At 46.6% G+C, this 70929-nt stretch overlaps 3 protein-coding genes across 5 annotated transcripts in view; 2 read left to right on the top strand and 1 right to left on the bottom strand.

The window, feature by feature from the left end:
- Positions 1 to 8084: 8084 nt before the first annotated feature.
- Lzts1 (leucine zipper tumor suppressor 1) lies at positions 8085 to 14345 on the top strand. The gene is made up of 3 exons (XM_042701111.1): positions 8085 to 8521; positions 10596 to 11402; positions 13683 to 14345. Exons 1-3 carry the CDS (start codon positions 8177 to 8179, stop codon positions 14343 to 14345), a joined length of 1815 nt encoding a protein of 604 aa, XP_042557045.1. The 5' UTR covers positions 8085 to 8176.
- A 21809-nt stretch (positions 14346 to 36154) lies between these two features.
- Atp6v1b2 (ATPase H+ transporting V1 subunit B2) lies at positions 36155 to 58797 on the bottom strand. The gene is made up of 14 exons (XM_042700021.1): positions 58576 to 58797; positions 51613 to 51668; positions 46735 to 46833; positions 46079 to 46172; positions 45867 to 45944; positions 45108 to 45247; positions 44701 to 44802; positions 44082 to 44179; positions 43041 to 43164; positions 42087 to 42237; positions 40230 to 40312; positions 38896 to 39000; positions 37846 to 37975; positions 36155 to 37017 (listed from the first exon to the last, which is right to left on the bottom strand). The coding sequence occupies exons 1-14, from the start codon at positions 58709 to 58711 to the stop codon at positions 36878 to 36880; spliced, it is 1536 nt and encodes a 511-aa protein (XP_042555955.1). The 5' UTR covers positions 58712 to 58797; the 3' UTR covers positions 36155 to 36877.
- Positions 58798 to 70909: 12112 nt separating this feature from the next.
- Positions 70910 to 70929, top strand: part of Slc18a1 (solute carrier family 18 member A1) — a 21736-nt gene continuing 21716 nt past the window's right edge. For all 3 annotated transcript variants that reach the window (XM_042701794.1, XM_042701786.1, XM_042701801.1), the window contains exon 1: positions 70910 to 70929. This exon is cut by the window's right edge and continues 104 nt beyond it. In XM_042701794.1, coding sequence (XP_042557728.1) covers positions 70910 to 70929 — 20 coding nt within the window.

Raw genomic sequence — 70929 nt, 5'->3', positions numbered from 1 at the left:
GGAGTCTGAGTTGTGCCTGAACTGTGCCCAATACCAGACTTTCCCCCAAACCTTTGCTGAGCTCTGCTAGTCTACCAAACCACCCTGCCCTGCTCCCAACCCCAGATCCATGTGCACATGCACACGCACACACTTCCACGTACACTTGTACACACTGGACACTGGGCCCCATCCTCAGATGCCTGCCCACCAGCAGACCTTCTCCTCCACCCCTGCGTATAGCAGAGCACTCCCTGGCCCGGGCCTCACTGCTGCCTTTTTACTTCCGTCCCTTGACACACAAATGCATCAAGCAAACTTACAAGAGCCAGTGTTCTGCTGCTTTTTCATGGAAAGACATCCCCCGTCACCCCGCATCAACCTCTGTTCCCGGTGGGGGATGACACTGGAGCTCACAAGTTGCTGGATGTCGTAGGAGCACTTGGTGTCATCTCTGATCTGCTCTGAGTATTTTTAAAGTAGTGCCTCTCAGCCTGGAGTGGGTATTCCCACCCCACCCCTTCCTCCTCCCTGCTCCTCAGTTAAAGAAAGACAGAAGTGGGAAGTGCTGGGGAGGGAGGAAGCTGGAGAGCTGGGTTTGCCAGCACCAGCTCTGGCCCACCTAGCTGCATGCCTAGCCTGGCACAGGGGACTGAACCTCCGAGCCTCTGTGGCTCCTAAGGAAGAAGCTTTGAACTATCTCTGGTCTTAAAAGCTTTTCTCCCTTCTAATCTTCCACCAGTGACCTGGGGCCAATTTGTCCCCTGGCCTGCTCCTAGCCCTGCCTGGGGGGGGGGGGGGGGGGCTTCAGGCACCGGTGGAGTGGGGGTGGGGCTCTGCTGCAGCTGTTCTGTTCTAGGAGTGAGTGCTGTTAGCTGGGGACTCCTTTGCCATTTCCCTGCCGCTAGCGATGGGGATGCACTGGACCGTGTTAGCTCACTGGCATTCTTTCCTCTGCCTGAGGATCTCTGGGCTGGAGTGAAGAGGCTCACTGTATGAACCTGGGGATGGGTGAGTGAAGGGTCGGAATTTTGGAGAGGGAGTCGCACACAAAGTCATTCTTCAGAGTGAGAGATGGGGAGGGAACTGGAGACATCACCCATCCAGGTGGAGATGCATGCGAGGCTTGTTTGATTTGCTAAATGCTGGCCAGGTGCTCACTTTCTTTGGTACCTGACCTCTGAATCTCATAGAGCTAGCGGTGTGTTATCATTTCCCATACCCCTGGCCGCCCTGGCTGTTTTTCACAGATCCTTCCCAATGGAACCTGAACTTGGTCTCCTCATGGTTTCTTATAAGGTCTGTCCAGGTGAGATGTGCAATCCAGCTAGAAACCCACCCCCTCTCTGGAGATCTCACCCACTCCCTCAGTGGAGATCTGAGTCACAGTTCTTTGTCTGTCTGTCCATTACTGCCCAGTGGACTGGCCTGCTGCTCTCTTCCCCCCTGGTATTAGCCACAGCCGGGTTAAATTTGCATGAGCTTTGCGTGTAACTGAGGCTTTATTTTTGGAAGGGGGAAGGGCAGGTTAGTGGGTAATCATATTCCTGGGGAGAGATGTCAATCAATTCCCCCCCTTCCCCCCCCCCTCCCCCGCCAGACACAAGCTGCCCACCGGTATGGAGGAAGGCTTGGCCGGCAGCTGAGTGCTGACGCCCTGCACACAAAAGGCTGCCAGGCTGAGTGGCTTTTGATTCCTCCTGAGCAGTGGGAAGTGGAATTGCTTCCGATTGTTCGCAGGATGGAGTGACTCAGCCTGCCAGCGATTGCCCTTTCACTCTCTGCCTTTCCTGGGAATCCAAGTGCACTTAATTGAGAGCTGCGTGGGCTCTAGCTCCCAACCCACCAGCGCCTGCTCTCTCTCTCCCCTGGCGTCTCAACACCCTTAGCCTCTCTCCTCGCTGCCCACGCTTTCCCTCCCCCCCTTTCCTCCTCCATTCTTGCCTCTTTTTTCATTCATCCATTCACTCAGAAATATGTATTGAGCTTTTGCACCAGGAACCCTCCAGACCTCTGAGGTTTTGCAAGCTGGGCTGGGATGATTAACTAGCTCAGAGGCTCACCCCTGCCCTGGCCTTGCTCCCTCCCCCCTCCCCCCCACCCCCTCCTACAGCAAAGGGGAGGAGGGGGTCAAGGACAAGGAACACAAACACTGGGAGGAATTCTAGATAAGGAGAGCAGAACCAGGCAAAGTAAGTTCTGGGGTGGGGGGTGTCATAAAGAGGGTATCTCTGGTCACAGCGGGCCCTGTCCTTTTAGCTCCTGAGAGATCCCATCTGCAGAGTTGACCTGCCCTCCGATCTAATGCCAGGGCTCCCCGGGTCCAGCTGGCAGGCCCCTCCGGCCTGTGTGTTCTCACAGCACCAGCTGCCCTCCTGCTGGAGGCCAAGAGGCAGGACTGGCAGACAAGGTCCTCATGTCCACAGCCCAGCCTCCACCCCACGGGGGAGGAGGGGAGAGAGGTCAAGACACGTGACGTGGAGCCAGTTCTAGCAGCTTCACCCTTCCTTCATAATTTCAGCGGTTTCTGTTGACAGTTATAATATACCTTCCACTACTCTTACTGCCTGCCCGGGCATCTTCACATAGGTGACTTCACAGAACTCTGACAATGGCTGTGGGTGGGCACAGCTGTGAGCGATTGATACTTGGCTTTTTGAGTTTTGCCTATCTCATGCACTATGGTAATCTCCTGTTCCAGTGACCTTCTTGCAAATAACATAATTTCATTTTTTTCTTTATGTCTGAGTAATATCCCGTGGCATGTGTCATGGCTATTGTGACCATACCTGCAATAAACCTGGCTATGCAACTATTTCTCTTATAGATTGACTTAGTTTCCCTTGGAGTGGTATGAAGGGTCATAAGATAGTTCTATTTTTCGAGGAACCTCCATACCAATTTCCATAGGGGTGGCACTGGTTCACATCCCACTAACAGTGTATGAGGATTCATTTTCTCTCTCTATTTCTCCCAGAATTTGTTAAATTTCTTGGTGATTATCATCTTGACTGGAGTGAGTGGAATCTTAGTGAGGTTTGGATTTGCATTTCTTAATTGGGTTATTTGTTCTTTTACTATTTAATATTCAGGCCCTTTTTTAAAAAAAAGCTCTTTGTGTATTCTAGATATTCATCTTTTATCCACTGAATAGCTGGCAAAATGTTCTCTCCTTCTGTGGGTTGTCTTGTGATTCTGGTCATTGTTTCTTTTGATGTGCAGAAATATTATAATTTGGCGCAGTCCCATTTATCAGTTTTTACTCTTATTTTCTGAGCACTTGAAATCCTATTCAGAAAAAAGTTACCTTATATCTTCTAGAGTTTTCCATATGTTTTTATTTTATTTTATTTATTTATTTTTTTTGTTGGTTGTGGGGCTTGAACTCTGGGCCTGAACGCTGTCCCTCAGCTCTCCAGCTCAAGGCGAGCGCTCTACCACTTGAGCTACAGCACCACTTCCGGTTTTCTGGTGGTTTATTGGAGATAGGAGTCTCACGGTCTTTCCTGCCCGGGCTGGCTTTGAACTGCGATCCTCAGATCTCAGCCTCCTGAGTAGCTAGGATTACAGGCGTGAGCCACCAGCGCCCGGCTTTTTTATGTTTTTATTTTTTGTGCTGGTTCTGGGGCTTGAACTCAGGACCTGGGCACTGTCCCTGAGCTTTTGTGCTTCAGACCAGCACTCTGCCACCTGAGCCACAGCTCTTCTTCCAGCTTTTTGTCTGTATGTGTTTATTTAGAGATATGAATTCCATAGACTTCCCTTCCTGGGCTGGCTTTGCACTATGATCCTCAGATCACAGCCTTGTGAGTAGCTAGGATTACAGGCATAAGCTACCAGCACCTGGCTTCCTTATATTTTCTTGTAGTAGTTTTAGATCATACATTTAGATTTTTTCCAATTCATTTGGAGTTGATTTTGGTACAGGGTGAGATATAGCAGTCCAGTTTCAATTTTTTCAATGTAGATAACCCATTTCCCCAGCCGTACGTGTTGAAGAGGTTGCATCTCTTCTCCAGTGTATGTTTTTGACTCCTTGTTCAAAAATTTGGTGGCTGTAGCTATGTGGTTATTTAATTAAACTATCTGGGTCTTTTATTATGTTCCATTGGTCTTTAATTTGTCTGGGGGCTAGTACCCAAGGTGGGTATAACAGTGGATTTCCAGGCAGTAGGGGAGCCAAGATGAGGAGTGGTACCCTGCGTTCATCTGCTAATCTGATTACTAGGGGCCCTTCCCCACATTTCCTCTTCGGGCATGTTGCTCAGGATGGCATGAGCTGGGATGACAGGCATGCTCTGCCACACCTGGTTTTGGACTCCCACTGATGTCGGTAAGTCAAGTCAGTAATTGAAGACCCAGTTCTTCATATTTCCCCAGAGTTCACATTGGATCCTTCCCTGGAGGATCTACTCATGTTTGCAAACTGGCGCAGTGGAGGGGCAGGTGGGCATCGAGGACGGATGTCACGTCCGGAATGGTGGAGGGAGTGTCATCTTTCCATGGAGAGGATTGAGAGCGCACATTACAGTCTCAAGGAGTCTCAAACACACAAAAGCTGAAATGAATCCAGCCTCGTGTTATGTGTGGAAACAGAGCCCAGAGAGGATTCAGAGCTCTTCACCACCGCAGGAGTCATCTCCTGCACCCCTGTCTCTGCCTACTTCCAAGATCAGGTGGTAGCCCATGGCTCTGGGTGCTTCTTGGAGCCTCCGCTTTCAGAGAACTGAAAGGAGCCATGAGAAAGGATCCCAACAGGAGCCAGCCCAGCGCCGCTCTCCCTTCTGTTCATCCTCATCATGGAGTTGTGTGGCAGGGTGGCATGGTTTCCTTCCTATTATAAGAGGGGAAACTGAGACACAGAGCGTTAGACCACTACTCTACAGTCACCTTGAATCAGTGGCAGAACAGAAGGTCTGGACTCACTCTTTTTCTAAAACCAGGTTTTTCAGACTAGGGCAGGTGAGTAGTTATCATGGGCCATCCTGTCTGTGCGCTGGGGGATGATTAACTCTGGCCTATACCTGTAGGATGCCAGCGATACCCCCAGACAGGACTGTCACCAGCATTTTGCCCTCAGGTATTGTTTCAGTCTCCCCTCACTCAAGAACTGCTGCTGTCAAACACCAAGCTAAGCCTCTTCCTGTTGCAAGGCTCTTCCTCTTGATGTGTGCGTATACACACAGACAGGCTGGCTCCTCTTGATTTTCATCACCTCACATAGTAGATACACACCTCCTCATACTCATAGTCACACATGCACCCTGAGACGTGCATGTCAGGGATGCACAGTCCTAAACACACGCACGCACTGGTGCACATACATGCGCACACACAGGCACACACATGTCCATGTTTGTCCCTCTACTTCCTTCCTGCTCCCCTCCCCATCACTATGTCCTCCGCACTGGCACAGTACTTGGCCTAGGGCAGATAGTGAATTCATGGCCACATGAACTCTGCTACTGCAGTATCATAGGCTCTGCTCTGGCCTCCCTCCCTTCCCCACACCCCCCTCCTCTTTGACAGCAGCCCTCTGGGGCACAGTTATTGAGGACTCACCTGACTCTGTGGGTTTGGAGAGTGGCTGGGCACTTGGCTGTGGCAGCACTTGCGTGGAAGAGGAAGTCAACACAGCAAGACTTCCCTGAGGCCACAGCCTGTCCTTATGGAATGAGAAAAAAAGGAAAGGAGAGAAGAAGGGAAGGAGGGATCAAAACCAAGGCTGAGGAAGGAGGGAGAGATGGAGTGTTGGAACCTGTGTATTCTGAGCTTGGGAGTGACCTCTCTAATAGCATGGAGGAGTGGGGAAGGAGGAGGAGGAGGAGGAGGGGAAGGAACATAGGCATAGGCCCTTAGCTTCTCAGGCAGAAACCTGGATTTGGCTAGCTGCGTCACCCTGAGGTGCTGGACACCATTGGTTAGTGCTGGGAGCATGGGTGGGACAGGGGAGGGGGCGGGCTAACCACTGCTGCTGCTGCTGTGGTTAAGTCAGGGTTGCGAGTCTACCCTGGGCTTTGGGTTCCTTTTCTCTGGGTCTCTTCAGATGGGAGTCAGTTCTAACTGATCTCCACAGTGAGGCCAGTAGAATTGGAGGCCGACAAGGCTGCCCTGTTATTCTCAGTGTGTGTTTTCCTCCTCCTGTCTTCCTTCTTTTCAGGATTTGCTTCCTTGGAATTAAACTATGTCCCTTCTCTGTCCTTATTGGAGGGAGGGGAGACTTTGGTTTGGGACTGGGCAGCATCTTCTGTGATACTCTGTCCACATTGGTGATTGAATAAACCTGTGCACTTCAAGGTAGTGAATTTAGCTTTAAGTGGAACTGAGAGTAACCTGAAGCCTTACAGTTAGTTCCTCTTGTATGGAGACCTGGAGGTGACAGAAAGGGTGTCTGGACTAAGAGACAGGACCAGGGGTGGACATCCTTTGGCAACTCTTTTCCTTTGTAAAAGAAATGGTAGTGGGCGCCAGTGGCTCACACCTGTAATCCTAGCTACTCAGGAGGTTGAGATCTGAGGACTGTGGTTCAAAGCCAGCCCCACAGGAAAGTCCATGAGACTTTTATCTACAATTAACCACCAGAAAACCAGAAGTGGCATTGTGGCTCAAGTGGTAGAGTACTTGCCTTGAGCTGAAGAGCTGAGGGACAGCGCCCAGACCCAGAGATCAAGCCCCAGGACAAAAAAGGAAGGAAGGAAGGAAGGAAGGAAGGAAGGAAGGAAGGAAGGAAGGAAGGAAGGAAGGGAGCAAGCAAACATGAACCTAAAACCTTGCTGGTATTTGCCCACAAAGGAAAGGAATATATATCTAAAGGCAACAGACATTATTCCTCCTCTAAACTTTTTCTCCTCCAATCCTGGAGACTTGGCTTTGCTTTCTGATTCAGGCAACTGTCCATCCCTTACTCTACAGTCCCCAGCAGTATCTCTGGAGCTGTACAGTTCACAGAGGCATGCTGTGGAGTAACAATGGTGTGGCATGAGAGCTAGGCTTAAAGCCCCTGTTGGTGCCTGGCTAGCTGAGTGGCTGAGGCTAACATGTCTCACCCCCTGAGTTGGAGTTTCCTTCTCCTTCTTGTGAGAGATCTAGATACAAAGTCTACTCCCGCAGGGTTTATTCTGGCAGATACGTCCACAGTACACAATTACAGTGCAAATACTCTGTAGGAAATAAACAGGTTGGTATAAGAGAAAGTTATAGAGGAGAGCTTGACTATTTCAGCAGTATCCTTACATGCGAGGTCTAAATGAAGGTCTGAAAAACAATTGTAGACGGGGCAAGAGCAGGTGCCCAGGGTCTAGCTAGGAAATGGCTTCTGTGCGGCACGATGAGAGGTAAATGTGGCTGCAGTTGTGGATGTGAGCAAAGGATGATAGTGTGAGATCTGTGAGGTAGAATCGTGCCCTGTTTGTGGTCTTCAGGATGTAGAGAGAAGTGCGTCTTCCTCTAAGAACTATGGGAACTCTTGAAGGGTATTCAAAGGGAATTTTCTATGGGCTTTATTGGCTCATGGTTCTGAATGCAGGACCATTTAAGACCAGGCAGCCACATCTACTGCAAACATTCTTGCCGGTGGCTATTTTCCAGTCCTGAGGCAGTGCAGGACAGCAGTGGGCATCAGCTAGTGTTTATCTCCTTACAAAGCCACAAATGCCATCCTGAGGATCTGTCCTGCATGACCTCACCTAACCCTAATTCACTCCCAAGTCCAGCCCCCAAATGCCATCAACATATGACTTTGGGGGATTAAGTTTCCAACGTAATTCCAAGCCTCAGCCCTTTCCAGGTGAATTCCCTGTGCAGCATGGATTGGGGCGACACTACACTACACACAGGTCCTGGGAGGACAGTGGTTCAGCCATGGCCAGATGCCCAGGGTTGAAAATTGCACTTGGTCCTCAGCAGGCTCTTAGTGACAGAAAATGGATGGAGGTCGGGTGCAGAGATGGCGCTGACTTCTGACATCCATTTCTGTAGCATCCAGGTTTCCCTGTCAGAATAATACCTGAAGTCACCCCCACAGACAGTTCAGTGACTCCCGTGTGTCTCCTTCCAGGTCCATGGCTGGCCCGGTCTCGGCGAGGACTGTGCAATGACCACAGCCCCCTCTGGGAGCTAGGATTGCCTTTTGCTGCTACAGCCATACCAGGCCACCCCCGCCCCCCACCCCTCCACATTGCCTTTGCTGGGAGTCACCATGGGCAGCGTCAGCAGCCTCATCTCTGGCCACAGCTTCCACAGCAAGCACTGCAGGGCCTCACAGTACAAGCTCCGCAAGTCCTCCCAGCTCAAGAAGCTCAACCGGTATTCAGACGGGCTGCTAAGATTTGGCTTCTCCCAGGACTCCGGCCATGGCAAGTCCAGCTCCAAAATGGGCAAGAGCGAAGACTTCTTTTACATCAAGGTCAGCCAGAAGGCCCGGGGCACCCATCGCCCGGATTACACCGCACTGTCCAGCGGGGACCTCGGGGGCCAGGCTGGGGTGGACTTTGACCCATCCACTCCACCCAAGCTCATGCCTTTCTCGGGTCAGCTGGAAACGGTGAGCAGGATGGGAAAGGGAAGTGGGGGACAGCAGAAAGGAGGGAGCTCTCGGTGACCCCAAGTTTACATTGCCAAGAGGCAGAGCCCAAGTGTTTGGCCACACTGCAGAGATAAAGGTTGGGCAAGAAAGGAAAGCAAGCTTGGGGCTGGCGGCTCACGCTTATAATCCTAGCTACTGTGGAGGCTGAGATCTGAGGATCGAAGTTTGAAGCAGAAAAGTCAATGTGTCTTTTATCTCCAATTAACCAGCAAAAAGCCAGACGTGGAGGAGTGGCTCAAGTGCAAAAAAAAAAAGCAATGAACGCTTGAGGCCTTGAGTTCAATCCCCAGTACCAACACACACACACACACACACACACACACACACACACACACACACACACACACACACACACACACACACACACACACACACACACACACACACACACACACACACACACACACACACACACACCACACCACACCACACCAAATAAAGAAGACAAAGAAAAAAGAAATGAGAGCTGTGGCCAGTCAGTCCCCTAAACCAGAAATGGCAAGTCATCTCTGCAGCAAAGAACAGGGAGGAAATCAAGCCTTTCTGAACTCTATTGGAAAGTACTTAGATGGTGATGGTAGGGCAAAGGTCAGCTTGTTCAAAGACAGGAAGGGGAGGGCTCTGGAGGATAGGATGCCAGGAGGGAGGGAACATTTCCTTCTTTTTCTAGCAGCCTTCTCAGCCTTTGGAGGGGAGCTCTCTCATTTGCATCCTGGGCAGAGTAGATCTTGGCTCAATCCCAGCCTGAAGGTGTTTTTTGTTTTGTTTTTGTTTAGTTTTTTTTTTTTCTTTTTCACTTCAGCTGAATAAGTGCTGGGATTTTGTTCTCATTATGAAGTGAACTAGGATGTGAGCCGTGAGAACTGGCTATTCAGAAAACTGACCCCCAATTTAGCTCAAGGACTCCTGAATCTTCCCTGTGGACACCAAAAGCTTTCCTTGTTCCTCTCTTATGGGAATGAGCCCCTGGGTTTGACACACAGCTTGAGCATCCTTTATCTGAACTACCTGAAACCACAGGTGTTTGGGATTTGGGATTTTTTTTTTCCCCCAGATTTTGAAATATTTGCATGTATATAATTTGATACCTTGGGGATGGGACCCAAGTCTAAACATGAATTTATGTTCCCTGTATGCAGAGCAGTTTCACACATTTTAAAAGAATTTGTGCACAAAACTTTGATATGAAATTTTCTACTCTGTACATCCTGTCAGCATTCAAAACTTGAAAGATTTTGGACCAATATAAATTTGGGATTTTCAGATTAGGATAATGTGGACTAGGAAAACCTCCTATTTGCATATTGCTGTGAGGTTTTCAAACAAAGGATTTATAAAGTGCAAGGCGTTCCACTAGTAGAAATCACAAGCTTAAAAAAGAAATGCCAGCTAGGCACCAGTGCTCCTGCCTGTAATCCTAGCTACTCAGGAGACTGAGAGCTGAGGACGGATGGCAGATTGAAGCCAGCCTGGGCAGGAAAGTCTGTGAGATTATCTCCAGTTAAACATGCCCCCCCCCCCAAAAAAAAAGCTGGAAGTGGAAGTATGGCTCAAGTGGGAGAACCCTAGCCTTGAGCAAAAAAGCTAAGACCCAGAATCCAGGTTCTGAGTTCAAGGCTCAGTACCAACTGGTTCACACCTACAGAAAGTAGTATTTCAAAGTGGTCTCCCAGCTTCATGGAGAGGACACAGGACTGACACACACAAAGACACACACCTAATATCCTGCCTGCACCAGATATCAGGGTGAGACATCTCAGCCCATGAGCCTCACAAGGGCTGCCACGAGCTGGGGGCTGTTAGCACAGCTCCCAGGCGACCACTGAGGACATTTCCAGAGATACAGAGAGACTCCTCTCTCCTAAGAGGGATACCCAGCACCTAGCTCCTCCAGAACCCCCAGCACGGTCGGTTTCCATGGCTGCTGACCAGAAGGGTACCCATGAGGCTGGAACCAGGGACCTGGTGGGGAGGGAGAATGGGGTGCGTGTGGAGGGGACGCTCTGATCCATGTGGTTCTTTGTCTCTCCAGGGATCAGACAAGGGGGCGGTGAGGCCCACGGCCTTCAAGCCCGTGCTGCCCCGCTCGGGAGCCATCCTCCACTCCTCCCCAGAGAGCGCCAGCCACCAGCTGCACCCGGCACCTCCCGACAAGCCTAAGGAGCAGGAGCTGAAGCCGGGCCTGTGCTCGGGGGCCCTGTCTGACTCGGGCCGGAACTCCATGTCCAGCCTGCCCACGCACAGCACCACCAGCAGCTACCAGCTGGACCCCCTGGTCACCCCCGTGGGGCCCACGAGCCGTTTTGGAGGCTCGGCCCACAACATCACTCAGGGCATCGTGCCGCAGGACACCAACATGATGAGTCTGAAGGCGCTGTCGTTCTCCGATGGCGGCAGCAAGCTAGCCCACCCGGGCAAGGCCGACAAGGGCTCCTCTTGCGTGCGCGCCCCCCTCTCCACGGACGAGTGCACCATCCAGGAGCTGGAGCAGAAGCTGCTGCAGAGGGAGGGGGCCCTGCAGAAGCTGCAGCGCAGCTTTGATGAGAAGGACTTTGCCTCCGGCCAGGCTTTCGACGAGCGGCCCAGACGGAACAGGGAGGAGATGGAGGGCGCCGAGCCCAAGAGCAGCAGCAGCAAGCTGAAGCCAGCGTCCCAGAAGAGCCAGCGCGCGCAGCAGGTGCTCCACCTGCAGGTGCTCCAGCTGCAGCAGGAGAAGCGGCAGCTGCGGCAGGAGCTGGAGAGCCTCATGAAGGAGCAGGACCTGCTGGAGACCAAGCTCAGGTCCTACGAGCGGGAGAAGACCAACTTCGCCCCTGCCCTGGAGGAGACCCAGTGGGAGGTAAGGCAGCGCCCCGCCCTGGGCTAGGGGTGGCCCGATGTTTGGTGCCCATCTCTCCTCTGTCCACTGATGGGGGCCAAGAGGGTAGCATCAGATACTGCTGAGGCACACCAGGGGTGAAGGCCCAAGGAAGGGGCTCCTTAGTACAGGCGGGTGGGGAATGCTCAGCTCTGAGTGAACAACTCCTCTCTTCCATCATCACCTTCATGGTCCCCAGAATTGAGATTTCTGGCCAAGCCATTGATGGAGAAGCCAGATCCCAGCCAGACTGAGGACTGACCTAGGTTCATTTGCTCAGTCGAGACACACAGAAAAGCATAGCTAATCTTGGGTTCAAGATTAGGCCAAGGGACTCCAGAGAGCATAGGTTTATTGGTTGCTTTCGAGGGAAGGGAGCCCACTACTTGTAAGAGTGACCCAGTGAGCATTTTATCTCAATGATGAAATCGGCCCCTCCTTGCAGAAGTGTAAAAGCAGCTTCTACTTGGTGAGCTGAGATAAAAACAGGCACACACATGCTCACACATACACACATGCATACTTAGACACCTTTTTATTTTCCTCTTGGTACCAGTTCTGAGGCTTGAACTCAGGGCCTAGGAACTATCCCTGAGCTTTTCTCCTCAAGCCTACTGCTCTATCACTTGAGTCACAGGGGGTTAATTGAAGTCTTGCAGGCTTTCCTGTCTAGGCTGTCTTTGAACTGTGATCCTCAGATCTCAGCCTTCTAAATAATTAGGATTATAGGCACGAGCCACCAGCACCCAGCAAGAGGGAATGTTTTGACTACAGCTTGGGAGGTTTCCGTCCGAGATTGATAGGCTCCATCGCTTTGTGGCAGGGCTGCATATCTTGGTGGGAGTACATGGTTAAGTAAAACTGCTTATCTCTTGGAAGCTAGAGCTGGAGTGAAGATAGGGCCTCTGTCCCCATCCAGAGCACATCGCCAATGACCTAAAGACCTCCCACGAGGTCTCATTTCTTAAAGGTTCCACCACCTCCTGGTAATGACTCACTGGGGATTAGGCCTTTAGCATAGGGGCCTGAGAGACACTCAAGATGAAAATTTCAGTACTTGGCCTTCAGAACAAGTTCTTGACTTGCATAGTGGGTAGGCTGAGTCTTCCCTAGACTGTTCAGTGTTGCATTGAAAGCAAAGAGGAGCTTTTAGTGGAAGAGGAAAAGGGAGGAAATGTGGACATGGCCTCCAGGCTGGTTCAATCCCGTTCTGCAGAACCCAGGCCTTGGCCTTCTTTCACTCTTGAAACCCAGCCAATCAGACTGCCTTGGTCTCTTCCTCTTTTCCTTGTTCCTTCTCCCTTTCCCCCTTCTCCTCAGAAAAAAGCAAATGCTTTTCCACTGTGTGCCACACTCTCAGCCCAGCCCTGTCGCCAGCCCTTTGGTCGTCTTTTGAGCCAATCATGATGCCAATGCCAAGACTCCAGAGGCAGATGTTCTGATTCAGTGGCTTCAGTGTGCATTGTTTCTCATGGCCTGTATGTGAGTGGAGCTGGTATGGAAGTGGTGGAGGAGCAGGTCAAGGAGGAAGACAAGACGTTGTCACTGGCACATGTATACTGGGCACTGCCTGTGAGCCAGGCTGCAGTAGTCACTGGGGTCTAGCAGGACAGCATGAGATAGGCTTATTCACCAGGGAAGAAAGAGGAGCTGGTATTGCAGGGGTGAGGACAGAGGTGTGGTCCCAGAAGCCAGCACCCTTGGTATTAAAGACAGGCTATGGAGCTGCGAGCAGTGGTTAGAAGCAAGCCATCATCACTGAGCTGCACGTAGCCATGGATTTGGGTACAAACCGAGATTTGGACTCTGATTAAGGAAGAGACGAGGCACCCGGAGATCCCACAATGCCTGTGAGAATAAAAAGAGCTTCATGCCAGGCACCTGTGGCTCACACCTGTTATCCTAGCTATTCAGGAGGCTGAGACCTGAGGATTGTGGTTTGAAACCAGCCAGGGCAGAAAGACTCTTCTTTCCAATTAATCACACACACAAACACACACACATACACACACACACACGCACACACACATACACACACGCATACACACGCGCGTGCCTGAAGTAGAGCTGTGGCTGAAGTGGTAGAGCACTAGCCTTGAGCAAAAAAAGCTCAAGGACAGTGCTCAGACTCTGAGTTCAAGCTCCAGAACCAGCACCAAAAAAAAAAAAGCCTCAACAAGAGGCTAAACCCTCCCAGGTTGTCCAGGCTGCCATGTTTGGTCATTCACTTCTGGTCCTCTCTCTTGTTCCCACTCTTGGCAGGTTTGTCAGAAGTCAGGCGAGATCTCTCTCCTCAAGCAGCAGCTCAAGGAGTCCCAGACGGAGGTGAACGCCAAGGCCAGCGAAATCCTCAATCTGAAGGTGCAGCTGAAGGACACCCGGGCCAAGCTGGAAGGCATGGAACTGAAGACGCAGGACTTGGAGAGCGCCCTGCGCACCAAGGGCCTGGAACTGGAGGTCTGTGAGAACGAGCTCCAGCGCAAGAAGAACGAGGCAGAGCTGCTCCGAGAGAAGGTGAACCTGCTGGAGCAGGAGCTGCTGGAGCTGCGGGCCCAGGCCGCCCTGCAGCGGGACAGCGCTGCGCTGGGGCCCCTGGTGGCCGGGCCTGCCTTCTCCGAGGACATCCCTGCTCTGCAGCGGGAGTTGGAGCGGCTGCGCACTGAGCTGAAGGAGGAACGGCAAGGTCATGACCAGATGTCCTCCGGCTTCCAGCACGAACGGCTGGTGTGGAAGGAGGAGAAGGAGAAGGTGATCCAGTACCAGAAACAGCTGCAACAGAGCTACTTGGCGATGTACCAGCGCAACCAGCGCCTGGAGAAGGCCCTGCGGCAGCTGGCCCGCGGGGACGGGGCAGGGGAGCCATTTGAGATTGACCTGGAAGGGGCTGACATCCCTTATGAGGACATCATCGCCACCGAGATCTGACAGGGCTGTCTGGGAGAGGGAAGCTGAAGATGGGACATGGGGGGCGGGGAGAGGGGATTCCCCCCCCCCTCCCCCCCGCTTTTCTCCTGCTCAGCAACTCAAGCCCCTGTGTGGGAAGCCACCACCTGGGCCAAAAGCCACCGGGGGCCACAACTCGGCCTTTCCTCCCCTTTCCCCTGCTTCCACCCCGCAGCACACCAGCCTCCAGCTCGGACGGCCCAGTTCTTCCAGAAATGGAGCTAGGGGAATCTGTGAACTGCTTCCGGGGTGCTCCAGACCTTGATCTTCACTCAAAATAGTGAGGGATTCTCCCCTAGGGAAGGGAGTGATGCTGTTCAGGGGTCCAGTGGCCATGGCCTTGTCCCTGATCCCTGGACACACCGCAGGATGCCTTGAGAATAGAAAGAAGCCATTTCTAACCAGAAGCCTTGGAGTCTGTCCTCCAGTACCCCGAGCTGTGGTCTGCCAGCATGGGGATTAGGGTGAGAAGCCTCAGGAGTGGGGGGGTGGGGAGGGGTGAGGGAGACGCTGACGCTCCCCAAGACCCACAGAGGGCAGAGGAGGCACCGCGTGTGAGAACCATGGGACTCCCACTGGAGTTGCCCAACCTCTCAATAGCCCGCAGCCTTTGAGTTCAGTGACCCCCACACACACACTTCTTAAAGCCATAGACAATGAGGCACTGGGATGGGGTGGAGGTGGGGGACCCATAAAGGCCTTGGTTCTCCAGTGGTCCCAGGGGAGCCTCCTGATCTTTGGTAGCTGGGATGGATGCAAGGATATCCCTTCCGGCTCAGAGCTGGCCAGCAGCCGCTGTGGAAATTTTTTTTTTTTTTTTGGTGGGGGGGTTTATTTTTTCCTTCCCAAGCAAAAAACTCTTGCTTGGACTCAGACTAGCCTGTCCGCTCAGATCGGGCGTTTCCCTCCTGCCTGTGGCCATTTCATTGCATCTGTTCCCCTGAGCATCTTCAGGGCTAAGTCTTGGATCTTTGGGACCAGTGCTAGAGGGGCAGCGGGCCAGAGCTCAGACCAGGGACAGGAGGTGGACGCTCATGTACCACACGGGGCTGTGAACAGCCCGGACCACCTGCTGCCCTCCATCCACAAGGAGCCTAGGGAGAGCAGCAGCGGAGCGAGCTGGGGAGGGGGGGGTCAGTGTCTGCTTGGGAGGCTGGGCTTTCTCTTTTGAAGATGTCCAGAGCCTGGGCAGAGAGACAAAAGTGGAGTTGCCTAAGTTGTTCGGTTCAGGGAATTATCTGGGTTCCCCCCACTTCTTCTACTTTTTCTTCTTCTTTGCTTTTTCTTTCTTCTCTCCCCCCTTCCCACCCCCCCACATACACCTTGTCTTTTCAGAGACAGGCCAGATGGAGCAGGCAGCCAGGCTCCGTGTTCTATTTCTGACTCTCACCACAGCTGCTGTGGGTAGGGATCCAGCTCTTGCTGGATTCCTGCACCGTGTCTCCCTGCTGAGAGGGGCCCCGGCACGGAAGACAGGAACGTGTGGCAGCCATCCCCCCATCCTGTTCTGTCTCCCTGACAGGCCCTTAGAGAGCCCAGGGGGGCGCAGGAGTTGCTCACCAGCGTGTCCTCAGCGAGGGCAGGAAGGGCATCTGCCCTGCGGTGGTGCTTTCCATTCCTGAGGTCAGGCTGCACCTCTCCTGCGTCCTCCAATGACAGGATGTCCTCTGGAATTCCAAACCAGTGCTCTGAGTCACAGACCAGATTTAAACCTGGGCTGGACAGCCTGGAAGTCCCTCCCTGCCTGAAGAATGGTCTCCTTTCTCAGTCCCTTCTTCCTCCCAGTGAGATTGTCCTGAAGAGACGGAGAACTATGTTAGCTGCTCTTTTCCAGGCTGAAGAGCCTTCCCCCCACCCCCTCACCAGCCTCCCATCCCTGCCCAGAACCACCAGAAACTCCCTTCTTTGTAAGATGTTGCCTTGGAAGAGGTGGGGCCTCCATCATGCCCATGCCCGGCTCAGGGGCAAAGTCTGCAGCCCACTGTTGTGTGGTATCTCTCCCACAGCTCTCCAGGCTCTCTCAGACACTCACCCAGGCCTTGCCCAACACCCAAGATGGCAGACGCCCCTCCTGAGCCTGAGCTGCCACCAGCCCAAGGCCCCAGGGTAGCCTTAGAATACAAATGTGCTGTTGCCCAGCAACCCCGCCTTCCTATAGAAAAGCATCCTCACTCTCCATGATCCAGGCCAAACCTGGCCTGCCCGAGGAAGGCCGAGAACAACAGAGGCTGAGCCAACACTGGGCAGGCCAGACCCAGGTGCACTCACACCACACGCTCCCTTTACCCAAAAAATGCTGGGCTTGAGCAAGCTTGAGCTCTGCAGAAAGAGCATCACTAAAGACGGGACCGTCGCAGGCCCTGCCGTGGCCAGACACCCCACACGGCACCTGAGATCTGGTGGGAATTGAGAAGCATAGCATCTCCCCTGAGTCTTACCAGTTGTCCCTGGTCCTAGCCCAGGTCTTCTCCCAGGCCAGAGAGTTGTCAAGGAGAAGCCAGTGTGGGCCATGGCCCTGTGGTCTAGGCCCTATAGCCTAGACTCCTCTACCTGTCCCTGCCCCACAGGAGCCGCCAGCGCCCCCAGGTGGAGCCCGCTGTCCCGGCCTGTCCACTTGCTCCTCTGGAGGTTGGCTTGAGACAGACTGACATTTGGTAGGCTGTGTACATAGTTACTTTTTGTTGTTGCTGGTTTGGTTTGCTTTGCTCTTGACAGCTTTGTTTTATGTTATTTTTTCGATGTCATTTTTTGGCTATGTAAACTATTTCTGGAAATTTTGTTTTTATTTATGAATAAAGAATGCCATTTCTCATGCCCTTCATGGCCATGTTTCTCTCCCCTTCATGGCGCTCCTTCCAGCCTCTGTCTTTGGAAGCAGAAAAGCCACATAATCCCTTCCCATGTTACCTGCCACCTCTGGGCTGACACAAAGAAAGGAGGGGACCCGGGTGGTAAGCACCTCTGCGGAGTCAGAGGACCCTCTCCAAAATAACAGCCCCTCCCCACATTCCAGCTACCTCTCTCCTCCCTGCAGCAGATGCTCCCTCACAGCCAATCGGCGGCTGCTTGCATATGGCCTCCTGGCAAGAGACCAGAGTGGCTATTGTTGGCACTATCCTAGGGCCCTAGTTGGGAGGTGCCGCCACTATAGTGGCCATCTGTGCCGCCTGCCCAGTACCAGCCTGCCCGGTTCACCTTGACAAGCATTCACTACTGCTCCAGGCTCAGATCCTAGGCCCAGAGGAGCGGCTGCTCAGATGCAGGAGATGAGGTGAATGAGGAAGGGAATTGGACACGAGGCAGCCATGGACGGCGAGGCATGGAGCAGTGCCTCGCACGCAGGTGACGAAGGCAGCTGGTGTCCAGGGGTGATGGCGGGCTGGAGGGGAGCAGGGAAAGATGGAAATGTGTGTCCACGGCAGGCACTGGATGGGAAGAGGATTGCTCCACTGAGGACGGGTCCTTGCTGTCCACTTAAGGACAGAGCAGCATTGGGGGGGGAGGGATGGGGGAAGCTGGGCAGACAGGAAGGCCGGGCACAGTGAGCTCCAATGCCAGGAGCAGTCAGGCAGCTGAGACATGGCCGAGCCAAGGAAGGGGCCGTTCTTTGGTTAAGAGCCCTACCGTTAGGACACAAGGGTCCTGCATGGCTTGGCCTGAGCCTCCTTCCTGCTGGTCCTCCTCCTCCACTTGGTGGGCAGCTGGAGGGCTGCTCATGGTGGTCCCACCGAACCAAACCTTCATGCACCACTCCCTTGGGTCGCCCCTGTCCTTACTGGGGCAGTGGCCAGGGCACTTGTTTTGCTGCTGGGGATCCACCAACGTGATGCTCAGCATTTCAGCCTAAGCCCGTATTCAGCCTAAGCCCCGCGGGGCCTGGCAGCTTCCAGGGTTCCATTCTGGGGGTGGAGCTACCCTGTCAGAAGCACCTCCACCCCTCCAGAGGGAGCAAGAGGGGCCACTGGTCCATCTCACGGCCAGCCAAGGCCGTGGGTGGCACCCTAGCTCTGCCAGAATCACGACACCGCAACCAGAGGCCCCGGCAAGATTGAGCCACTCGGGTGAAAAGTGATCTGTCACAGGGCACAGAAAAAGATTGCCCACAAAGCTCCTCCAGGAGCCCCCTTTTCTGTGTCCCCTACTGGTCTCTCTTCAAAGCACCCCTAGAAAGGAAAGGCCAGAGCTGCTTGAGGTTGGGAAAGGCAGTGACCTGGAAGCAAAGATGTCTCACACCCCATGTTCTCTGGAGTTCTGCACACATGTGAGCTTTTCCAGAACCCCCCACCTTTCTTTTTATTCTAGAAATAAAAAAAAAAAAAAAGAAGAGGAAGAACAGAAGGGAAATAAACAGGAGAGAGAAAGCACCTCTCCCTTCCCCTGACAACCACTCAGTCCTCAGCCTTCGCTGCCATCCTCCATCTGCAGCCTGACTTGAAGTATTTTTATCCGGCTTCTGACAGACTCTCTGTGCCTGCCAGGAGGGACCCGGGGCCAGCTCACCGCACCCCCAGCGCTGAGAGCTTCTAAGTTACTTCATTAAGCTCATACTGTTCCCCAATGTCTTCCCAACCAGTGTCACCAGGCCTGAAATATCCTCATCTCTCTCGTTAATTCATGCATGCGTGCATACATGTGTTCCTTTTATAAGTAAACAAGACAATGACGGATGCAGGGTGGGTTGTGACAGCGGGAGGTCGTACAGGGAAAGGAAGTTTGGAAAGTCACACAGACCTTCATACCAGCCACTGACCTGTCTTGCCATGGCTGCCTTCCAAGTCCTTTCTCTGGGGAATCTCTTTGTCCTGGATCTCAGCAGATTCTCTTTCTAATAGTGTGCTTGCGGCTTCACATCTCTGCCCTTGGCTTCTCCTGGTGCTGCCTCCTCAGTCTGGGCAGACCTATAAGGCTACCTTTGGACCATCTGATGCAAGGTCCTCCCACGGCCTCCTAATTAAGACCTTTGAGGAACCAGGGCCCTTCACCCTGCTCTCCCACATGGGCAAGTTCAGATGGCGCGTTGTGAAATGGTATGGTCCTTCCAGGATAGAGATGGTGGCAGTGTCTTTCTAGAAAACTCTGTGAAGAAATGCTCAGGGAGCTCAAGGCCCCAAATTCAACGTTCAGTATCCCCCCAGCTCCCCAGGACAGGAGAGAGAGAGAGAGAGAGAGAGAGAGAGAGAGAGAGAGAGAGAGAGAGAGAGAGAGAGAGGAGATCCATCTCTAGTTCTGTTGCTCCTGCTTGTTTGGGGAGGCTCTGTGGTACCAGGGCTCCAAGCAGAAGTTTGTTCAGCATGCTATGTAAGCCAGACTTTCCACAAGCCATCTCTGTTCTAACAACCTCTCTTTGTACTCTGGAGCTGCTCTCCCCCTTCCCTCCCCCCGCCCCACCTGTTTCTTCACTGTTTGGCCCAGCACAGATCATCAACCAATCTCAAAGCGTACAAGAGTCAGAAAAGCAGGGCCAGGGCAGGGGAGAGGGCTTTCTAAAGCTCACACTGTGGGGTGAGGATGGACCTGGTCACCTTGCGCCCTAGTAATGATGCTGTCCCTCTAGTCCAGGGAACCCAAGGACACACAGCAGTCAGTTCTGTATGCCTCCCCTCCCCTCCGGCATGCACAAACACACACACATGCATGCAATACGTATACATACATTCACACAGGTACCCACACAGGTACACACCCATGCACACACCCATGCATGTGAATAACATGCACACATGTGTACACAGGTGTTCAAACAGCTCCTGCTCCACGTCTGCCCTTTCCCAACCCCCACGCTGCCTCAATGATAAGCTCATTGAGAGCTGAGAAAAATTCAGGCAGCGTTTGTAATCAGTGATGGGTGAGGTGAATTAACTTCCTCACTGGAAAACTAACAAACCTGCTGCTCAGATGGAGCCTCCATGCACTGCAGGGCTGAGAGTTCCAAGTTCAGGGTTCCTTTTCAGTGACCTTGTCCAGGCATGACATCACAGGCCTCGGCAGGGTCGCACAGGAGAGAAGTTGGCGGATGTCACTGGGAGGTGGCCCCCGAAGCACCTCTGCGTTCTCCTTGAGAGGAAGGCATAGCACAGGGCAGGGCAGGGCCTCACGCAGCCAGTCCCTGGGCTTGAGCTGCAGCCCCAGGCCTGGCTGTGCCCAAGCCTTGCCCACTCCAGCACCAGGCTGCCTCTTCCTTCCTTGCTCACTGCAGCATCCAGGGCCCAGCTGTCTGGGACCCTCCCCGGATGTGGTCTGCTCAGAACTCCCCACCACTCCACAGGGACCCTGTCCGAAAGTCCTCCTCCCCGACCCCTCTCCTCTTCCAAACCCAGAGTTTGAAAATCCGCTATTAGAAATGCCTATCGTCAGGTGCTGGTGGCTTACACCTGGAATCCCAGCTACTCAAGAGGCTGAGATCCAGGTCGAAGCCATCCTGCCTAGAAAAGTCCATAAGATTTCATTCCCTCCCCAAAAAAAATAATCCACTGGATGTGGGGTCCAAGTGGAAGAGTGCCCGCTTAGTGAGTGAGTTGAGCAAGGTGAAGGCCCTGAGCTCAACCCCTGTACTGAAACAAAGTCAGAGACAGAGACACAGTCAGAGAAAATGCATGGACTAAAATTTTTCAAGTGCCAACATGCATACACACAACAGAGGCAGGAGCAGGAAGCAAATGTCCACTTCCGTTCAAGGTCATGTTGCTTCTTCCCTGGCTACTGAGTGGGGTGGGGGGAGGGGCTGGGCCTGCTCTGCCTGGCTTTCATCTCCGCCATCCTGGAGGAAGACAGATTACCACTGGAAGATTGTCACAGAACAACCCCAGGGACATCTGCCCAAGCCCTGCATCTATAGACAACGAGTGGCATCCTGGCCACCTCAGCCCCACGCATCAGTGCTGTACCATGGCGGAAGCAAGTGCTTTCCAGGGAAATGCTGGCCCAGGCTCTGTCTGGCAGGGCCTCAAAGACTAAACTTAGAAACCAGGAGGGGCTGCAGCCATGCCAACTGGCCAGCTCGGAGTGAGAGCTGGACACCAGCTACAGGGGAAACGAAGTCAGGCCCGCACCCCAATGCCTGGCTCCCTCTCCCTGCCTACCCAGCACCAAGGAGACAAAAGCAGGCTCAGCCTTCCAATCCCTGGTGGTGCAGCCTGTCAGCAAAAACAAGACTTTCACACACACACACACACAATGGCAGATAAGAGCTATGTGTATGTAAATGTGTGTGTGTGTGTATGCAAGGTTTGGGGGTGTGGGGGGCACATGTATGTGTATAGGCGTGAGTGGGAAGGGATGTGGGTAGGTGTGTGCATGTGTGTGAGTGTGGATATCTGGGTGTGTATATGTTGGTATGGGTTGATGTTTGTGGGCGAGTGTGTAAGTATGAGTGCATATGTGGGAAGTGTGTATCATGAGTGGGAGTGTGTGTTGTGTGTGTGTGGCGGTGTGGTAGGTATGGGTGTGCAGGGTAGATATGGAGGCCGGGAGGGTGATTGCATACCAGATGGAACTTCATGTCCTTCCCAGTCTCCAGACAGTGCCTCGCACAGGAGGGTGACCCCTCTGTGGCTCATGGGACTTGAACTCAGGGCCTCGGCACCATTTCTGAGTGCTTTTGCTCAAAGCTAGCACTCTACCACTTTGAGCCACGGCTCCACTTCATTTTCTGGTGCTTAATTGGAGACAAGAGTCTGACATTGGCTTTGAACCCCGATCCTCGGATCTCAGTCTCCTAAGTAGTTAGGATTATAGGCGTGAGCCCCTGTGGCTCTTTCTAGAAGATCTCTCTACCACACTCTGGGTAGCAGAAGAGTTAGCACATGGCTGGCATGCTGGACTAGAATGAAAGGCAGGGCCTCTACGGCCCTGTGTCCTCCTCATCCGGGGATCCGGTGACCTCCAGCTGTCTCTGGAGAGACAGGTGCTCAGTTGACCTGCAATCACTACACTCCCAAGAAATGGAGAATAAGAGCTTGGCCCTGTGTGTGGGTGAGGGGGTCTCTGGGCCACCCACCTTGGCCTCCCACCTCCCCACGTTTTCCTTTCTTCTCTGTACCCCCATATCACTTATCACCCACTACCACATAGTTCATCACTGGCACTAAATCTGAGGGGTTTGCGGTGTGGCTGAGACATGGGGTACATTCCTGACTCTGCTTTCCTGCCCCCAGATCCAACCACATGAGTTCAGTGACCCCCCTTGGCCAACAACCAAACTTGTCCATGAACTTGGGCAAACTTCAGGGGAAAGAAGGAACCTGGGTGGAACTCTTCCACCTCCTCCAGCCCTGATTTGGGCTGGCAAAGGGAGGGGACAGGCATCCAGGTCGATGGTCTTTCTCAGTTGCTTTCTCAGAGTAGCCCAAGATCCAGACTACTTACTCTGAGCTAATTACACCAAATAGTGGCTTCACCGTGATCTCCTGAGTTAGCTTTCTATCAATGTAAGAAATACCTCAGATCACATCTTACAAAGAAGATTTATCTGAGCTCATGATTTTGGAGGTTTCAGTCCGCGATCTGCTTCAAGCCTGTAGTGATGTAGCACCTCAAGGTGGGAGCTGCCATCAGAGCAAAGTCTCTCACCTAAGGCCAGGAAGTCCCACAATTCCCTTCAAGGACACACCTCCAATGGCCTAAAGACCTCTCCCTAGGCCCCGCCTTTTAAAGGTCCCAGTGCTTCCCAATACCCCCAAGCCTTTAACACACAAGGGCCTTTGTGGGGACACTCCAGATAAAACAGCATCCTCCAATGCATCTGTCCAAGAAGCTGGCCCAGCAAGGTCTCAGCCATGACCACACTAGGCAGTCAGTCACTCAGTAGTGAGGCAGAAGGGCTCTAGACAGGATGCTAGGCTCCTCATAGACCTCATAATCTCAGTTGACCTTAAACAAACCATGACCTGCAGGGACTGCTCCCACTTCCTCTGCACAGCCACAGGGATCCGGAAGGTACTTGGCGAGCAAGGCTCTTATCCTTTGGCTGCCTATGAGGCTGCTCCTTCCAGGCAGTGGATGGCAGAGGAAGTGGCCATTTCCAGGCTATTGTGCTCTCTGGAGAGTACAGGGAAAAGGCCAGGGACTAAAGGCCACATGACAAGTGGCCTGGGGGAGGGGTCTTCCATCCAGCAATGGAATGAGGAGAGTAGAGGTGGAAATCACTGGCCACTTCAGCACCCTGGGAAGGCCAGGGTGGGACCCTCTGCCTTGTGTCCCCCTTAGGGGACAGAGATGGTGATGGGCTCTGCTTTGTTCCTCCTGTAGGCCCGGTGTTTTGTTCGGACAGCCTTACTGTCTTCCTCCCCATGCTTGGATCTGCTGTGTACAGGTGGAGGGTTCAGGAGGGAGGGAGACATACCAACACCTCTCAGATCAGTCCACCAACAGCTTCTGCCTCCTGTCCCACCAAGATATCCGTGGCTTCTGCCAGCAGATGGAGGCCCAGGATTTCTGGATTAACCACAAGCCACTTCCGTTCCCAGCATCTCTGGAAAGGGAGAGTCATGGGAAATTACAGGGGTGCTGTTCAGTGCGCTGGAGGGCCTGGGGTGGGGGTGGGGTATAGACCCAGCGTTGGGTCCTAGCTGCCCTGATCCTAACCATTTCCCTGGCTATGTCACAAGGCATTGCAGTCTGGCCAAGATCTCCACAAAAAGGGCGGAACTGACCATAGGGCTACAGCCCCTTCCTGCTACTCTTGCCCTCCTCCCCCAGGGGACAAGGAAGCCTGCTGACTCGGGGACTGGGGAGAGCCTGGAGGGCGTTCGAACCCCCAAACGCAGTGAAGCAATGGAGGAAATCAGCATTGATAGAGTAAGATGGTCGGGGTCAGGGTGGAGGGGCAGGGAAGGCGATGAACTCCAAGGTCTTACCCTCAGAATTGGCCTTCTGGTGGAGAAGAGGCAAACACACACATGTAATTACCACTCAGGCCTGCAGAAGGATGACATGGGGTGGGGGGTGGGAGGAAAATGATTGACAGGGTGGAGGAGGGGCATTCGCTTCTGGCTCAGTCTCTTTTCCATCTCAGTGCATGGCTTTGGGGCCTTGGTCACAGCTTAATTACTATTGGTAATTACCAGGGAGAATGGAGGGGTGGGGAATGAGGGGAGGGAAGACTAGGGCTGGTCACCCCCCACCCCTGCCACCCCCCCATCCACAAAAAAAAGGCTGCTTCAGGCTATAGGGGAGGTTTTATAAAACTTTGCTTTGTGGTTTGTGAACCACAGCAGAAGACCCATGGTGGTTGTTGTTTTTCTTTTTTCTTTTAACATTCCTCTCCTAGGAAGGTCAGCAAACCTCTCCCTCCTGAGCCTGTTTCCTTAATAAGACAGGGAAGCGCCATCTACTTTTCAAAGATCTATCCATTTCCTGAAGCAGCAGCACAAGTTGTACAGAGCAGTGCAGCTCAGACAGACATGTGTCGGGGGCGTGTGTGTGTGTGTGTGTGTGTGTCGCAGGTCACAGTGACCGCAGGGCCAGGCTCCTTTGAAGGAGCAGGCTAGCCTGCCTCTTATCAGCTGTGGGCCCCAGTGGGTCCTCTTCCGTGTCACCCCATTCCCTGGCTTCCCAACACTCTCTCCCTGGGGCTGGGTATCTTTCCACAGCATTTCCTCCTCTGGCCCTCTCTTTAAGACCAGCAGCCCTGTGGATGGGAGCTACCTCATCTTAAACCAATGGCATGAGCTGAGATGTTGATCCTCATCAAGGCACCTTCTGCCATGCTGGAGCTTGAATGTCCACATCGTTTGGGAAACTCCATCTAACCTACAAAGGGTGTTGGGAGCCTCAGACTGAGGGTCTCAGTGCGGGAGCGGGCTGGCTGCATGGGGAAGCCGGACCAGATGGAGCAGAGCTGCCAGACACAGGGGAGTCCCCCGGGGGGTGTCTAGCAAGTGCGCATTAACTCCTGCGGGTTGTTTAAAACCGCCTTCTTTTAGGAAGGGGGTGGGGCTCACAGCCTCAACTCCCACTAAGCAACTTGATTTTCCCCCAGAATAGAGCCAGGTCCCCAGAGTGGGGACCGGGAGGCCTGGGCTCCTTTGAAGTGCAAATGTGGGCCTGGGGTGCAGCCCTCCCGGAATAATCAGGGCCTGGCATCTGCTACCGAGCTCGGCCCCCGCCGGAAGTGCACGCCAGCTGCTCTGTTCTCTGGGTGTCCCCCTGGCTGAAGTCAGGGGGCCGGTCGGATCAGGCCCCAGGCAGGGCCGGGCAATCACCGCTTAGCAGGGAAAGGGAATTAAGAAAACAGAGTGTGTAGTGTGCAGGCAGCAGCTGCGGGCGCTTTCCCCATTTGCTCCATACCTGCTGTCCCCACTGCGCCCCGGGAGGGGTGGGGCGTGGGGGGCCCTTTGTTTAACATCAGCTTAGGACGGGATACAATCGGTGAACTTGGGGAGAGGACGGGGCCGGGCGCCCCAGTGGCAGAAGGGTCCCAGCTGCTGCTCCAGCATCTCAAACTCCAGGGCTTTTCTGCAAGAGAACCCCCCCTCCCCAGCCCCCCCAATCAACCGCTCTGACTGCAGTGCTAGGGCCCCCAAAACTGGCATTCAGGGATTCGATGGGACAAAGGTAACCAGTGCAGCCGGGACCCAGGGCTTCTTCGTCCAATCATCCGACCCAAACCTCAGTTCTCCCACCAACAAAGCAGGGATAACAATGGCCACCGAGAGGGTCCTCGGGTGGGCATGAAAATGCCCCTCCTCTCCCCCCCCATCCCTAACTCCAGACCCAGCACCGCCCTCTGGTGGGCAGAATAAGTAAGGTAAGAGGAAGGTGCATCAGGCAGAACCCTGGTCGGCCTCATTCATGGTATCAGTTCAACTATGGCTCCAGTTCACTCCCTAGTTCTACAACGGATAAGTGAAGTTGAGTGGAAAAGTACAGAAATAAACAACCCATACGTTTTAAATTGGGCAATGAACTCTCCCACCACCCTGATCCATCGTGGGCCATCCCTCCGGCCAGTGTGACTCTGCAGCAGCCATCTGCCTATCAGATGGGTTTGTCAGGACTTAGGGTCCGGGCTTGTGTTCTAGTGACATTTCACCGAATAATGGCTCCAACGTGCACGGATGCCGATGCTGGCTGCTTTGGGCTATGCCAGCCAAGCCTTAAGGTGCTTCCTGAAAGCGTAAGGTGACAGTTCTTGGCTTAATGAGGAAAAGGAGAGGTTCTGTGACATCCTGATTTCCCTTTGCCGCCCAGGGCGAGCTGTCAGGCCAGCCTCAGGCTTGGTCGAGGCAGTGGGAACAGCTCTAGGTAAAGCCCAGTGACCTCACTGGGGTGGAGGGAGAGGGGATTTAGCTTGCTGAGTGGGTGGGCGTGGCTGCCTCCCCTTCTCTGGGGGGGGAAGCACTATGTGACCACAATGCTGCTCCTAATGCTCCCAGAGTAGCACTGATCATCAAACCCAGGGATTGGTGCAAACATTCACATAATAAAGGCAGAAATACCAGCCGTGGCTTTCTAACCCCAGGGGAGAAGGGAACCTGGTGAGATCTTTAGGTGCAAAACTGTTGGGGGCTACAAAGACAGATCAGGGTGGAGACGAGGGAGGAGAAAGAAGTCTCCAAGGAAGACCCCAGTACAGACTTCTAGCCTGCCCTCCGCTGCCCAAAGGGGCACTGATGCTGGAAACAGCTGCTCTTCCTGCATGGCACACTGACACCTAGTGGTGAAAACGGAAATCACAGCAAAGATCACAATTCTTTTTTTCTTTACACACTTTTAACCTCTGTAACAGGATTTTTAGAAACAGTGACACACAAATCAGGTGCTGTTTTTGGCTCATACCTGTGTTCCTAGCTATTCAAAAGGTTGAGATCTGAGGATCATGGTTCAAAGCCAGACCAGGCAGGAAAGAAAGTCCTTGAGATGGAATTAGAGTTGTAGCTCAAGTGCTAGCCATGAGCACAAAAGCTCAGGGACAGCACATAGGCTCTGAATTCAAGCTCCAGAACTAGTTTGTGTGCACTACCCCCCTCCCCACACAACAAACACACAGTCACCCCTAGGTCTAGCTAGTCTGTTTCCCCAAATATCTCACTGCCTGACATGGACTTCAAACATAGGACTTTAAGCTGGGCTCATGGTGTTAGTTTTCCTGTTCAGGGCCAGGCCAATACAGAGCAGGCTTCTAGAATTGTCTTCACTCTGCCAATAAAATATGCCTAGAGCAAAGTATGTGGCTGCCTGCCTGATAGTATACTTACCCACATCCTCCCACTAGCAAAAGAAACCGAGGTTAGGGGCTGGGAAAGTGGCTCAGTGGTAGAGTGCTTGCCTTGCATGCATGAGGCCCTGGATTCAATTCCTCAGCACCACATAAGCAGAAAAAGCTGGAAGTGGCACTGTGGCTCAAGTGGTAGAGCGCTAGACTTGAGCTGAAGAGCTGAGGGACAGCGCCCAGGCCCAGAGTTCAGGCCCCATGACCAACAACAACAACAAAAAGAAACCCAGGTTGAAGCACCAAATTCTAGGGCTTTTTCAGGAGTCTGTCAGACTGGGAAAGGGGACAGGAGAGGAAGAAAGAAGAGCAGGAGCAGCTTGAGGTGGACATCTCTGGCCCTCTATAGATACCTACAACCCGCACAGTGCTCCCAGGGGATATCATGAATTATTTCTCTAGAAATTAAGGCTTTGAGGGAGCTCTTCCCAAATACATCCTGACGATGACTTCTTATTCTAAAAAAACCCCATGGTCTTTGGAGAACAAAGCTGTGTGAACTTGGTTCTTACAGTTCTGAATACCTCGTTTCAGCAGTAGTATTCATAAAATAGAAACCATCCCACCAGCTCCACAGCACACAATGAAGTTAGCTCCCTTTGGATGCAAAGCTACTTAGGATCAACCGTTCTGCTAGGAGATGCAGTCCCATCCTTTTCACTTTGTTTTGAGACTGTGCCTTTTAAGCCAGAGCTCATCTGCTTTCCATTTCTATAACCACCAGGCAGGCAATGAGGGGGTGAGCTCTGCTCAGATTGTTTTACAGGTGAAGACATCAAGCTTACAGGACTTAGTCACTGAGGTGTGGGCACTGAATTTCTCAATAGTTGTGAATCTATTTCACCATCATCAAAAGAAAGCAAGTTTTCTTTTAAAAATAAAGGTATATGATTATATCATAATAGAGCCTCTGCTAAGCAATTTGTCACAGCATTCAGTTAAGAGAGGCAAAGCCAGAGGCTGGTGGGGGGAGGGGTGTTTCATAAGGCTCCCACTTAACACTTTAGCGGAGGGTATTGTTCCAAGCCATAGGACGATCAAGATAAAGGATGGTAAACAGCTTGTCTGTTTGATGGAGTTGTCAGACACCATTTTAGATCTGTTGTTCAAAGCCCGTGATGTTCATGATGTTCGCACAGAGGCTGGCGGCCTGGAGATGTGCACCCAGGGCAGGGACACAGAATGACAGAAGACACTCAACTGCACCCAGGATCCCCAATTTCCAATCTCATTCTGTGTGTGTGTGTGTGTGTGTGTGTGTGTGTGCGCGCGCGCGCGCGCGCGCCAGTATGGGACTTGAACTCAAGGTCTAAATGTGCTGTGTGAGCTTTTTTCTCTTTTGCTCTAGGTTGGTGCTCTACCACTTGAGCCACACCTCCACTTCTGGCTCTTTGGTGGTTAACTGGAGAGGGAAATGTCTCTCCAATGTGTCTGCCTAGGCTAGCTTTGAGCTGAGATCCTCAGGTCTCAACATCCTGAGTAGTTAGGGTTACAGGTGTGAGCCACCAGTGACCAGCTCTAATCCCATTCCTATCATGCATGAGGTCTGGGTCACTCAACCTTGCCGGTCTCAGGCAGCTGAAGGGCAGCATGGCCGTCCTGCTCTCTCTTAGGATAGCTGTAATTCAGCACAGTGGGTTGGGTGGAGTTAGATAGTGCTGAGAATAGCAAAAGACCTTGATGAAAACCTATTCCTTAGTCCTTTTCATGGCAGTGAGAAATAAATGTCTCCCCAGGACCCATGCCCTGGGCGTGTGGTGACATTACTTCCTGTCCACAGGTATTTCACTGGGTCTGTGCCCACTGTACCAAGAATCGCAGGCAGGTCTGGTCTGAGACATGCATTCTGAACTTCTGTTCAGCCGGAAGCCAGCTTTCCATCTGGCTTTGTGGGGAAAAGTCTGTCTCCCTATGGAGAGTAGGTTTTAGCCTGCTCTAGAATTCTATCCTGTTCTAGACCTGGAGCTCATGGGCTGCAGAGAATTTGGTGGGGCCTAGGCTGAGTTCAGTGGTGTATGGTGAGACGCTTCACTGGCGGTGCTGAAGCTCTGTGGTTGGCAGAGGCCATGGTATGGCACCTACCTCCACCCCCCGCCCGCCCCCCCCCCCCCCCCCCCCCCGTCCCCAGCTGGATTTGTGACATTCAGAGGACAGGAAAAGGCAAGAAGGAAGCTTTAAAAGCCCAGGAAGAGCCGGGCGGCCGGGTGCCGGTGGCTCATGCCTGTCATCCTAGCTACTCAGGAGACTGAGATCTGAGGATCACGGTTCAATGTCAGTCTGGGAATGAAAGCCCATGAGACTCATCTCCAATTAACCATCAGGAAACCCGAAGTGGCGCTGTGGCTCAAGTGGTAACGCGCTTGCCTTACGCTGAAGAGCTGAGGGACAGTGCCCAGGCCCAGAGTTCGAGCCCCATGGCCGACCAAAAAAAAAAAAAGCCCAGTAAGAGTTTTAGGAGGTATTTGCTTTCCAAATAAGATTCTTTAGCATAAAAAAAAAAAAGCCAGTAACACTCCATGATGCCAGTGGGAATGCAAAATGATACAGCCACTTTGGGAAAGCTTAGTAGTTCTTTTTTGGGTTTGAACTTTTGAGGGTTTGGAGTCTCTTGCTTGCTAGGCAAGTGTGCTATTACGTGAGCCATGCCATCAGCCTCCTTTTATTATTATTATTAATTGTTATTATTTAAACAAGATTTCAGCATTTCAGCATTCAGCATTTGGCCCAGGGCTGGCCTCAAATGGCAGTCTTCCTACTTACAGTCTCCTGTGTAGCTAGGATCACAGACACATGCCACCACACCAGGCTTATAGATTGAGATGGGGTTTTTGGAGGCTTTTTAGGCTGCCTTTAGTTCAGGCTTGCTCAGACTGGCCTTAAACTGAGAGTCTCTTGTTCTTTACTTCCCCAGTAGCTGAGATTATAGATGTGAGCTACTGAACCTGGCTTAGTCTGACAATTCTACATCAGGTTTAACAGTAACATGAGTTACATGATCTAGCAATTCCATTTCAAGGTGCATACCCAAGAGAAATATACAAGAAGACTTGCACACAAATGTACAAACATTGTTTGTAATGATTCAAAAGTGTAAAGAGCTGGGTGCCAGTGGCTCACACCTGTAATCTTAGCTACTCAGGAGGCTGAGATTTGAGGACTGCGGTTCAAAGCCAGCACAGGTAGAAAAGTTCAATAAATTGCTTAAAAAAAAAAAAACTGAGCCGGGCACTGGTGGCTCACGCCTGTAATCCTAGCTACTCAGGAGGCTGAGATCTGAGGATCGCGGTTCAAAGCCAGCCCGGGCAGGAAAGACTGTGAGACTCCTATCTCCAATAAGCCACCAGAAAACCGGAAGTGGCGCTGTAGCTCAAGTGGTAGAGCGCTCGCCTTGAGCTGAAGAGCTGAGGGACAGCGCCCAGGCCCAGAGTTCAAGCCCCACGACTGACCAAAAAAAAAAAAAACAAAACTGAAGTAGAGGTGAGGCTCAAGTGCTAGCTCAAGTAGAGTGCTAACCTTGAGCAAAAAAGCTCTGAGACAGCCCCCAGGCCCTGAGTTCAAGTCCCAGGGATGGGTACAAAAACAAATTTAAAAAAATGGGAAAACAAACCCACATGTCTACAAACCAGTGAATGGATAAATAAAATGCAATATATTTATATAATAGAATACTCAGGAATTCATGAAGGGCGATACACGTTTCAACAGGCATGAACTTCAGAATCATTTTTTAAAAAGCACTATACACACACATATATATGTATATGTATATATATGATCCCACTTGTATGAATTACCCAGAACAGGCAAGTCCTTGGGGACAGGAAGATCAGTGCTGCCTAGGATAGGGTGGGAGATGGGGGGCAGCATGGGGACCAGACATGTATTGAAACACCGACTCTGGTGTTGGTCATGCAGCTCTCCATATGACCACTAGGTGGAGTATATGCCTGTTATTCTATCCATACACAGATCAACCTGTTCACGCCCCCCCATTTTCCATCACCCCCCCTTGTCCCCCCCCCCCCCCTGCATCCCCTTCAATGGTGCAGGGCACATTTACTGCTTCCACTATGACCTACTGCAGGTCCCCTGGAGAGGTCATGAACCTGACCGTTTACTACGTTTCTTTCAACAGGCCTCCCGGCCTTCATGCACTCTCGCATCTTTCAGAATCCTTAGACCACCACCGGGTAATTCGCAGAGATCACCGCAGGTTCTAGGCTCCACCTCTCTCTCGGCACCTATAAGCCCTTCCGCCCACACCGCGTCTCTGCCTTCAGGGCTAGGAAGAACGGGGTTCTCCTTCGCCTGGTGCTGTCCCTGCATGCCCTGCCCGGGTGCAGCCTCGCCACTGGTCCGCAAGGGCTCACAGGAACAGAGGGAACTGAAGCACAGTTCACGGATGACACTCCCGAGGCCTGCGCAGATGGAAGCTGCCCTGGCAAGTATGATGGCCAGTGCCTGCAACACCAGCTCATCTAGAGGCTCAGGCAGGAGGATCACTTGAGTTCAGGTGTTCAAGTCCAGCTTGGTGACAACGTGAGATTCTGTCTCAAAAACAAAACCAACTCAAATACTGCTAGGGAGCCACAATTCTTAATTCTTTGGAAAATTCAGAAAAAAAAATACACCATTGGCTTGGCCTGGTGTTCCACATGTCATCCTTGCTGCTTAGGGGGTGGAGACAGAATGCCAGCGCAGGGGATCAGTGCGTGCAAAGTTGAAAGAAAAATGACTGAAGGTGAGTCTTGGGAGTGGAGAGTTAGTGTGAGGCCCTGAGTTCAATCCCTGAGTTCTGGGGGAAGGGAGGAGAATTTATTGTTTGTTCCTATGAGCTGTATGGTTTTTTCACATGACTTGGATGGAACCACATGGCTCACTGCTTTGTAAGTCCAAGCATTCAGTTCCCAGCTGGCATACATACACAGCTTTCCAATACCACTGCCTTGATCGCATATGCATGGATGGAAGGATCCAAAAAGGCACTAAAGACATGACTTTTCTTTTTGAACTCAGGGCCTGGGCACTGTCCCTGAGCTTCTTTTGCTCAAGGCTATTGCTCTATCACTTGAGCCACAGCATCACTTCCGGCCTTTTCTGTGTATGTGGTACTGAGGAATTGAACCCAGGGCTTCATGCATGCTAGGCAAGCACTCTACCACAAAGCCACATTCCCAGCCCCAAGACATGACATTAGGAGAGTCTCTATGATGAAATGATTCTCCAAGTCATAGGCTAGGGGATTCTCCACCTTGCACTTACCTGTACTTTTCAAGTTCCGTCTGCACCACAAATATCTATTAAGTAAACCATTAATGGGAGCACACTGGTGCTAGTTAAGCCTGAGTGCTTCTGAACAGCAAGTCCGAGGGAAAAGCATGACAGAAGCAGAAAACAGAACGTCTCAGTTCAGAGCACACTGCAGCGTCCAGCAGCCCAGCGCGGGTCGGAGTCCTGGCCTCAGGGAGTCAGTCCCCAGGACTCTTTCAGCCTCTTTCAGACTCTTGGAGCCTCCAGTTCCAGCCACCGACCCACAAGGCAGGGGCTCTGGTTTTCAAGGTCTGAGTCTCTGTATCCCACAGCAGCCCTTCTCTTTTGAGTACATGAAAGCAAGCAGCAGCATACGGAGATCTCTATGTGAGAAGGCTGGATCCGGGTTCAAGCCCGGCTGAGTGTGAGCAACAACTCTTCTGCTGAAGCAAGGGCTAGCACGAGGAGCAGCACATCAGCCAAGTGCGCAGAAGACACGGCTACCACCCCACAGTGATGGCGATCCAGGAAAGCCATGGGACAGCCAAGAGGACACGCAACTCAGGAAGAACATTCCAGCCGTTAGAGGCCCGCCCCTGGAGTGGACGGCCTCCACAGCCTCCCTCTGCTGAAAAGCGGGCCTCAACATCTCATACGCGTCGGAGGCCCTGCTGTTACAGTGGGACCCAGTCGTCTCCGCCATTTCTCTCTCAGATCTGCTGGGTCTCCAGGCCAGGCTCTCTTTGCCTTCATCTTTTAAATAGATTGCTCTCTTTGCCTTCATCTTTTAAATAGATTCAACGTTCTTTCAGAGCCCCCAGGCTGAACCATAGCTCCACAAAAGCACCATTTAGTTCAGTGAACACTAACAGTGGGGCTGGGACCACACAAGGCTACACACCTCCCTCTCTAGCACTGCTTAGTCAGGCACTGCTGCCCTCTTGTGGACATGAAGCATATGACGGCTTCAAGTTCTTGTCTGCTTTACCTCCCGCTTCTACCTTCCCACACATAAAGATACTCGCTTGTTGTGAACACTGAAGTTATTGGCTCTAGCCCACGAGGTCATTCTACCTCCAAGGCTCCTAGAGTCCCTAAACTTCAGCCGTTTCTACAGTGGTGGGAATCTGCAGGAGCTATTTCTGCATGTGGAGGGGCTATGGAGTATCCTGCTGTTATGGAAAGGATGCCATCTGGCAGCCAGGCAGTGGAAAGCAAGGTCCGTCCGTAAGGGGCCACAAGGCCACTGCAGCCTGAAATACTGCTTTATTATAAGCTAGTGACCCTCGGGCTCCCGCAGACTAGTCCACTCCAGGGCTCATTCATCTCCAGCCTTAGAGCCAGTCATGGTCAGATGCATTGCTTCCCCTGAAGTAGGAACTGCAGCAGACTGGTCAGGGAAGCACCCGTGATTCCCAGGCTGCCCACACGCTGGCACACGCACGAGTTTCCTATCAGGTTTTGTCTCTGTGGCCGTGAGTAGCTGGAAGGGACTTGTCACTGTTCGCATTAGTCACCTGCTCCTGGCTGCCCTCGTAGTGGGGCAGCAGAGAGCCCAGTAAGGCTTTGCTGGCAGGTGTTCAAGCCCACACTGAAAAACATGGCTTGGACTAAACTGGTTTTTAGCTGAGTAAGGAACCGTCTTGTTTCATTAGGAAAACCCTTTTCGTTGTACTTCTATTTTTCCTTTGAGCACTGCCCTGTAAGTCCTTCTTGATGTCCTATTGAGGTGATGTTTTTGTTTCAATCCAGGAACTCTACCCACAGCTTTTTCTGTTGTCCTCTAACAGGAAATTTAGCCCAGGGCCTCACTCGAGCCCCAGTGAAGATCCCAAAGCAGACAACACTGACCCCAAGACCCTTACCATCCACTCCTGCTGAAAACAAACATCTCAGGGAGGTATTTATGACACTAGTCTGCAGAAATTTTTTCACTTCCATGAAATCTCACCCACCCAAATGACAGTCAACTGCAAGCAATAAATGTTTACTGACTCATTAAACTGCCCTGACCTGTGAAGACACTGTCTTCTCTAACTGGTCTTCTGAAGAGATCATTTAAATGGTATCAAAGGGCTTGCCAAGAAGATGTTTTCAATAAGAAACAAGACACAAGCCAGCGGGAGTGCTACTTACCTGACACAAGGCCAATGTTAGTAAATGTTTAGTGAAACTAGTTCCATTTGTGCTGCTGTGGCCCAGGCTGCGCCAGGACTTACACAATCTCTAGGCTTTAGGCTAATTCTGAAAGGCATATGAAACACACTTGGTGTTTTCTTTCCTTTTGGTACTGGGGTTTGAGCTCTGGGCCTTGCGCCCTAGTCCCAGAATTGTTGGTGCTAAATAGCTGGGCCATGTTGTTAGTGGGAGAGCCACAGTAGGACCTTGTGTCCTTCTTGCTTTTACCATGCTGACCTTTTCTCTCTGCCTCTCCAGAAATGCCTGGAAGAGCAGAGAGGAGAGGGCGGCCCCCAGGATGGCACAAGCTTGTGTTTCCACCCAACCGTTTCTGGTGTTCAGGCACCCAGCTAGGATTTTTATTTGAAGCAAGCTCACTCGCTTCATTATGTACTGAATCTTTGGTCACCACAGGCAGGTTCCAGTGCTCCGGAGTACGTTTTAAACCACAAATGCCAGAAACATTCACAACTCTCATCTGTGGGTCAAACTCCAGTTTGCTGCAAGAGCCAGAGTGAAAAGGTTGGAAGGAGTAGCCTGGAAACGCGGCACCAGGTTGGACCACAGCACTGCCTGTTATAGTCACCACCAAGAAGAGACGCATTTGCTTGTTCTTGTTGCTTTTCTCATTAGAAGATACAGAGTCACTTTGGGTAACTTCCATTTAATTTAACATTTATTTTCATTTATATTCAGATGTCACATTTTCTACATTAAAATATAATCATGCTGACCCCCCCCCCCATCTCCTCAGAGAAAAAGGGGAAGAACTTTACACAGCTGGAGAGATGGAATGCACAGAGTGGGGAAGTTACTACTGCACCCGAGGAAGCACAACAGACCCCAAGAGCACAAGGCAGAGCTGCACACGAGAGGGCCCGGGGTCACGCCACAGAGAGCAGGAATGAGTGAAACGCGGTCACCTGTGCCACAGGATTACCCTGAAGAGAACTGGGGTGGAAAGCTGGGCTGACCAGGGGATTTCTATGAGTAGAATTTAAAGTATCCACCAATCTGGGGGCGCTTTCCTCCCCGCTGTGCCCCACACCAGGCAGGTACTGTAAAACATCAGCACACAGAACCCACACCGGGCAGGTACCGTAAAACAGCAGCACACAGAATGCAAACAGCCTGTCCTTCCTTCTTTAATCGCACCCAACTCTTTTCAAGCCATAATTCTACTAGTGATTTTCATTCTGTGATTTCCCAGCCTGGACACCAGGCTCCATGACCAGGACAAAGCACTGGGCCACTATCAGATGAATGCCAGCTGTGTAAAGCCCCATGATTCTGTGCTACTCAAAGGCAGAAGGATGCTGTGCAGGTAACGAAAGAAAAGAAACTCCTTCCCTCACACAGCAGACGGCAAGCGCACAGCAAAATCCATTTGCCTGGAGCAGAGCAGAGCCACGGGCACAGCAACACCCCAAAGAAATAAATGCCCAGGAAAGATCTTGGCTCTTCTTCTAGACCAGATCTTGCCGCTGAATTTAAGAGCAAAGTATTTTAACTTCACGATAATGATACTCTTGAAGGGGCTGACAGGTAAGGTCTGGATAACCCAAACGACAAGGACATTATTCGGCAACTCACTATACCACTATATACAAATACATACATCAAGAAGAAAACTCCAGCTCCAGCCCTGCAGCTACTTCAAACAAAGCACTGAGGGGTCTCTGAACAGGGAGATTTTAAAGTCTGTAGCAGTTTAAAACATTGCAACACTGGCACAATACGTTACCTAGTCTTCATGTTTAATTACAGGGCAACAGGTAAACCCCCCACACTGAGGTGGGCATGGAGGAGTGCAAAAAGAACCAGGAAAACAGACCCAGTACGTCACAAGAGGCCACGCACACCACAGCAGCAGCAGCTAGTGCTTTGCGGAGTCTCGAGGGTAAAACTCGCTCAGGGTGCTCTGAGGGATTCTCTTCAGCATTTCCTTGGGGAAGATTCGGAGCAGCTGCCAGCCAATGTCCAAAGTCTCAAAGACAGTGCGGTTTTCATAAGGACCTTAAAAAATTGAGAATAAATTAGTGACAAAGTATTTCCAAGTCACTGTGACTAGAAAACAGGAGCATAAAACGCAGGGAAGAAAACGTGAGTGAGGACTCTCAGGACTGGATGAGGCTAAATGTGGAAATGAGGGCACAAAGTATCAGGGGGCCAAAGAGGAAGGAGAGAGGTCTAGCGGTCATGGTCCCTGTCCCCTCTCCCTCTCCTCCCCCCCCTTGTGTGTGTGTGTGTGTGTGTGTGTGTGTGTGTGTGTGTGCGCACGCGCGCGCGTAGACTTGGTATTCAAGTAGGATCCCTGAACAATGAAAATGACTCATGTTTTAATCAGATATTAGGCAGAAACGCAATCTCCCCATAACACAAAGGTTTGCACAGAAAAACTGACTGAAAATACTGGAATAGGAAAATGACATAAAAAGTGAGCAAACCTCTTCTTACTGGAAATAAATCAGTGCTGGTCACATGTGTGTGTTGGAGGAGGGGAAGCACAGAAAGAGAAGCTCTTTAGAATATTAACAATTAAAAAGCAAGAAGAATGAGAAAAGAAGATGCAGAGAGATGAATCGAGAAACTCCCAAGCACCCAAAGCAAAAAATCAGAGATCCCTGCCTGGCAGGGATTAGAAATGCCGTGAAGAAAGGTGACTCTAATGGCAGCCACTGGACAATCAAGTCAGGATCTCAGTGTTTACAAGGAGGGGACAAGGAGCCAGACAAAAAGGCTCGATAGGTGATTGGAGGCTCTTCTCTCTAATACAGTCTGAGTAAGGAAGGTTTGAAAACTACATGAGGCTTTTTAATGTTTGTAGGAAAACAATCATCTTACCCTGAGAAATAAAGTTTCTCTCAAACTTCTGCAGAAATTCCAAGTAAAGAAGATCATCCGAGGTAAGGGCTTCTTCTCCTACTACGGCTTTCATGGCTTGTACATCCTTGCCAATGGCGTAGCATGCATACTGAAGAGGAGAAAACTTTGTAAACCATGATCTGCCATATATAAATGTGCCGCTTGCCGGAGAGCACAGAGAGCATGTACAAACACAATTCACAAAGCTCACCAGAAAGTGCCCAAAGGATCTCCCTATGAAGTATTCCCTTCCATTCCATGCTTTAGGCATGCCATCCCAAGACATTACTAACACTACAAAAAGCATGCTTGCTTCAGAACATCAGTGAGCTTACAAATCATTGAGCATCTAAAACTCCAGTCACAGAACTCTAGTCAAACCATGAAGAAATCTAGCATCAAGCTCCTTTTAAGAAAAAACACTGTGACACACAGGTTTATTACTACTTTGGTCAAAAGTATTCTGTGATGTGCAATCTCACATGACTAAGGAGATCAAAGACTTCACAGTGCACCCAGAACACTATCCTTCAGTGTTCCTTGAAGCATTCTCTCATGAACTCTCTATAATTATTACTAAAACAACCTGGGTACTTATTTCTTAATTAAAAAATTACTTTTTTTTTTTTTTTTTGGTCAGTTGTGGTGCCTGAACTCTGGGCCTGGGCGCTGTCGCTCAGCTCTTCAGCTCAAGGCTAGCGCTCTACCACTTGAGCCACTGCACCACTTCTGGCCTTTTCTGCTTATGTGGTACTGAGGAATCAAACCCAGGGCCTCATGCACGCAAGGCAAGCACTCTACCACTGAGCCACCTTCCCAGCCCCTAAAAAATTACTTTTTATAGCATTAGGCAAAGGTTTGTATCTTGGTGATTTTATTCTGAGGCTGCGTTAGCTCAAATGAAAATCCTGCACATCAATCCTCTGTTGAAGTTTGACTTGGCTGGGATGAATGGGAAGAGGATAAGAAGCAGAAAGCAGGCATTTGCTTCTATTAAACATCATCTTTGGGAATGCACTGCATACATACCAGCTGGTTAGACACATCGGCATGGTCCTTTCTGGTCATTCCTTCTCCAATAGCAGACTTCATTAACCGTGAGAGTGAGGGCAGCACATTAATAGGAGGGTAAATCTTGAGTAGAATAGGAAGAAAAAATAAATAAGTAAAAAAAATAATATTTACTAGCAGTAACAAAGCATTTAAAATACACTATTCACCCTCAAATTTGCTTCATAGGTGACAAGTAACAGGAATTTATAGCACAATAGTCCTTTTGAAAGTTTCTAAAACAAGACTATTCTGAAAAGTGCATGTTTTAAACATCTGCCTCAATGCCCATAGACAAAGTAAGATTACCTATGGTTAACAAGCATCTACTATAGAACCATCCAAATCTACTTCTAGTGAGATGGCAGGTGGTAGCAGCAGTACACACAGGTACCCAAGAGCTCTAAAATAACAAACTACATTTTAAATCATAATAAAGGGATCATTCCTGATTCTGGCCCGATTCTGGCCTGTTATCCACATTTGAATTTTAATACACAAATAATTTTGTATTCACATTGGGCTGGGAAGGAGGCTCAGTGGTAGAGTGCCTGCCTAACATGCATGAGGCCCTGGGTTCAATTCTACTTATGAAAAAGCAGAAAAAGCAGGAAGTGGCACTGTGGCTCAAGTAGTAGGGCACTTGCCTCAAGGTGAAGAGCTGAGGGACAGCACCCAGGCCCAGAGTTCAGACCCCACGACCGACAAAAAAAACAAAAAATTCACGTTCATATACTTTTTTATTTTGGTGGCACTGGGTTTGAATTCAGAGCCGCAAGCTTACTAAGCTGGCACTGCCCCACCTAAGCCACACCTCCAGCCATATTTGTGGTTCTTTTGCTGGTTATTGTCAAGATAGGGTTTCATGAACTCTTTTGCCTGGGCTACTGTGAACCGCAATCCTTCTATTCTTAGCCTCACAGGTTATGTGGGATTACAGTGAGTCGCTAACGGCACAGCTCATTATGCTTTATTTTTTTTGCTGGAATTGGGGTTGGTACTTAGGGTCTCCCATTTGCTCAGCTGGTGATGTTCTTCTACCCTTTGAGCCACTCCTCCTACCTGGCCTTTAGCTGGTTATTTGGGAGCTAGAGTCTCACAGACTTTTCTGTACAGGTTGCCTTTAAATTGTGATCCTCTAGATTTCAGCCTCCTGAGTACCTAGGATTACAAACACTAGACATCTGCACTGACCTTCAGTTGATGCTTTCCAAGCAAAAGATCTGCCACGAGCACAAAAATGCCATCACTACAGAACAATGATAAAATGATAAGGGGCTCAGCAAGCCTGAGCAGTGCTCAAGTGTCAGTACCTGTCTGTTGTGCAGCTGTCTGTCCACGTAGATCTGCCCCTCAGTAATATACCCTGTCAGGTCAGGGATGGGGTGAGTGATATCTGCAAGGGAAGACACAGGGTGTTAGGCATAACCAACGCACAGGAAGTCAGTCCGTGTTAATTATAGCACTGCAGAGAAGAGCTACACAGAATAAATCATCTGTGCTGGAACCTCACGCACCTGTGCTATCGAATACAGCAGTCAATAATCCTATGAAGCCACGGAACACCAGAAATAAAGAGCTTCATCTCAAATCTTATTTAACTGACATGAACTGAAATACAGACAAATGTGCCTAGTGGCTACCACGTTAGGCTATCAACTTTGCTACAGCAATTCAGACAAGGGTTGGCATTATGAAGTACACTGACTGCACTTATGGGCTTTTTCCCTCCAAATAAAAATAAAACTTCCTTCTGGAACAGGGTCTTACTCTATGTAGCCCAGGTTGACCTGGAATTGTGATCCTCCTGCCTCAACCTCCTACGTGCTGAAATTCAGGGATGTGCCATCGTGCCCGGATTAAAAGTCTACTTTAAACACAAAGGTCCCTTCCAGAAACCTGCCAACTTTATGTACAGTGACAGACATGCTCAGTCTGTAAACCACCTTACACAGATAAGCAAAATTCTGTGCTGCGAGGATAGGGATGCTACACAAGCAAGGAAACGCTTTTCAGGCAGCACCAAAAGATTTTAAACAGCAAGATAATCCTAAACCTGGTACAAGAATCAGCTTTGCAGCTACTTCTTTGGAACAACACATCAGAGGCAGCATGGTGTTAACAGTTGCTGTGAAACATGAATTCACACTGTCGAGGAGATGAATCTATCACATCCTAAGCTTGACAAACTCCTTTACCTCTCTGTTTTAGACTACAGCAAAATCCTCACAGTTACTCTGAAGATATGAGTTCATAAACACTCACAACAGTGTTCAATTCCAGTGAGTCCCATCTGCTGGGAGTGGTGTTTGGAAAGTGACATAAGGACAAAAGGACACCTTCCTAGAGGAATTCTGAACAGTGCCCCCAGAGGCCACCGTGAAGTGCACGTTCAGGTGGGCCTGCACTGCGTGCGCGCACACGCACACACACACGCACACACACACACGCACACACACACACGCACGCACGCGCGCGCGCACACACGTTGATAAAGTTCTAAAGTCTCGTGGTCTTCACCACCTGTATCCTTCTTTGGACATCTAATATACACAAGCTATTACTAGTTCACACATAAAAAAATCTCCAGCTAGACTAACAGTAATAAGAGATCATAAATTATTAATTTTCTCATATCCAAAATAGTGCCTAAAAAGTAACATTTAATAGTATCTGAAAAATAAAACATTTAAAATTCCAATTACAAAGAAAATTACTTTTATTCTACAAAAGATAGTGGCAATTGTAAGAAACTTTCAAATGAAAATTTTTATTTAGATACAAATTAACTAGTTAAAGCCAAATCTGTTTTTCTTCTTGGGATCAGTAATGAGGCTAGCACACAGTGTCTGGGTGTGGTCCCTTCGCTTTTCCGCTCTACCACTAGTGGCACTCTACCACTAGAGCCATATCTCCACTTAGGGCTTTTTGGTGATTAACTGGCAATGATAACCTCACAGACGTTTCTACTTGGGCTAGTGTCAAAGAGCAACCCTCAGATCTAAGCATTCTGAATAGCTAGGATTAGAGGTGTGAGCCACTGGTGCCTAAGACAAACCCTTAACAGGATAAGCGCCTAAGAAAATTTCAGTTGAAAAGGGAAGACAAGTCTTCTGAGGTAGAATTAGACCCTTGCAATAATTAAGCCTACTAAGCACCAAATAACTTACCATCATTGGGCATGGTGAGAATGGGGATCTGAGTGATAGAGCCATTTCTCCCTTCCACTCGGCCAGCACGTTCATATATCGTGGCTAAATCTGTATACATGTAGCCTGGGAAACCTCGTCGACCAGGGACCTCTTCTCTGGCTGCTGAAACCTGACAGTAAGCCAAGAAGAAAAATACTATGAGGCAAGATAGAAGTTCCACTAGCGTGTGCCTTTTGACTAAATATGCCAAATCACTAAGTTCAGAATTTCATACTGTTTAAATACTGTCATAAAGTGATGATCGAGAAGTCTATTAGAAATGTAAATTCAAGTTCATCTGTATAAAAATGCTGACGAGCATTTTTCTAAAATTATATTGCTGTAATATAAATTCTCAAATAGTTTTCTAAAAGAAAATTCAGTTACAGTTTTATAAATTAAAGGAAGTAAATTCTAAAACAGAGATTCTTTGTAAGAATTACTTCCTGATGCAGACTAGCCTTTTGGGGGGTGGAGGGGAAGGGTCAGTCACGGGGCTTGAACTCTGGGCCTGAGCACTATCCCTCAGCTCTTCAGCTCAAGGATAGTGCTCTACCACTTAAGCCACAACACAGTACTGTTTCTAAATATATATCGTTTCCTGAAGAAATATGTTCCAAAGACAATGTTGCCAGACTCTTTATTGAAATATTACCATTACTGGGGCTGGGAAGGTGGCTCAGTGGTAGAGCGCTTGCCTTGTGTGCCTGAGGCCCTGGGTTCGATTCCCCAGCACCACATAAGCAAAAAGAAAAAAAGCCAGAAGTGGTGCTGTGGCCCAAGTGGTAGAACGCTAGCCTTGAGCTGAAGAGCTGAGGGACAGCGCCCAGGCCCAGAGTTCAGACCCCACGACCGGACCCAAAAAAAAAAAAAATATTGGGAACTTTACCAAGTTAAGATAGCCCTGAAAATTAATCCGCAAAAAAAAGTCACCTCTCGAAGTGCTTCAGCGTAAGAGCTCATGTCCGTCAGGATAACCAGTACATGTTTCTCACATTGGTAAGCCAGAAACTCAGCGGTGGTCAGAGCCAGGCGAGGAGTGATAATGCGCTCGATACTGAAAGGCAAAGCGATCCCAAGTCACTCAAACCACAAGTACAAAGAGAACACAATCCTAGAACGGTAGCAGCTTCTCTTTTCAACTTGTTAATAAGTTGAGGAGAGTACAGCAATGACTTTAAAAATTCTGGTCTGCTTGTGTTATTTTCTGGTTACTTTAAAATTCTTGTCCATTAATTTGAGTACTCACATAAGAATTACTTAATGTTACAAAAGTGATTATTTTATAAATGCTCCATAATTTGTCAAAGCTATATACAGTTCCTCAAAACTGATGGGGAATGGTGAGAAAAGGAAGGATTGAAAAAACAAGCCACATTTTTCAGATAAGAATGTTACTTATTAAGTATCAATTATATGCTAATATGTACATATATTATCTTGTTTAACATGTGTAGCAACCCTGGAAGACAAATATTTGTCACATTTTATGAGCTTCAGTGCTAGATAATTTGAGCAAAGCCAAAAGAACTCCCAAGAGGTGAGGCTGGAATTTAAATCTAAGGTCTCTTCATTCCTAAGCCAATGAGCTTTCATTGTAATATTTACCTCCCTAAACTTCTGGGGGTAAGAATTAGTATTGTTTCTAATACATCTGGTTTCCTTAAGGAAGAAAAGAGCAATGCTTTTTGTTTGTGTGTGCCAGTCAAACTCAGGAGCTAGGTGCTGTCCCTCAGCCTTTTTCTGCTCAAGGCTACCACTATCACTTCAGTGACAGCTCCACTTATCAATTTTTTTTTTTCTGGTTAATTGGAGATAAAAGAGTCTTACAGAATTTCCTGCATGGGCTACCTTTGAACTGCAACCCTCAGATTTCAGCCTGCTGAGTAGCTAGGACTACAGGTGTAAGCAACTAGCACCCAGCTTCAGGTAACACTTTTGGTTGGGTAAACAGAAAGAGCTCTATATACTTACGTTGGGTCATTAGCCAGGTTCAAAAAGAGGCAGACGTTGTCCATTGAGCCATTTTCCTCAAAGTCAGATTTGAAGAACCGGGCAGTTTCCATGTTTACCTAAACAGCAATATCTCATCAGTGTTAGAAGAAAAATTCCCAACATTTATTTTAGATGTTGACTTTCAAACAGATAAATGTCAAGCTATGGATCTAAATTGTTCCCTCTTGTAAAATTTGAAGAACCCACAAACTTTTCACAAAAGTTAACTGAGTAAGATGTTTTAGGCATGAAGAACAGTAGTCTTCTTCTTTTTTTTTCCTTTTGTGCCACTACAAATGCTGTACACAGTGCCTCCATTTTGGGCTTTTTGCAGGTTAACTGGAGATAAGAATTTCACAGATGTCTGGCTTTGAACCTTGATCCTCAGACTGAGTTAGAATTATATGTGTGAACTACCAGTATATGGCTATAGATTATTCTTAAATTTTAGTGAAATACTAAATTTTTAAGTCTTAGTTTGGCCCCAAATCTGGAGACAAAGTCAAAGTTGACTACACTTCTCTAACAGCACAATAATATTGTAATGTGTTATTACAGATAATTTTATACAAAATACCAAACAAAATCCTATACTTACACCCATAGCAGCAAATACAATTGCAAAATTTTCCTCGCTATAATCCATCACATCTTTGGATTTCTTTACCAAACCTGCCTGGCGGCAGATTTGAGCTGCAATCTGATAAGAACAAAAAGAACTGAGTTGAAAACTAAAAATTTCTACAACAAAATAACGTATCTTAAATTTCTAAAAGCTAGAGTTATTAAATAAACTGGAGAGTTTGAGGACTTAACAAAACTTTCTGCAATATTTACAAAGACACATTAAGTATAAGCAATAAGACAATAATGAATGAATAAAGACTCAATTCCACCGGTTTACATAACAACAATACTGGGTATCTGTCTGGTTTCTCAATAACAGTGATACATTTAGAAATTCTTCCCTGCTAAAAACTTCATAGCTAGTACCCTAGTGCTTACCTCATTGTGTGGTAACCCTGCAGCAGAGAAGATAGGAATTTTCTGCCCTCTAGCAATACTGTTCATGCCATCAATGGCAGAAATGCCAGTCTGAATCATCTCCTCTGGATAGATCCGACACTGAGGATTGATTGGCTGACCTAATGTATTTCCAAAGAGAAAACTTAAATCTCAACATTCATTGTGAATGGAAGTAGAAACTCATCAAATTAAAAAACACCAGAATATTACAATTATTATAAAGCCTTTTTCTCTCTGCTTTAAAAAATGTTATTTTTGAAACGAAATAATTTTTCCCTTTAGTCCTCTGTAGACTAATATTCACTAATAAAATTCAAGTTAGTGGAATACACTAAGGGCATAAGAAAATAAGAGAAAGAAGTTCTAATTTCAAAGCTATGATTTTTACCATAAATATCTGGATCTCTTCTAGTAGTATTTTATAGTATTCTCAAGATACTGCATAAGTTTCTAGAAAATTTCTAGGAAAAACTAATTCATTACATAACTACCTAATTTATTACTCAAGGAGAACACTGATTATCTACTTAGAACAACAACACAAAAACCATGCTGTCCCTGGCAAAGCTACCAGATAGACAGAGGTACATTATCCCAAACAGAATCCATCCAATGTCCCTACCCACCAGATAGACAGAGGTGCATTCCCCCAAACAGACTCCGTCCAATGTCCCTACCCACCAGATAGAGGTACAGAGGTACATTCTCCCAAACATAGAATCCATCTCATGTCCCTACCCATGATATCAAGGAAGTCTTCAGCCAGCACCACAGGACCTCTGTCAATGGGCTTTCCTGATCCATTGAACACTCGACCTACAGATAGTGACAACACAGCACAGAGGACTCTGATGTTTAAATAGTCTTTTTTTGTTTTGTTTTGTTTTAGATTTTATAGAAATTTATTCAAAATAAAACATCTCTGCCCAGAAGGAATAATATCCATTTACCAAGCATATCCTCAGACACCGGAGTTCGGAGAATATCCCCAGTAAACTCACAAGATGTTTTCTTGGCATCTATACCTGAAGTACCTTCAAATACCTATCAAGAAAGAGAATCAGAAGGGTAAAAGATTTAGCTCATGAGTACTTACTAGACAGACTAATGGCTCTGCCTGCAAGTCAAATGCCACAAGCAAACTAAGAATGCTGCTTACATTTATAGAAGACTGTTGAAAGAAAAAATGGAAATGAAAGAACAGAAGGATGAATTGGAGGCTGGCTCAAATGGTAGTGTTTACCTCCAGGCACAAGATCCTGAGTTCAACTCCAGTGTCATTAAAAAAAAAAAAAAGGAAGAAAACCTGCAGGACTTTAGGTGGCCCTATACAATCTAAAATATTTACCTTTTGGACTCTTACAGAAATTCTGCTAACTCCTGCTCTTAGTGAACACCTTATTTGAGAAAAATATTTTCATACTCTGGTAACATTATAAACTAGGAACTTCAAGAGGTAACTTTACAGGAATCGATTCAGCTATTGTTTTCGTTTCATCCAGTTATCAGTGAACTCTGCTTTTTAACTCTCTCCTTTGATGTGACTCCCCATGTGTTTCTAATTATGAAAGAGCTAAATTGGCCAAGCTGTTAAAGTGATACGTACCTGAACTACTGCTTTGGAACCACTAACTTCTAGAACTTGCCCACTTCTCTTTGTGCCATCTGGTAATGTCAAGTGAACAATTTCAGCATATCTGGGAAACTAAGAAGGAAAAAACAGAGGATCAACCACCAACTTTTTAAAAGCTCCCAAGCAGTCATCTATGCCATCTCCACTGGCCACAGTGTGCTGCTGTGTAGTGTGCAACCAATCCTCCCATCCTCCACACCACACAGCTTTAGGCAGAGAGGTTACACTCACCTCAGAGGCTGTCTTTAAGACACACACCCCTGACACGTTGTACTGGCCAATACAGCACAAAGTACAGAGAAAAGGGTTTTGAACTTGTGAAAACATGACAGTTAAATTTACTGCTTTCTCTCTGAGGTCATGTTTTTAAGGTTTGAGAGTATAGGAAGTGATGTGTACCTCCTAGGATATGTGTTATACATAGGAGGATAAAATATTAGTAAAGAAAACTATTATCATAGTAAAATAATGTCCAATGCCTCTCACAATCTAGCTCTCAATATATATGGATCTCCTGTTAACTCATTTAAGAACAGATGTCTCCAAAAATACATGGGTTTATTTACTTCCATGGTGATATAATAAATACGCATAATTTTCAAATCGCTAAAGGTAATGTATTCATGTTGATATTTCTTTTTTTACATATATTTTTATTGTGAAAATACTGTACAGAGGGGTTACAATTACATGGGTAAGACAACGAGCACATTTCTTATCAAGCATTGTAGCCTCCTGCTTTGTTTCCCCTTCCCATCCCTTCGTATCCTCCCCGCCCCCCTCCCCGTCCCAACAAAGTTGTAAAGTTTGTTTTTTGACATATCACGTTGATATTTCAAGCTGTCAAAATAATCTATTGAAAGATACAACACTATTTGTATAACATGGGAAAAATGCTAAACTATTGCACGCCAGCAATTTTAAGATCTATGGATTCTGAAATGTTAAAAACTGAATTGGTCAGATGTGGTGACTCATCCCCACAATCCTAGCCATCAGGGACTGAGGCATAATGATGATGAGTTCCAGGTCAACTGAATTCACATAGCCCCCCAAATAAAACAAAACAGTGAATAAATGAAATGGGAAAGCAATTAGATAGTTTTAACAAGACCTAATGGCCATATTCCATTACACTTAGCTGTTTAACCAATGAAGTACAGGTCCATATTGATAACTCGTACGTAATGGTCTAACACCCTCTTGCATGTGGTTCCTCATGAAAGCTGGTGGTCTGCATATAGGCTGTACCCATTTTCTGCCTACTTAGTCTGCAAAAATACTGCTGCATTACTTTATAATCTCCCCATTTGTATTAACAAGTATCCCCTTTCCCTCTATTTTTGACAATCTTGTATTTTCTCCATTTCTAAGCATTTTATAGTCAGGATATTAATCTTCTACTAGTTTGCTTCTTACCCTTTAATTTTGTTCATGGCTTCTTATATCACACATAAGTTTTTAAACCTCCTATGAAAACAAATTAACTGCTGTCCTTTATGATTTATACCTTTTGTATCCTGCTTAGGAAAACCTTCTACTTGAAGTCATAAACTCTTCTTTTAATAGGTTTATGTTTAGTACAAGCCCTTAGTTCACCTGGATTTGGAGGGTTTACTTTATTTCTTATTATTTTTCATAGGAGAAATGAACATTGCTAACAATATTTGACTACAATAAAGTGTCTCCATTGCCCATAATACCAAAATTACCAAGTCAAAACCTCATGTGTGCTGGACAGTGGCTCACATCTGTAATACTAGCACTTAAGAGAATTTATGGCCATCATGGACTATACAGCTATCTTTATCTCAAAAGAAGATAGCCAGTTTGGGGTTCTTAATTCTGTCCCACTGAAATGCTTATTCCTGCAGTAAGTCCTGATGCTTGATTCCCCCACCCTCACTGCGCTACAACTGGAGTGGAATCTCCAATAGTTTGAAGTCCTCTGTAAGGCCTTTCCATAAAGTTTTACAGCTTGTTGCAAATAGTTCCATCTGCACATAGGACACAGGTGATTTCTGTAGTCTGACCCATTTGTGCTGTTCTGTACCATTACTTCTAACAGTTCGCCAGTGACTGCCCTAGGTTTCAGTGTAATAAAGAAATAATGACAGCATTCCTTTTAACTTCTAACTTCCTTTATACTCTTATTTTCTAAAGGAAATTACTAAGTTGCAAATACAAAGATGAACAGTGATAGTGACAATAGACATTCTCAATTTGTGGTGATTGGAGAAATATATATTTGGTCAGTAAGTCTTGGCCAGAGTACCTGAAACCCTTGTAGTTTCTTTATAGGAGAAAAAAGGTAAAAGGTAAGTCTTCTACTTTTTATAATGAATGGAACTTTTATAATGAATGGGAGAAAAACCCATACACTTTCGTGTTAGAACCCACATACTTCAGTGTTAGAAGTACCAAGAATAGTAACAGGAAGAAAATAGGAGTTCTCACTGATTTAAACAAACAAGTATGTTATTTGCTGTTAGGTTGTGGTGGATACTTGCTCCTTTTTCAGTACTGGCATGCACACGCACACACGCGCACACACGCGCACACACACACAAAAGAAAGAAAAGAAAAAGAATTTAGGAATCTTTGCTAATAAGGGAAAACAGCTCTATTTTTCTGTTCTAATATTACCCTCTGGTTTTAGAATTCAACACAGCTAACTTCATGCAGTGAGCTAGAAAACCTCTCTCCATCTTCTATTCAGACAGAATTTCTGCATAATTCTCTGTTCCTTGATATTAAGTGCATGGTTTAAATTAAAACAAAAACCCCAAACTAAAAACAAAATAAAAACACCCACTCTAAGTCTCATTATATAAAATGGTATTTTTATAACATAAATTTAATAGCATTTCCTCACCTACACTTTACCACAAAATAACATTCAAGGAAACTTTTTAGTTCTCTTACAATTACTTTCCCAGAGACATTTCTGTGTCTTTTCTGTTACTGTCTTCAATATCATCTGAAGTTACCCTTTGCAGCACTTACTAATTACACCTCCAAATATTTATATATGCCTTCTACTAGATTCCCTCCACTGGAGGAGGGCCTGTGCTGACTTCAAAGTATAACAGAGATGAATTCAAATATATTTCAATAATACACTTACTAATCTATGAAAACTTTAATGGTTTAAAACATGAGCCCAAAGTTTATTTAGAGAATATAGAAAATAAGAAAAACAAAATAAACCTGGTATGCTAGTGGCTCACACCTGTAATCCTAGCTACTCAGGAGGCTAAGATCTGAGAAACGCAGTTCAAAGTCAGCCTAGACAGGAAAATCACTCAAATTCTTTATCTCCAATTAACCACCAGAAAGTAGACGCTGGTAGAGGGAGTGGAGCTGTGGCTCAAACTGGTAGAGCACTTGCCTTGAGTAAAAAAGCTCAGGGACAGTGCCTAGGCCCTGAGTTCAAGCCCCAACTGACAGAAGAAAAAGAAACAAAAGTTTCAAAATGCATTCTTCAAAAATAAAAGTAGGGTTGAAGATTTTCTCAGTGGTAGGACGATCAGGGCCTAGTAAGCATGGGCTCCAGGTTCAATCCCCAACACCAAAAAAATAAATAAATAAATAAAACACTAAATATTAACAGGGCCTAAATCTTGTAAAACCCAAGTGCAAACATGGAGTCACTGATCAATCTGCAGATGGGACGGAAGTGTGGAAGGAAGTAAACTTGCTAGGCTTAATCTCAAGATTATTCTGCAAAGGTTCCTGTCAAAAAGATTAGTGAAATTTTCTTTTGTACTAGTACTGGGGTTTGAACTCAGGGCCTTCTATTTTCACTCTGTTTTCTGGCTCTGAGTTGACTTTCTACCACTTAAGTCATATCTCTGTCTGCAGCTTTTTGCTAGTTAACTGGAGGTAAGTCTCCTAGATTTGTCTTTGTGGGCTGGCTTTGAAACACAGTTCCCAGATCTCAGCCTACTAAGCAGCTAGGATAATAAGTACGAGTCACCAGTGTCCGCCTGCCCTTTCTTTTCAGAAATGTTTGTTTTTGGGTTGGGTGGGTGAGTGAGACTTGCTAAAGTGAAGTCTGCCACAGTAATAGCAACCCATGTAGAATCACCATTCTAGAAAATACATTCTACGTATTACGTGTGGGGGGGGGGGAGGCACGCGTGCACGCGCGTGTGCTCACGTGCACGCATACTTATATTTAGCAGTACTGGGGTTTGTATTCAGACCTTTGTGCTGATGAGGCAAACTATCACTATTTTGATCACAGAGCTCAGACAGGAAGCTTAGCCCAAGGTATTTAATTATAAAATATATTTTATTTCTCCCTTTCTCAGAGATAATTATAATTATGTATAGGCAAAAAAAAGTTAGGTAAAGATCTGTAGATAAAATGAATACAAATGCTGCTTTAGGGTTTTAGTTATTATTGAGATAACCTATTTTTGTTTGTTATTTGAAGAACAACGTCAGGCTTTTGAAAATAAAACAACAATGCTTTCTTACTCGAGCTTAACATTTAGTAAGAAACAAGAAAAGCTATGAAAAGAACTAGAACATATGGCACACTACAATCAAGAACAAAAGCTATCATATGTATATATAATACATATACATATATACACTATCCTATATTATACAGATTACAAAACACTAACATTATTGTTTTCCCTTTCTTCCAATGAGGGACTCAAAAGCCACTACCACTAGTACCAGAATTCAGTTTTCTGACTTTTGGTTTCAAATTCTGCTTGACATTTATATCACAGAATAGCTTAAAATTCTTAACAAAAGGTTCAAGTACATGAACAGGTTCTAATGCTACATTTTCAAGTACATCAGCAATCAGACTATATTTGACAGTGGTATTACCTTCACATGATCTAAGATGACTAGTGGACCATTCACTCCTGACACTGTCTTGTATGCTGGAAGAAACAAGAAAAATCAGCTTTAGTGAAATGCATAAAAGCCTACATTGCCTGTCTGGTAGCACCCAAACTTCTCTGCTTATTCTACTATCACAATACGCAACACTCAAATAGCTACACAAATTTTCAACGAATTTGTAAAATATGGTGCTTCCTGAAAAATATTTTTTTTGGTTCGGTTGTGGGGCCTGAACTCAGGGCCTAGGTGCTATCCCGCAGCTCTTCAGCTCAAGGCTAGTGCTCTACCACCTGAGCCACAGTGCTACTTCCAGCTTTTTCTGCTTATGTGGTGCTGAGAAATCAAACCCAGGGCATCATGCATGCAAGACAAGCACTCTACCACTGAGCCACCTTCCTAGCTCACTTCCTGAACAAATTTTATAAACCATCTGAACGTTCTAAGTCCTACTAGAACGAAGTCATTTTCTCAGAATCAAGGATACTAAAACAAAGCAGAGAGGCTGCCCGCCTTTAGAAGTTCAGTTTCAAAATAAAATAGCTAGTAGCATGGCTCAAGCAGTAAAATGTTAAGTCTAGCATAGAAGCCCTGCATTCAATCCCCAATAAACACACACACCAAAAAACAAAAACAAAAACAAACAAACAAAAAAAGTAGAAAAAGTCCAGTTGTCCTATGATTGTGGGGAGGACTTCAACAGGACAAGGCAAGGGCTGTACCCACAGCATGCAGAACGTTCCTGGAGACACAGCAAAACCAGAATGACAGTTCCTTGTCCTGGAAAGAACAGGAAAAGCTTTGCAGGAGAGATGGAACTTAGCTAAGTAGATGAGGGAAGGAAAGGGAATCCTTAACAAGTTAAAGCAGAAGACAAAAACTCACAACTGGCACCGAGAAACTGGCCTGCAGGGCTATGGGAGAGGAGCCTGTTTAGGAAGGGTACACAATGGACCAAAGGGTTAGCTATAATAAGCTCAGCTATTTGGGAAGGTGAGGAGCAAGAATGGCTAGTTTGAGGACAGCCTGCACATAATAGGGAAACTCCATTTCAAAAAGGCAGGCATGTGTAGGGTTATCAAATGTCATCTTCAGGTTAAAGAGAGAACTATTATTCACTACACCAAGTTGCCCTAGAAATAAATGTCTAGATTATTCTCTTGTTCATTTAAAAAGGAAGGAATCGTCCTTTCTGGCAAATATACCCAATGGCCATTGGGTATAACACACACACACACACACACACACACACACACACACACACACACACACACACACACACACACACACACACACACACACACACACACACACACACACACACACACACACACACACACACACACACACACACACACACACACACACACACAAAAACCCACTTAATTTCGTAATCAGAACAGCTAAAGAACACAAGATAAACTTTTGAAGCAAATGTACTACAAAGCCCAACATTATTTTTATGAAACTGTTAACCAATTAGGAATCTTTCATTTGCTTGATTTCTTTTGAAGTCTTCTAACGAACTTGGACAGACATTCCAGCACAAATATGAACTACCAAGAATGAGGAAACCATTTAAGAACCAGTCTCTCTACCCAAGGGCCTTCAGATTTTTTAAATGACAACTTTTCCAGCCCAAGGCTAGGAAGCAAACAAATGCTCTGGTACAAACACAAGCTGAAAAGTAAGCTATCTAAACAGATGATAGTATAAAAGATCAATTTTCCCCTAAGGTATGGTACATTTTCATGGCACACTAGCAAGAAAACGCCCAAACTGCTGTAAAATACGCCCAATACTGCTGTAAAAACCCAGATTTAAATTTCCAAAAACTTCATTATTCTTATTCAAAAAGATTGTAAAGATAGCTGAGCACCAGTGGCTCATGCCTGTAATCCTAACTACTCAAGAGGCTGAGATCTGAAGATCATGGTTCAAAGACAGCCCAGGCAGGAGAGTCTGTGATACTTTTATTTCTAATTCTCTACCAAAAAAGCCAAAAATGGAACAGTATTTCAAGTAGTAGAGCAATAACCTTAAGCAAAAAAAGTTTAAGGACAGTGCCCAGGCCCTAAGTTCAAGCCCCAGGACTGGCAGAATGGAAAAAAAAAAAAAAAAAAGACTCCAGACCATCTATGTTCAATGACTTTCTGAAAACTTGCATGTGGAAATACAAAGTGAGCTACACTAGAAATGGGTCTTCTTAAAGCTCAGTGTGGGAAAATAACAAACACAAGTTTTTCAAACGCTTACTTAACTAATGAGGAAAAGGGGAAGGAATTTAGTTTTAATATTTACAAGTAAAGCACATCATCAAAATCCCACAAATTCTGATAATTATTTTATTCAACAAGACAGTTTCTCCTTTGAATTCTAATCTACAACAACTATGCCTCAGAATCTCATGTTTAAAACTGAAACATTCCAACCTATGAAGTTTTGCCAGTCACAAGCAAAAAGCATGACCAAGAAAAAGAAGTATTAGTCATGGCTGTTCCTGGAAACAGCAAATGGAATGGGCTTCTACTACGGAAGACAAGTTTCCACTTCATCAAAGACTGCACATAGCCTTTTCAAAGCCAGGAAATAAACCTCCTATGTTTAAGTGATTAAACATCAACACCTGCCAGGAGTGTTTCTCAGGAACTCTCGCCTCATCACACACCTGTGAGGTGGCTGTTATTGGTCTAAGTTTTACAAGAGAATACATTATTCTCAGAAAAACAAAGTACGTTGCCCAAGGATCAACCTGCAATCTGTCTCCATCTAGACATCTGACCTTTACTTCTACTGCACCTACATTCTAAAACCAAACTGGGTTCTCCTTTTTGTTTTTATGATAAAGTATATGCTACTACTTATTACCAAACCGTGTAACACTATCACACGAAATAATTTCATAAACTTGTAACTTTAGCTAGGAAAATGATAAATTTTTACTTTTCCTACACTGGACAGTGTTTTCCTGTGTCCACTTTTTTTGAGGGGGGTTGGGGGGTCCTGTCATGGGCCCTGAACTCTGGGCCTGGGCGCTGTCCCTCAGCTCTTCAGCTCAAGGCTAGCGCTCTACCACTTGAGCCACAGCCCCACTTCCGGCTTTTTTCTTTTTGCTTATGTGGTGCTGAGAAATCGAACACAGGGCCTCAGGCATGCAAGGCAAGCGCTCTACCACTGAGCCACCTTCCCAGTCCCCTGTGTCTACATTTTGTTCTCACTACAAAACCATCTGTCTACAGTGGAGTCATCGCTACTAAAGAGTTTAAGTAGAGGACAAATATGTGATGGAGAAGCGGGTGCTGTTTCCCCTCACGGCAATCAAGAGAAACATCAGGAGACTATTCCTACTACAAATCAGAGGGGATTCTGGCTTATATTAAGCTGCCATATAAAAACCAAACCAATAAATTTTATAACCCAAACTAAATGAAAATACTACCAAAGTTTTATTTGAAGAGCACACAAAGCTTTTACAAAGAGGGGCACCAGCTTGTATCTTCACAGAATGCTGAGGTACACAAGGCTGGAACAACCTCATGTCACATTTAAGGAAAGCCTCAAGAAGTCTATTACCAAATGGAGGCCAGGCTTGCTAACGGTGTTGTTTTGCTCTTCTTTAATTACAAGGTAGCAGGTGCTCCTCTATGACACTTCTGACCCTAATTCACAGTGTGATTTTAAAATATAGTGATCACAGTTCCTAGCATTAGACTTTAAAATACAAACCACAGCTCCTTCCATGGTAACAAAACAATAAAGAAAATAGTATCATATTTTTCTTTACCATAGTTAAAAAACACACACTACTTTTTATTCAGCCAGTATCCATCACCATAACTGTAACAGTTTCAAACAGAGGCATCAATTCAGAACCTAAGGTGTCAAAGACATTAAGTTGTTCTTCAAAACCCATTCACAGGGCTGGGAAGGTGGCTCAATGGTAGAGCGCTTGCCTTGCATGCATGAGGACCTGGGTTTGATTCCTCAGCACCACATAAGCAGAAAAAAATAAGCCGGAAGTGGCACTGTGGCTCAAGTGGTAAAGCGCTAGCCTTGAGCTGAAGAGCTGAGGGACAGCATCCAGGCCCAGAGTTCAGGCCCCACGATTGGACCCCCCCCCAAAAAAACAAAACCCATTCATAAATTATTCTGTTGCTCAAAGTCACCCTTCTCTTGAAAATCTCACAGGCACTAGAGTAGATAGGTGGTATAGAGAGGGTCATAATGCTGACAGCATAGAAGATATGTGCTTACATCACATATTCAACACGTTTCACAAAGTCCTATCTTTGTGAACCACAAAGCAAGCAATATTTATAAAATAACACTGGAAAAAAATTAAGACTTGAGTACATATTTTGTCAGATGACATCCTCTTCCTCCTGCAGAGTAAGAGATTGGAGATTGTTCAACACTAACGCCCTTACTGATTGTGACATATCCAAAGAAAAGAATTTGCAGCCATTGCACAATAAACCCCAGTCCTTTATGCTCCACCTTCATAGGAAAACAACTCAGAAAGCATTTACCTTCCATTGTGCAAAAGGAGTAGAGGCCTCACTTCTAGCAGTGGGCATGTAAGGGAGGTTTTCTTGAGAAAAAAAAAAAAAAAGAGCAGATATGGACTTGACTTTTTGGTAAGGCTTGTTCTACTTTATGATGTTAAAAAACCACATGGCTAGTTCACCCATGTCTCAAGACAAAAGGAAATCATCAATTCAAAACATTTAGCGCTCACAGGGTCTATGGATTATTGACCTTTGATCAGAACTTTTTTAATAAAAGCAAACCTCCTTTTCCTGTGATTTTAGAAACTAAAGCCTTCAAGACTATTAATTTCAAGTATGATTATCTTATTTTCGTTTCTTTTTAACAGCCCTATACTCCCCAACTTGTTTTTAAGTTGGATCTAATTTGTAACTGTTGATATTACTCTATTCCTTAATTCAAAACCACACTGTAAGTAACAATAATTACTTAGTATCAACATTTATTTAAAAGAAATTAAGATATTATTCAGGAGTATTTAAATCTGTTATAAAAATATAGCAAAAGAGGAAAACAATGCTCAAATGCAGTTAAAATGGATGTTGGCTTATATAAGATATCACATAATGCTTTTTGGGAATAATTCCTAGAAGGGAAATTCAGTTTGGCCAGATACTGTAACTCTCCACTCTCACCCCATTCATTCAAACTATTCGCACAGGGATTTAAATCATGCTATACAAGAGTTGTAGAACACTTGTGAGGCACAGTGATGCAAATGGATCCCCATTTTAAGCACTGCAATTTTTGTGTCAGCAGGAATCTCCCTGGAGGCTTCAGCCACTAGCACAGGACATGGAAAAACCATACTATCTCCCTGAAGGGCTTACCACTTTAATCATGGTAACCACGGTTTAAACAAGATCATTATTTCAGCTGATAGGTGACAGTGAATGAAGGATTGCATGGAAAATGACTACTGTACCCTGAATACCTTTTTCTACAAGCAACATCAGTGTAGAAAAACTGTCTTGCCCAAAGAAAAGATCACAAATGCAACTCAGGAAAGAAAGAACATTTCTAATCTTTAGGAATAAACTTGCTGTCAAGGTTTGGGTAAGAATGCAAGAACTGCCCATTTCTAGACATCATGTAAGTTCCCGCTCCACTCTCTTAATTCAAAGAATCGTAAAAATGCCCATCTCAGCAATCCGCAAGCTCCAATGTTTTCCTCCTTCCTCACACTGCAGTGCCTGTCACATGACCCACTGACAGATCAGAAAAGGATTAGTCAGGCTGGAGGGCGCCCCACTAAAACCCTTCATCTTTCAACCAAAGAGCCACCCACAAGCAGACAGGCTAGCAATTAACCAGAGCAAATGCAACGACAGATACACCTGGGGGAAACACCAGGTACTTTGCCAAGTTCCCCCCCTTTCCCCCACGTTTTTTAAGTCTTATTTCTAGGGCTCATCCTCAGTACCCCGGGAAACAGTTTAAAAAAAAAAAAAAAAAAGGTTTGATGCTACAGGACTGTAACCTCCAGTAAGGAAGAACCATTTCTTGTTGCAACCGCCGAGCTGTTTACTCAAACCCGGTAGATTAAGGCCACTCTGCTATCATCACAATGGGATCCTGAAGCCTCCCCACACAGCCTAGATACTGGCAACTCTCCTTCGTGTTCCCAAAGAACCTCGCACTCAACCAACTTTCGTTAGCTGGTTAAGAGTAAGCGAAGAAAAGCAACTGGGGGAGGGGGGGGAGAGCAGCGGGGGGGAGGGCAGGGGGAGGATCAGCCAAAGAAGAAGCAGCAGCCTGGGTGCTGGGCTCCGGCTCTGGCCAGCCGCGGCGGTGCCGGCCCCAGCGCCGGTGATCCCAGCACCTTCGGCCTCTCACCTGTAAAGTGAGAGGGCTGGACTGGATGCCCGGCCGGGTCCCTGGCAGCCCCGCGGACCATCTCGGGTATCTAGGCGTCCCGGGGTGGGGCGGCAGCCCCCCCCCCCGGCACGCCTTCCCCCTCCTCGCTCGGAGGCGGGCCTGCCCTGCACCCGGCCCAGGCCCGACCACGTCAGCGAACGCACACCACCGCTCTCCGCGGTCCACCCGGTGAGGAGCGTGCAACCTGCCCGGGTCCTCGCCGGGGCGGCAAGCCCTCCCCCCCCCGCCCGGGGCCGAGCCGGGCCGAGGAGGTGGGAGGTGACGGCCGGGCCCGGGCAAGCTGGGGAGGGAGGCAGGGAGCCCACCGGCCCCGGGCGAAGTTCCCGGGGAGCCGGTGGCGAGGGGGGCCCGAGGCCCCCGACGTCACGGAAATGGGAGGTGCAGAACCCCGCGGATCCACGCAGGGACGCGGGGCGGGAGGGAAAAACGAACCCCCCCTCCCCCGCGGGCCGAGCAGGTGAGAGGGAGCCCGGCGCTGGGCGAGGACGCGGGGACCCGCGGCCTCCTGCGGGCCGTACTCACTGAGGCGAGGCTGGGAGAGGTAGTTCCGGCTCGCTGCCATCACCTGCTCCCGAGCTCCCGCCACCGGCCCACTGGTGGGCACCGGTAGCTCGGGTGCGGCCCCGTTCACGATTCCCCGCATCGCCCGCAGCGCCATCTTGTCTCCTCCGTCCCGACTGGCCCGGCCGTCCGGGCCGCGCAGGCGCAGATATAGCAGGTCGGGCCCCCGCGCACCCGGCTCCACCCATGCGCGCTGCGGAGCTCAGGGTTGGCTCCGCCCCCTTGTCGGCGCCACGCCCCCAGACTCGTGACTACTGGCTCCGCGTGGGCGGGGCTGTCGGCGCGCGGGAGAGGAGCTGACCAGCGTGCTGGGAGGAGGGGGGGGGGTGAGGACGGGCGGAGGGAAGAGGGAAGGGAGCGGGTAGAGAGAGGCTAGAGGAGAGGGTAGAGAGAACATTCGAGAACGAAGGATGCATTGGAAGGGAGGAGGTAAGCAGGCAAGTGCAAGAAAACATCGATTGATGTGCACATTGGAATGGCCTTGCATGGTTGAATTGCATGAACTCAAGGACCTGTCAGACCGACTCAGTGATTGACTGGCATGCTGTGCTGTAGGGGGCTTCAATTTACTCTTTCTCCCCTGGTTTGTTCATTTGTGTGTGTGTGTGTGTGTGTATACACATACATACACACACACACATATATATATACACACACACACACATATATATACATATACATATATATATATACAATCAGCAATCCTCTACTGGTTTATTTTACAGTGTGGCTACATGCGGAACAGATTTGAAAACAATTTAAGGGACAGAACTAATATGGAATGAGTAGCTGGACACTGGATTGCAATGCTGTTTATGGAATGAGAACACACAGGAGGGACTCTTTGCTGGTGTTGGGGAAGGAAAAGAAAAAACAAAAAGTTCTGTGCTGACATCTGTTTTAAGGTCCTATGGGCTATTTGTAAGGAGGACCCAAGAAGAAACCTGGATCGGACTGAAATGAGATTTATCAGGTTGTTAATGTGGAGACAAACTGCAAAGATGTCCAAGGACAATTTTTGAGGGATCTTTAAAGTTAGGGGATGGATATATGAAGAGTATTCTGCTGCCACATTTGGAATGCTGTCAGAAACAGTGGGGATCCAGTACATATGTCCCACAAGCCAAAAGAAGAGAAAAATCTGAAGGACGTTTTGTAAACACAGATGAGGAAGCAGATGCCCATTGCATTTGGTTGTTACAGGACTATTGTGACACGTTGAAGACACTTGATGAAGAACGTTTGGACCGTGGCGGTATACCAGCTGAATATCCCTAATCCAAAAATCAAATCCCCAGAATGCTCTTAAATACAAACAATTTTGCATCCCAAGATGATACTACAGTGGAAAATCTCACATCATGAAATTTCATTTCATGAACAAAATTATTTTAAATATTATATAAAATTATCTTCAGAGCTGGGCTTGGTAGTACATGTCTGTAATTCCAGCATTCAGGTGGCTGAGGCTGAAAAGGGAGAGAATTCAAAACCAGCCAGGGCTACATCAAAAGGCCCTATTTTTAAAAACATTACCTTCAGCCTATGTATATATGAGACAGAAGTGAACTTTCTTTTCCATGTATACTTGATCCCACCTTCAAAATATCTCACAATAGATATGTACATTTACACAAAAAAAATCTGAGGTTAAAAAGAACACTTCTGGTCCCAAGCATTTCCAATAAGGGATACCTAATTGATATTATAAGTGAAATAAACATACTCAGTTACACTTAAAATCTGTCTTGGGTCCATCTCATTTCCATGCACTTAGGTATAATATCCCATTGTGCCTTTTGAATCATTTAAATCACACAGTTGAAGCAAGCATTTTTCTTTTAAACCAGAGTCTGAATATGTAGTCCAGGCTGGCCTTGAACTTGTAATTCTTGAGCCCTCAGCTTCCTGAGTGCTGGGTTACAGGCATGTGCCTCCACATCTACTCAAAGCAAGTGTTCTTTAACTATAAGTGAGATGGTGCATCATTCAGTATGCTTTTTTTAAAAAAAAGCAAAACAATAGGAGATACCATTATGCTTTTAGTTTATGAGAGTACAATTTTAGATTTAGTGTCTAAAGTTGTCAAGAAAGAACACAAAGAAAGAAGCATGTTGATACTTTATTCAATTAAAACGTATTGGTACGAGTATAACTAGCATGATAGAAGAGCAATTTGATAGTCCTATATTCAGAGAGTCTCGTGTAGGGTCGGAGATAGCACAGTATTGTGGTTTCAAGGCATACACACTGGGGACAGATTCTTTTTTCTTTCTTTTTTTTTTTTTGCTTATGTGGTGCTGGGGAATCGAACCCAGGGCCTCATGCATGCAAGGCAAGCACTCTACCACTGAGCCACCTTCCCAGCCCTGGGGACAGATTCTTATTTCATTAGTTATATGACCTTGGACAAAAATGTTTTCTCTCTAGGACACATTTTTCCCATTCATAAAATGAGGATAAGCATATCTTCTCCATAAAATTGTGGGATGCATTACAAAATGTAAAGTTGTTTTGTTTGTTTGTTTTTTACATAATGTGAGGGACTATATTGCTTAGCTGAGATGTTTACAGACTTTCATTGATTGATAAAACTTCTATGCATTATTTACTATAGGTGCCAGGCTCTTGCCTAAGAGCTAAATAGTATATCCCCCTAACTGTATTAAGCAGGTACTAGAGCTAATAATTTTCTTCTTTTTGGTCAGTCGTGGGGCCTGAACTCTGGGCCTGGGCACTGTCCTTCAGCTCTTCAGCTCAAGGCTAGCGCTCTACCACTTGAGCCACAGCACCACTTCTGGCTTTTTCAGCTTATGTGGCGCTGAGGAATCAAACCCAGGGCCTCATGCATGCAAGGCAAGCACTCTACCACTGAGTCATCTTCCCAGCCCCCTATAGCTTATAATTTTCTATGTCTTCTATTTAAAGCTTCTAGAAAGAGAACTTGCACATGACATATAATACCTACTAGATAAATGGAAATGTATTGCTCCTTGTTCTTCCCCAGGGATACTCAGATAGTATACTGGTTATTGTCCTCTTCTTTGTTGAGAATCTATCTTCTCTTTATGCTGAGAAATGCAAGGATAACTAGCCCTGGGAATAGGGAATGTGGGCAGAACAACAGCTTGGTTTCAGTGCTGGCTGCCCTTTTACCTGCTCACTGTGATCTTGGAGCAAGCCTCAATTCCTTCTGTCTCTTGGTCTCCATCACAAGCAGAGAACATTGTACATCCTGCATTGGGCTCTCTGGGATTTCAAGGAAAGCTTGTCACAATTAACACATTAGAAATACATATTTTTATTCTCTTATTGCAAACATTTGTTGGGGAAGAAAAATAAGGAAGGAAAGGTTAAGAAAAACTCACACCAGTGATCTAATTTTCCTACCTAATGTTCATCTGTCTTCATGTGTTAGAAAATTCTGTTCAAAGAAAAAATTGAAAAGATGAACCACAGCAGGTTGAAGAAAGCAGTCAGTACATTTCTATGTGAGCAGCAGTAAGTCAATATAAAATCCTCAATACAAAATTGTCACCATAAAGTAGGAGAGGAAGATAATTTTTTTTCTTTGTTGTATTGTCCATTTAAACAGGTGTGAAGTGAGATTCTGGTCTCTTGAAAACAGTCCTCTGATTCTATTCCAGTGTCTGTATTTCTTTCCTTGTCAGTGGTGTCAAAAACACATTGTGAAGAAGGGAGGCAACAGCAGAGGGCCCCCTATATTCAGAACAACACTACTCAAGGCAGCAATGGGGAAAATTACACAGAACTGAATGTTCTTTCTATGTGAAGTGCCGTACATGGTATGACCATTATTAGTGATATGTGAGCACTCTCGCCCAGAAAAATACTGAAAAGGAATATAACCTGATATTAACAGTGACTATTTCTGAGTTACTGTTTTATCATCTTCACGTTTGTCATTATTCTGCATGAGCTTCCATTATACTTTTAAACCAGGAGTATTCTGCATGAGCTTCCATTATACTTTTAAACCAGGAGTAAAATTAGGGATATTAATGTGCTTCTGTGTAAAAAAAAAAAAAGATAGTTTTTGTTTTGACAGGCAGCAGGTTCTGTGGCGTGTGGTACAATAAGCACACAGTTAGGTAAATGAGAACCTGGGCCTTACAGAGTCGCTGGTCAAAGGTGGTGGTAGAACAGGTGACCAAGTCAGGATTAGATAAGAGCTCATTGTTTTCCTTCTGAGACTAAGTTTGTGATTGGGAGAGCTGGAATGGGCCGTAGGGATGGACTAAACTTATCTCTTCAATGTTCAGGCAAGGAAACGACTCAGGAAAGTAAAGTCATTTTCCTAAGGCCAGAAATGAGAAACTTGCAGTCTGTACTTCTCAGAAAAAAATCCATTGCTTCATCTAGTTCTGCCTCTGTTTCCTCTGAAAGAAGATAATTATGGAGCAGGGCATCAATTAGCTCATGCCTGTAATTCTAGCTACCCAGGAGGCTGAGATCTGAGGGTTATGATTGAAAGCTAACCCTGGCAGAAAAGCCCATAAGATTCTTATCTCCAATTAACTGCTAATATAGCCAGAGTAGAGCTGTAGCTCAAATGGTAGAACTCTAGCCTTAAACAAAAACAAACAAAAACAAAAAAACAAAAACAACTCAGGGACAGTGCCCAGGCTGTGAGTTCAAGCCCCAGGACTAACACCCTCTCCTTCACCCAAAAGACATTTATCTAGTCTATTCTACTTCCATCTACAGGTCTACAGGAACTCTGGAAGACCATATTTATTCTAAGATAGGCAGTGCTCAGATCCTCTGAATCCAAGCCCCAGGCTCTGTCCTGGAATCTGCCTGAAGCCCTTTCTCTGGTGTTAAACATGAACTAGGGATAACTGGGCTCACAGCATTTGATATTCTTTGGAAAAATTCTTGTTGGACCATCTCTGCTTTTCTGCCAGTTGCCCTGGCTATGTTCCTGTTTTGTCTCAATGTCTGAATCTCATTGCCCCAGATGTCTTCCTGCTTTGGCTTACTTAAGACTTACTTACTAGAGCAGCAAATGCACTTGGTAAATGCTTTCTATGAACAGGTAAGTATTGAGTGAGCACCAGCAATAAGCTCCACAAGATTGGAGCACTGGAGAAGCCCAAAAAGACTGCAGGACTTGTTCCTGCTCAGAATTGTGAAAACAAACATGACACGCTAGAGGGAGTGGCTCAGGCTATTCCTGACCAGCTCTGTGTCTCTAGGCCTATGTCATATTTTTAATGCAAAGATGATATTGCCTAGAAGTATATGATAGCTATGGAGCTCACACCTTAATGGTGGAGACAAGATTAACACACACAATGAGGCAGAAACAACATGCAAAACAGCATGTTAGGTTGTGTAACTTGGGAAATGTCAGCTAGGACTGAATTAAGTCAGCTGGTTGCTTCTGCTCCAATGGTGAAAAGGCAAGGGAGACAGGCCTTGCAGTTAGACAGAATTTGGAGATGTAGATTAGAGGAACAATATTGGGGGGGTCTTGAGGAAGTCTTGTGCAACCTGCAAATTCCTCCTGGTTAGTAAGAAGTAACCACTCAGAAGCAAGCAGGGTACATGGTGTGTTTCTAAGAGGAATTTATTTAGGGAACTTGATGTTTGGAAATTTCCCCAGCAGAACAGAGTCAATATCTTACTGTTTTTTTTTTTTTCCTGATAAATGAATTCTTAGAATGCAATATTGTGGACCTACTAAGTGTCAGCCTCCCTTGTAAGTGCTTCCTGTTAATTTACTTATTGAATCATTCCAAGGACACTGTAAGTTAACAAACAGATGTACAAGCAATTAAGTCATTTGTCCAATCTAAGAGCAGATGAAGACAGAACCAGATCCCAAAACAAATTCCACTAACTAAGGGTTGTTGTTTTGTTTGTTTGTTTGTTGTTCCTATTTCCAGGTCTATACAAAAAAGTATTTGAAGATAACATGACCTTTGTTCTTCCCATTCTCTTGAAGTCATGGTTATCTCCTCCAGTTCTCTTGTTTAAATGCAGTGGTTTAGGGGATGGTAGGCTTTCCATATGTAATATATGAATAACATTAAAAAGGAGCTGTTGCTGAGTTTGAGAACTCAAGGGTTTGGGATGGGTTTCAAAACTCTCACCTTTGTTCATGGAATTCTGCTTGTATAGCCAATGGTGGGTGGGTTTAGGAGGTAAATTCCAGTTGGGAAGTGAGAGTTCTTTATTCTCATTCCCAAGCAAAAAGTCTGCTTCAGGGATTCCAGTACTCAAGTCAGGCTTGGGTAAAGCACAGAGAGGCAAGAATGATTCACCATCATCATTATGAACAAAAATAGCTATACAGGATTATTATTATGGTTTTAAGTGTTCCCCAAAGAAAAAAAAATGTGAAGCTTAGTCATCAGCCTGTGGCACTGTTATGAGGGAGGGGAGCCTTTAAGAGGTGGTACTTAATAGAAGAATATTAGGTCACTGGGGTCAAATATGCTTGGGGGTCAAGCAATGAATGGAAGGATGCTAGGTTATAGACCTACACCCTTGAGGGAAATGTTGGGATTCTAGCTTCTTTCTGTCTTTTTGCTTTTCAGTGGATGTAGTAGAGGATCCTTCTCTGCTCTGCCACACACTCCTGCCGTGATGGACAGTCTACACAGGCCCAAAGCAAAAGAGCCAAGCAACACGTTGCCTGGATTTTCTAAAAACCACCCAATAACCACTTTCTCTGGTTAAGGATGATATGTAAGATATTTTGCCTTAGTAAAGGAAAACCAAGACAGTAATCAAGCATCTTTACTGGGCAAGATGCAAGATGTGTTGAACCTAAGTCTTACCTTTGCCCTTATAAAAAGTGAAGTCTTAAAAGTAGACAACTATCATTTAAGATAAAGGCCACAAGTGACATAAAGCATTACAGCTCTCCTTTTGGATTTGACTACTTTTGTTACTAACCAACTCCTCCATAGCTCCAAGATTCAGTTGGATGTATTTTAAGCACCTAATTCCCCTAGATTTGAATCCAGTTTTTTCTTCTCTCAAAGGCATAGATATTTCTTACCTTTGGGGACAAGTCTCCACAATTCCAGGGTCCCCAAAGCCATGTCGATCATAGCCATAGAAGTAATAGCCATAGAAATAATAGAAGCTGTGACTTCTGAACCAAAGTCAGAAGTTTGGGAACCAAGTCTCTCCAGGCTGAGGCTGGCACGCTGTCATCAGCCAAACATAAGAGGAACTCAGAACTGATTGTTACATACTTGAACAGGGAGGGAAATAGGAAGCAATGAGAAATAAAGGCACTTCCAGAACAGGGTCACAAGACATCCACTCAGGGAGGCCATGTCAGCCTCAGCTCAGAGTAATTTGGATTACATGTTATTGGGCTTGGAGAAGAAGACTTCAGACTGAGCATGCTCAAGGTCAGCCATGTTAACTGCAAAGATAACAGACTTCCATTCTGCCTGCTCTAGCTATAAATCATTGATTGATCTTTCAACAGGCCTCAGAAACCACCAACATATTTACATAAAGATGGAGCAATTGCTGTTACTGGTAGCCTTTTTAGATTTTTTTCTACTATTATTTGGATCGTAAAGAAATGTAATTGCATCAATATCTTTTTAAGGTTTATTAGATTAAAAAAATAAACCAAAGACCATTTTAAAGGATACCAGTTAGCTGTGTTAAATATATTAGTATTGCTGCGCAACTAACCAACTAATTAATCTCTTGCAGTTTTTCACCTTATAAAATTGAAACCTTATACTTATTAAAACTATAATTCACACTTCTGTTTCTCCTGTACTTTGTGAACAATCATTCTACTTTTTGTTCCTATGAATTTAACTACACTTCAGACCTCATGTAGGTAGGGCTGTAAAGGATTTGTCTTTTAGTGAATGATATTTCTTCTAGAATGATGTCCTCAAGATTAATCCATGTCATAGCATAGCATGTATCACAATTCCTCTCCTCTCCTCTCTTCTCCTTTCCTCCTTTCCTCTCCCTTCCCCTCTCCCCTCTTTCTAATTCCCCTCTCTTTCTAATTCCCAGAGTGTAATAAACATCCTTATCTATCCAGCTTCTCCACCTGTTGGCATACAGATGGGCCACAGAGTGGTATCAGGGCCCAATGCACCATGCACCCCAGAGATGCCCACATCCTCATCCTAAGCCTGGGACTATTTGTGAAGGGGGATTTTGCAGATGTGATCAAGTTAGGAATGTTAGATAGGAAGTTAAGTCTTAGAATCAATCAATTAGGGTCTTCTTAGGTAAAGGAGAGTTAGCCAGGCTGTGCTGCTGACCTCAAAAGTGACTCAAGACTCATTGCAACTAGAAGCTGAAAAAGGGAAAGGAACAGGTTAGGCTCCAGATTCTGCAGAAGTTCATCCCTTCTGAGACCTTGATTCTGGCCCCACAACAGCATTTTTTGAACTTCAAAAACTTTAAGATAAAATCTCCAAAACTTTAAGATAAATTTTATTTTATGCCACCAAGATCACTACCCAGGGGAATAACCTTTCTGACATCTTGTCGTCTCTCCCCATTTCTTGCTCCAGATTTCCATTTTAGAGCTCTTTTTTGTCAGACACTTTGTACCCATATACTGCTTTGTAGAATGGGAACTCCTTTGTACAACTACTTAAAGATAATAATAAAAAATAAAAATCTCTTTTTTTTCCAGTCCCAAATCATAAATCTCCATGAGTGTGTTGGTAGAGCCAGATAAAATACCTGACTCATAAATATGAGCTCTATCAACACACTCATGGAGGTGGTGGAGAAATCATCATATAAAGCATACTTGGGCCTGACACCCTTGGGACATTTTATTGTTTTGATAGTTATCCCCATTGATCTATAAGTAATGCTAAAATAAAATATTTTAGGTTATCATTAAAAGACATTTGTTTCTGCTGGAATTTATTTCGTACATTTAAGAGGACCCATCAGATGCACAACGGGAGCCCTCAGCTGCTTCCCTTGCTCATTCGTTGTATTTTCATCTTTTGTAAATTACGTTCCCTGTCCCACCTGTGACTCTTCACATCAGTTCACAAAAGTACAGACCTGTGGCACCTCTCGAGATCCCACTGGGAGCTTCATGCTGTCATTCAGCCATCCATCCCACCTTCCCACAAGCAAGATTTATCGGAGGCCCCCGTGTGACAGGCCCTGAACTAGGATCAGGGTGTGAGGATGCAATGCACAAACTGTGCCTTTACACAGGCCACAGGTGTTGGATTTGATGGCTTGAGAACAGTAAGCCTACCTTTTTTCCCCTTCTGTAAATGTCCAAAGATTTTTTTTTTCTGAGAAGCAATTGGTGTACAAGAACCTCATTGACCAATGAGTAAAGGACAGGAAGATCCCAGCTAGTTTTCTAGTTTGTATTCAAAGCCAGGCAAGAGTTAAAAATAGTTAGATGATAGATAAGCACAGATGAAAACCAGCTCAGTTCAGTGTTACTTCCACCTTTATCATTTTCAGTCCTGCCTACCTGCTTTTAACTCAGGGAACTAAGGGTTTGAATGAAGCCTGCTGGAGGTTCCAATTAAATCTTTGTGGACAAAGGACACACACACACACACACACACACACACACACACACACACACACACACACATCATCCTCAGATAACAGGTGGCAATAAATCCATCAGTGCATCCACTTTCAGAGAGCAGAGTCCTCTTACTCATGAACAGCTGCCAGTATATTGAAGAGTGCCTCACACCAACATGAGCTATAAGGTAAGGCATTTTTCTCTCTCTTCAGAAAAATTTAATAATTCCCTGCAATTTGTGTCTGTTATGAAAAGATTTTTGGCTTATCAAGTTTACCTTTGATTTGCTGGCCAGTTCTTGGTGGTTTTCTGGCTTTTTGTTTTAGTTGTTTTTGTCCTTATTCTCCTTAGCATCTTTTAGTTTTCATTTTTGTTTTTCTTTAAGGTTTGTTTTCATCCTTTTGATTGTAAGGATTTAGGAATGAAGGGTGTGCATAATTGCATGTAGTTTCTGGTTAAAGATTACCTAGGAATTTGGTTTGCTGAGTGCTTGATTGCTTGAACTACATTATGGAAGGTATTCTTCCAGCCTGGTCTAAAAACAGTTAAGCTCAGAGCTTACAGTAATTTCAGGATTTAAGACTGACATTGAGCTGATTGCTTCTCACTTAAAACTACTGCTTGTTGTTATGAAATTAGTTCATTATAGAATATTTGGGAATGACAAAAGAAAAAGACAAGGTACTTTTAAGTCATTGATTAGAAATAGCATTTGGTTCTGTGTCTTTCTAGTCTTTTAAAATTGTGTACCTATATCTATTTTTAATGTGATTTAGGTCACACCATAAAGACAATTTAATATCCTTTTTTTTGCTGAGCATTAGTTTGAAAGTCATTAAAATTATTTGAACATGTGAATCTGAAATATTCCTTTTTTCACTAATAAAAATAACTTAATAAGGAATCATTTTTACCACAAATCTTTGACTGCACCTCATATTATGTCTTTAAGACTAGGTCCTTTTAAGTAGAATTACCAAATCCAAGAGTATACCATTTTTTAAGATGTGATTCATTTCATGACAGTAGTTTATGTTCAAAATTCAAATGTTGATATTTTTTATACCATTACAAAAGCCACATAACAGAAAAGGAAATCTTATCAGAAACTGTGATTACCTAACATTGGATAAGGTGACATAATGTTAATGAATGATATGCAATCTTAAATAGGAACTTAATTGTGAAAGGTAATATCTTTATCTTATTTATTCTAAGTAAAAGTACACAGTAAATAAAACACTTCTTGTGCAGGGGTTCTCAGCTTAAATAAAAGAATTAGAGCAATTCGTAAACTACAAAGAAAGGGGAAATGGTGGAACAAAAGTATGAAAATGGAAAGACTTGGCAGCACCGTGGGGCTGCAGGCTAGAGGACTGCAACTGTGAAGCCAGCGTGGGCTCCATAGTGAGAGCTTGTCTAAAAGATCCAAAGGAAGAAAGAAGGGAGGGAGGGAGAGAAAGAGGAAGTTAGGGAGGAAGAGAAAAAAGAAAGAAAGAAAGAAGGAAAGAAAGAAAGAAAGAAAGAAAGAAAGAAAGAAAGAAAGAAAGAAAGAAAGAAAGAAAGAAAGAAAGGAAGAAAGAAAGAAAAAGAAAGGAAGGAAGGAAGGAAGGAAGGAGGGAGGGAAGGAAGGAAGGAAGGAAAGAGGGAAGGAAGGGAGGGAGGGAGGGGAGGAGGGAGGGAGGGAGAAAGAAAGAAAGAAAGAAGGATGAAGGAAGGAAAGGAGGGAAGGAGGGAAGGAGAGAGGAAAGGAAGAAAAAGAAAGAAGGAAGGAAAGAAAGAAAGGAAGGAAGAAAGAAAAAGAAAGAAAGAAAAGAAGGAAGGAAGGAGAGAGAGAGAGAGAGAGAGAGAGAGAGAGAGAGAAGAAAGAGAAGCTTGGGATTTCATTCCCATTTGGCACAAACTGTGTTAGACAGAAGAAATCACACAGGTTCCTGAATCTCTGGGGTTTTTTGTTTGCTTATTATTATTTTTTTTTAAATTTTATTTTATTTTATTTGAGAACATACTGTACAGAGGGGTTACAATTACATGGGCAGGATAATGCATACATTTCTTACCAAGCATTGCAGCCTCCTCCTTTGTTTACCCTTCACCTCCCTTCCCAGCCTCCCCCCTCCCCCCACCCAATTGCTTATTATTTTTTTTAACAGCGAGATGACAGTTTTGATTAAGACCAATGTTTGTCAATGGTCAGTATGAGTCACACTGTGTCAACCCAAAGAGATTTTGAGGAAGTACTTAGAATCAAGACCATAATTGTTTAGTGATATGTAGATATAGAACATAACCTATTTGCGTAGAATTTTTAAATGACACTTTAGTATTTCAGAAGTTTGTATTTATTACAAACAAGAAGTAAGTAAGAATCTGGGTGAAACAAACCTAAGCCACCAAGGTGAGATGTGAATGCCTGCCATTTGAGAACCATGGACAGGTGCTTTGTGGCATCTCTCTACATGCTAGCAATAACCCAAGCACAAATCACCAGCAAGTAAGCAGAACTTACCTGGCAGGCATTCTGGGAATTGTAGAGTTACTGAGATGCATAAGAAAAAACAACAACAACAGAGATACAGGGACTGAGAATTCACAGATGCCATCCCAATTGCTTTGTACTTTTCATTATAGCAGTGAGTTTTACTCACCTGGGCAGATCTCCTCCACCTTCTTCTACAGAAGACCTGTAGCTGTAGCAGTGTCCATCCTAAACACCTAGAGAAGACTGCACCCCACTCCAAGCTAGGCCTCACCATGCTCCGGGCTGTCCTGGG

The sequence above is a fragment of the Dipodomys spectabilis genome, unplaced genomic scaffold, assembly GCF_019054845.1.
Source record: "Dipodomys spectabilis isolate Male_0828 unplaced genomic scaffold, ASM1905484v1 ptg000009l, whole genome shotgun sequence".
Taxonomy (NCBI): domain Eukaryota; kingdom Metazoa; phylum Chordata; class Mammalia; order Rodentia; family Heteromyidae; genus Dipodomys; species Dipodomys spectabilis.
The sequence above is the reverse complement of the archived record's forward strand: the minus strand, read 5'-3'. Positions and strand labels throughout refer to the sequence as shown.

Bases quoted from the DNA above. Each gene is read 5' to 3' on its own strand.
- Lzts1 (XM_042701111.1), top strand. From the start codon at position 8,177: ATGGGCAGCGTCAGCAGCCTCATCTCTGGCCACAGCTTCCACAGCAAG. The intron at 8,522-10,595 runs GTGAGCAGGATG...TTGTCTCTCCAG, and splicing joins TCTCGGGTCAGCTGGAAACG to GGATCAGACAAGGGGGCGGT. The intron at 11,403-13,682 runs GTAAGGCAGCGC...CACTCTTGGCAG, and splicing joins TGGAGGAGACCCAGTGGGAG to GTTTGTCAGAAGTCAGGCGA.
- Atp6v1b2 (XM_042700021.1), bottom strand. From the start codon at position 58,711: ATGGCGCTGCGGGCGATGCGGGGAATCGTGAACGGGGCCGCACCCGAG. The intron at 51,669-58,575 runs GTGAGTACGGCC...TGTTTCTTCCAG, and splicing joins CCTCTCCCAGCCTCGCCTCA to CATACAAGACAGTGTCAGGA. The intron at 43,165-44,081 runs GTAAGTATATAG...TTTGCCTTTCAG, and splicing joins AACCTGGCTAATGACCCAAC to TATCGAGCGCATTATCACTC.